The sequence below is a fragment of the Haliotis rubra genome, unplaced genomic scaffold (assembly GCF_003918875.1).
Source record: "Haliotis rubra isolate DU_JTF1 unplaced genomic scaffold, ASM391887v1 Scf129, whole genome shotgun sequence".
NCBI classification, from domain to species: Eukaryota; Metazoa; Mollusca; class Gastropoda; order Lepetellida; family Haliotidae; genus Haliotis; species Haliotis rubra.
Window position 1 is genome coordinate 1,292,305 of NW_025765214.1, and position 60,948 is coordinate 1,353,252.

At 39.0% G+C, this 60,948-nt stretch overlaps 1 protein-coding gene and 1 long non-coding RNA gene across 2 annotated transcripts; both read right to left on the minus strand.

Annotated features, from left to right (window-relative positions):
- Positions 1–22,588: 22,588 nt before the first annotated feature.
- On the minus strand, positions 22,589–29,444 carry LOC124266951. The gene is made up of 3 exons (XR_006895905.1): positions 29,420–29,444; positions 27,450–27,454; positions 22,589–22,700 (listed from the first exon to the last, which is right to left on the minus strand). It is a non-coding gene; the product is annotated as an uncharacterized LOC124266951 (long non-coding RNA).
- Positions 29,445–39,182: 9,738 nt separating this feature from the next.
- Positions 39,183–42,962, minus strand: LOC124266921 (Krueppel-like factor 5). The gene is made up of 2 exons (XM_046701766.1): positions 42,778–42,962; positions 39,183–41,625 (listed from the first exon to the last, which is right to left on the minus strand). The coding sequence occupies exons 1-2, from the start codon at positions 42,868–42,870 to the stop codon at positions 40,495–40,497; spliced, it is 1,224 nt and encodes a 407-aa protein (XP_046557722.1). The 5' UTR covers positions 42,871–42,962; the 3' UTR covers positions 39,183–40,494.
- Between the last annotated feature and the right edge of the window lie 17,986 nt (positions 42,963–60,948).

Consider the following 60,948-nt stretch of genomic DNA (forward strand, 5'->3'; position numbering starts at 1 on the left):
AGTTCTTCGCAAAAGCAAACAAGCTTGACAAACGCGGAACGGCTATGGTCGATCTGTGAAGCTGTTGTGTCTTTGTTGGCCGTTGTTTTCGTGTGTGGATACAAGTTTCATAGGTAAACAATGATTTGTTTGTTGCCACGATGTCGCCAACAATACTCTAGGTCACGACATGAGCACGTTACTTGTAAAATAAGCAATGGACATTCTGTTTATTTCCAACCTTTGGTATCTGATTCTGGCTTCATTTATTTTGATAGTAAGATAGTTTCCAAATCTGACACCTTTTAAGTGTTCAACGATGTTATGTATTTGTATTGAAAAAACACACACGCGGGATTTGAACAGAATAAACAAATAACATACAGGATGTCCAAGATATTTTATGGATTAAACTTCTTTTTTATTTCCCTCACGACGATTCCGGACCATTCCAGGTCCCTTCATCAGGTGAACTGACAGTTGAGACTATAACGTCGTTCACCTAATGAAGGGACCTGGAATGGTCTCGAAACGTCGTGAGGGAACTAAAAAAGAAGTTTAATCCATAAAAATATCTTGGTATCTATGTACAACTTCTAAATGCCACTGAATAGTCATTGTATTATAGTTTTATTCATCTATGTGTTAAGTTCAGTCAAAAACAACACATAATACATGTTTTATGCACCCTTGCATTAGAACACTGAAACACTGCCGAATACCGACAATACATCTTTACTCACTTTCACTCACTCACTCAGTTAACCAGTGAAGCAAATATGTTATTCATATCAATAGATTATAACATTACATTTTGACTTCCTCTCGCTCAATACAATTCACAAATAATGTAAATATGTTATATTGATGAATCTTAACATTACATTTTAACTCTCTCTACCTCACTACAATTAACCAATGATGCAAACATGTATTCACATTGATAGAACATAATATTACAGTTTAACTGGCTATCATCAATACGATTGACAAATGATGCAAATATGTTACATTCACATTAATGAATGTGAACGTTATATGCTAACTCTCACTCACTCCAATCGAAGCAAATATGTTATTCATACTAATACATCTTAGCGTTATATATTTACTCGCTCACTACAATTGACCAGTGAAGCAAATATGGTATCCATTTTGTTATATTGTAACATCAGAGACAAAAGTATTTGGATCTTGAAACTGGAAAACTGATAGTATGTTTACTATGATACTAGTATAGGTTGGATTTTCACTGTAAATATATAATATGAATTGCAAGAGAATAATTAACCAGTCTCCTTGACAGTTGGAGTAACGGGCAAAATGCATGGATCACTAAAATCAATGATTACACCAGGTGTTAGGGGGAAGGGTAATCATGTCCTATCCTCCCATTAGCATCAGCCTTTCATAGCTATCTGTGATGTCATGACATGCCTACATGACAAGTGACATGACCTTAACCATATGGCATTGACGTCAATGTCAATCAGTTTTCTGACGTTCCTGATTGCTCATCTTTCACGTTAAACTGAATTAGAATAATTCAGGCACTAAGAGTATGAGTAAGTGAATGGGTGAGTGAGTGGGTTTTACGTCGCTTTTACCAATATTCCAGCAATATCACGGCGGGGGACACCAGAAATGGGCTTTCACACATTGTGCCCATGTCGGGAATCGAACCCGCGCCGTCAGCGTGACGAGCGTACGCTTTAACCACAAGGCTACCCCATCGCCCCCAGTAAGTGAATGAGTGAGTATCATACTATGGTTTGAGCCACTTTAACAATATTCCAGCAATATCAGGACTTGCATTACCACGAATTGACTTCACACAATGTGCTTTCGAATAACACATGAGCCACACATATATAGTATGTTGATGTACAGATACAAATATAACGGTAATGTAGAATGGCACCAAGTATATTGACCAAGACATTCTTAGCATAACGCCAACCCCAGTAAAACATAATCGTCATTTAGTTACCAATTACACGGAATCGATGAAAGTCTAGGTCTACACACACGTGGACTCCCTTCACGTGATTCCGTCCAGCAACCTTTGCGTGTTGGGAGACCGAAAATACATTTATCCTCAGTGCTGTATAAGTCACTACTTGGCGACGTATCGAACCGGGGACATCAGTCCACAGTGGCAAGCTAATTAATTACATTTATCCTGTACCCAAGAAGAACATAGATAACAGAATATTTAGAATAACGGTAGTTTTTACGTAACGGTGACCAATGTTCCATACGGCATACACCTGTGAAGGTCCGGGTTAGAATATTGATCTTCAGTAACCCAGGCTTGTCGTAAGAGGCGACTAACGGGATCGGGTGGTCAGGCTCGCTGACTTCGTTGACACATGTCATCGGTTCCCAATTCCGCAGATCGATGCTCATGCTGTTGATCACTGGATTGTCTGGTCCAGACTCGATTTTTTACAGACCGCCGCCATATAGCTGGCATATTGCTGAGTGCGGCGTATAACTAAACTCACTCACTCACTCACTCCATACGGCATAACATCCAGTAACAACACACGTCTCTTGATCTGACCTTGATCTTGTAACCTAGCGAAACAAAGATGTAACAATGGATGTCCTTTTACAAAGTTCCTCGTAGATATTGTGTCAGATTCATATATTTATTCCTTGTGTAATATATATCCTTGTGGTTTGAAATACATCCGTGTTAAAACGCAAGAGTAAACATGAAAGTGTTGTATGTCGTCAATATGGACGTTAGCTGCTTTGAGGTTTCGGTACTGAGGTTGGTACCTTTTTTAAGCAAGTATAAGTAATCGTGGTCGATGGGGCGGTGGGGTAATCTAGTGGTTAAAGCGTTGGCTCGTCACACAGAAGACCCGGGTTCGAATCCCCACATGGGTACAATGTGTGAAGCCCATTTCTGGTGTCCCCCGCCGTGATGTTGCTGGAATATTGCTAAAAGCGGCGTAAAACCAAACTCAGTCAGTCAGTCAGATGAATCTACATGCCACATAAATATATTAAACACGTCAGCTCGTGACTACATCGGGAAGTATGACAATCTTAAACATCAGTGATGTCAAAATTGGTGTAGTGTTATCGCTTGACATCATGATGCGCGTTGCCATCCTACATTTTTAAAGTTCCGGGTGTTGCCGGGTGAGTTCCGGGTTTTGCCGAGTAGGATAACTACACTTTTCCTGAACACCTGGTGTCATCACTGATTTTCAGTGTTTCGAGTCTCGAATAGACAATGCATGATGCTATTCACTGGATTGTCTGGTCGAGGCTTAATTATTTTCCGTTTTATAGCTGTCCGGTGTTTTACAACAACCAACCGGGCAATGTTTCATCTATATAACTGTCTTTACCATTTTGACTTTTCTACAACCTGTTTCGTTCGAAAATCGAAACTGATTATTATCTGCCGTTGTTTTTTTTCATTTTACATTACACAAGATTTCACATGACAGCTGGGTTGTAAAATCGGCTTACGTTGCTTCACTGTATCAGCTAGGAATACGTGGGAAGTACTGATGGTTACATGGATAACATGGCATCAATGTTAGGGCAGGTGTATAACTGTGCACACCAATCCCCGACAAGGGAATCACTTCTACATGCATTTCAGAAACGACGGCTTTCACGAACGGGACATAATCAGACATTTGACCATCACGTGTCTTCTCAAGACCATACCTTCTGAGCAACAAGCAAGTTTGAAACATAAACTTATTTATATATTCTAATTTAAAGAGTATAAAGCATTTTCAAAGTTCAAAATGTACACACGGACACAGGGTCAGTTGAAGCTATTAAAGAACATATGAAGGTTAAGCTAGGGTATTTTTTAAGCATCGACTAATTATGAATAAGCATATAAATGCAGTTTTGCTTTTCAGCAGTAGCACATAGCCGACAAGGAAGACTGAAGATTCCTACTGTGACCTTCACCAAGCATAATTACAATTGATACTAGAAATAAGTAGACATCAGCACGCCATCTCTAACTAGTCCGTTGTTAAGTAGACATCCTTACTCAGTGCCAATCTGTTATCGATGGTTATTTGCTCAGAATTTGTGCATGGTTTGGCAAAAGCAAAGCAACGGTACTTGGCCGAAAAGATTAAGAAATCGATTGTATGATATATCATCAGAGATCAAGGACAATGTGTCAAAGTTAAGGCTAATGTTATTAGAAGTTCTTTGAGAAGACAATCTGTGAAATGCTGTACTTCCTCATTGTGATCATCTATGTAACATTAGGGATAGGACATTTAGGCGAGACGTATGCATCCCTATGGGCACCAGTTATGCTACCCTTCTTGCTGATCTATTTCTCTTATGTACAGCATTTGCAATGTTGTGTTCTGATTGGTAACACTAGGGAATCTGGCCAAGACGTCTTACTGATTACGCATCAGTGGTCTGGTATCGTTCAATGATCTCTACACAACCAATGTCATTCCAGGCTAGAAGTGAGAGACCAGGGAAACTACCCAACATGTTTAGGTTTAAATTGACGATTCTGAGGGACAAAACGCAACCCACAAGACTGGATGACTTCAACCTTCCAATCGTCAGATTTCCCTGTTTCCAGCCATATTCCACCACTTCCAGTCTTTCGTGTCTACTTTTTACACCTTCTGAGATACAATCTACCGATTCGAGCATTTTTTTCTAAGATGATTTTAAAGAGAGTCATACCTCAAAGATTTTGATCAGGATTACAACAGTCAATATCTCAAAACATTTTATTTTAGACATGGGCATGACATTCCAAATTTGACTCATCATTGACAAAAATGATGCTCCACGAAATTCCTTATTTTGACTTGTATCACATGTTCTCGAGGATTTTTAGGCGGACAATTGATTTTGCCTTAGTTTGTGTTTGTGATGGGCGCCACCGATGGGGCATTCGCTCACCTTGTCACAAACACCTGTCAACACTTTTTTACAGTGATTCCTAAACAGATGCTTTTGATATAGGTGGGATAGTTAAATTGACTCTGCCTGAGCAGATATTTTGTCCCTTTATTAATATTTACATACTTTGTCATACGATTCAAAATTTGATTGTATGTATTTATTTGACGCATCGCCACAAACATACAATATATATTAATTGACGTTTAATGAAAATCAAAAGCACTTACGGAAATGGTAAAAAATATCGGCAAAAACAATGTTACTCGTAATATTTCGATTTCTTCAGATCAAATGACAACTAGAAATGTTGAAACTTAAAACAGAGAGCTGGAACTTTGTACGTGACAAGGGTCTTTCTTATTTCCCAGCAAAGCGGGTTCTGGAAGCTTCTAAACCCACAGGACTCCCTTTGTTGAGGACATAGTCAGGTGTTCTTTCAATGTCACCTCTTGGTTGCTATTGTCCTGGAAGTCCCAGGTAAACACATCTCAATGCAACAATTAGATCAGTAATTCATGCTAAATCCCAAAGACATCTTCTTCCTAGTCTGCTTGGAGCTGAAATGTGTCTCCAAAAGCCATGAATGAGGAAAAGGCATAAAAATGCCGAATTCTCAACTGAAAATAGAGCTTCAAAGCCAAAGGACAAACATGACCCATTTGTTGCAGCCAGAAATCTTTTCTCCTGCTTTTCCTTCCTCACAAAGACTTTTCAATGTGGATTTCTGTTGTCTAAGTAAATCGCTGCTCGTCTTTGCCAAACACAAGCCTGGTAGAAGCGCCATAGAAGTAAGCCAGTATAATGTACATAGTGTGATCGATTAGTATTGTCTCGCTGGCCTTTGGCCCTCAACACCGGCTCAATGTCAATATCACGACACCGCTTGAAACGGTTTCAGAATTTAGATTTTAAAAGCACTGTTCTTAAACTTATAAGTTTTCCAACCTCTTTGACAGATATAAAATATGCTGTTGTTCCTAAAGACCCGTTCCATTTGGTGCACATGTGCTTTTGTTTACGTTTCGCTCGAATATACGATATTTATAGTCTCAATCAAAACGCAAGGTCAACCGACACGACATGAGAACAAACATAAATCCCAAAAATCCTAAATCCACAACTTATTTGACCTCGGAGGGATTTTTCATATCTTTAAATAGGCATAGGGACTGTTGACGAATCCATTTTGAAGAAATACAGTATTGTTTAAACCGTTAATATGTACTTTAAGAAAATAAGCAACAGGGATGGAAGAACAAGAGAGGAAACATGAACCAAACACAAAACGTTCGGTAACGAAATTAAAAACATTTTTTGTACCACTACTACATGTATATAAGCATATCATGTGATATTTACTGAATACATGATACCTGTCAAATAGGATTTACTCAGTGTAGGGGCACGGGTGCCCAAGACGTATAAAGTGCAGCAATTCGCTATACATAGTTGCGTCTTTTGTGTGCCACAGGCACTTAAAACAGTGGTTCGAATCCTGATTTCCAGGTTTGTCACTCACTCACTCACTCACTCACTCACACACTCACTCACTCATTCCTGTACCCCAGGATCCGGATTTAAATCGTCAGCCATCCATGTGTATTCTAACACCAACGAGATCGGGTGGTCAGGTTTGCAGACTTGGTTAATTTTTGTCATCTTACCCCAACTGCGTATATTGATGCTCATAATGTCACTCACTGAATTGTCTGGTCAAGACCCGGTTATTTTCAAAACAGCATCATAAACTGTGAGTCGAGCATTAAACAACAATTAGACCAACTTGCTAGTGAGCGGAATGGATACAGTTGAAGGACCGGGTATCTCACCTTCGAAGACCATTTCATGTCCACAGGTGTTAGCATGGACACAAATGTATTTCTCAAGTCCTTCAGTACAATGGTCAAAGCTACAAAGTAACCTGTCCGACATCTATAAAGTATGTCAAGTAATGTATTGATGCGGCATATCCAGGTCAAAAGGAGGAAGGTATCGCAGTGAAGATATTTACAAATGCCTATAGGTTCCTCATCAATCACTGTATACTATCACTTTGACACTCGCGGCGGGGCAAACACTTACAGAGAAGAACATTGACCAAGATTTCTTCTTGACCTAATTGGAATCTTAAAGAGCGCGACACAGGCATGTCTCAGACCGAACACCTGCGTTGAAATGTATTTCGCTCATGTGTATCAATGTTGTTTATATACATATCAAAGGCTCTCTGACAGGTCGAGCAGGTTACTAAATGATGTGGATTGTCTCATTGTCGGTCACCTTTCATGCTCTTCTTGAGTTCATCTTTGCTTAGCCTCATTTTCATGTTGTCCTGAATTGACACTGGCCGATTTTGTAAAATTATGAGTTTTCACTGAGATAGTCGCATCGTAAGTGAATGTTGCTGTTGAAGACGTTGACGGAAGAGACTCATCACGGTTGTTGTGATGATCATTTCTACATGTTTCCACGTGTCCTACCAGTACCCTAGTTATGTTGTTGACGAATACAGACAACCTTTATGGATAACAACTTCTTTATTTTGTGAGTTTGACGGTACAAGAATCAAAATCGAAACGTCGCACTCACGAAATATTGTTTTCCATAAAGTCTTGCTTTGTTCTACTTCCAAACTTCTAAAATGCAGCTCAAAGAAGTTGTTGAGAAATGTCACAGGCTGGGGTTGTTGCGGTGGGGTATTTTGTCACTTGTAGCATTATGGTGGTATGCATATCATGGTCCCAGACAAACTGCCTGAGGATAGGTCTTTGACCTATTCAGCCTTCCAAAACTGCTACCTCATTACTTTAAATGACAAGGCTCTTCAACGCCTACAAGCTATTGCGGCCATCGCAATCGGAAAAAACCCCATTAAATTTGTGCTCAATAATATCCGAATAAACTTAGTGACAAGTCCAAAGCATTCTGTTTCGATTCCATGGGATCCGAAAAAAATATAGTTACATATTTCCATATCTCATCAAATATTTACCTATATATGTTCAGGTTATTATCACCGCTGAGCAGCTACTAAAGTTGAACTCATAGCATAATATAATTCTGTCAATATTTCATTGTAGCATGATATTTAAATATGTAACTGCTGATGTACGATGTATCCCATGACTACTAGATGACAATATGAAACGCAGTCACATCATATTATTTTTGTTAGAAAACAGTCATCAATGATGCATTTTGATATGAATAACACTCCGTGACAGCCTTATTATTAATTAATGATGAAATCTACTAAACTGACAAGCTAATAAATTCATCCGTTTATATCAAACAAACAAAATCATTATACTTCGGAACTCTCCACGTGTAGGGGAAATGCCCGTCGTGTTTCTCTATCTGTGCCGGAAATAACGGAACAGCAGGTTCTCATCTCGGACATCAACTTTCCCGGTGATGCAATCCACTCCATCTGTTACTGCGGCTAATGTTTATCAATACTCTAATCTTAAGGTATTAAGATTTCGGCATTAGTTCATTAGGCGATGATAAATTGGTTATATATTAGATTAATGTTTTAGCAATATTTCATAATGCTGTCTTCGGGTTTCAGAATCAGTTCATTATACATTAAATCTACCTGGACCTTTCTGGCGAGAGGCGACTGTTGAATCCACTAATTCATGAAGTCAAGAAGTTCCACTCATATATAAAGTCAAGAAATGTAACTTTTTACAGCAATTATAGAAAGACTAAAATGTAAAACAATATGTATGCACAGATCAATGTGATAATAGTATTATAATATAGTTTGCTTTTTCTGTCATTCTTATATAATATTAGTTCATACTAAGCGTAATATTAATATGAATTCTGATCCCCACAATGCTGTTATCTTTATAACATTAGAAATACTAAGCGTAACATGAAAGCTGATCCTTACAATACTGTCATCTTTATAACATTAGTCATACTAAGCGTAATATGAAATCTGATCCTTACAATGCTGTCATCTTTAAAACATTAGTCATACTAAGCGTAACATGAAATCTGATACTTACAATACTGTCATCTTTATAACATTAGTATTACAAATTGTAATCCCACAATATTGTTATCTTTATAACGATAATAATACTAAGAATAATATAAATTGTAATCCCAACAATATTATCATCTGTAAAACGATAGTTAAACTAAACATAACTGAAATGGCGAGTCCCACAATGACTGAGCATGGTTAATCGATGATTCAGCGATGTCGAATTAAAATTACGTCGGATAACCAGACCAAGAGTTAAACCCTTGTGGCGAGCGGATGCGTTTTACCCTCTAGGCTAACTGATGGTCCCTTTTATCTGTTATGCGAAAATATAGAAGATACACCATTATATCACAAAATTCTCGAAAACGGAAATATTTTAAATTATCATAACAGTATATATTATTTTAAGCTGTTATGCTGCTGGATTGTCGGCATGGCATGGATGTGTACATGTTCAGTATCTGAAACACTAAGGGTTAATAAGCATAATGAGAGTTATGGCCGCCACAACACTGACATGGAAATAATGTCATTTATTCATGCATCAGTGTGATTTGTTTTATGCGAGAGTTTAACTCACATGATTGAGAGAATACTCAAGTCATAAAGTATGATTAAACCACTGGTTTAAGCAAAATCTTAACATCGCAGGGTCTTCTGTATGCAACGTCATCATTATCAGAAATAGCAGTCCAGGGCCCCGTTCCTCAAAGCGATCGTAGCGCTAAGGTGATCGTAACTCCCATACTTTAACATAGACTTACGACATTCGTAGCGCTACGATCGCTTTGAGGAACGGGACCCAGAGCCTCCCACAACCCCAAACACCGAGTGCAGCAATCCGACCCATCTGTTACTATTACCAATGATTATCGATACGTTAATCTTAAAGTGTTGTGATTTTGTAATAATTTCAACAGATGACAATAAGTCAGAGAATTTATAGAATGGTGTTTGGATTTGTTTCATAATACTTTAGTACTGTCTTCAGACAAACTCGTTATTTAGAACATCGGTCATGTTATTTAATGATTTGGCGGATTTAAAATGACATTTCAACGTTTCACATTATTTGAAATTAATTTCGCACTCTATAATAATGAGACATATTATATCGATAAAATAGAACATTATTAAACCTTGATTAGTATCAGATGTGTCAATGTTTGCATTATCCATTAGAACAACCTTGACATTTCAATAATATTTAGTCGATTCATTATTAAGGATACGATAAGTCAGGATACCAGTATAATTAGGTGCAACAACAATATAACAAAAGAATATAACTGAATTAATTAACACTATATAAATATAAAATCCTGCTAACATGCCCATATAGGCAATCATTTTGTCAACTCTGTGCATACATGTACAACAGTTCTGAAAGAGGACATAATTATGAAGAGCTTGAAAATATGAGTGAGTGAGTTTAGTTTTTACGCCGCTTTTAGCAATATTCCAGCAATATCACGGCGGGTGACGCCAGAAATGGGCTTCACATATTGTACCCATGTGGGGAATCGAACCCGGGTCTTCGGCGTGACGAACGAACGCTTTAACCACTAGGCTACCCCACCGCCCCCTTGAAAATCTGAAAATCTGTACCTGACATTACCCTTTTCTTCATGTATAACGCTACATGTATTTCAAATCGTATGTATTGTATGAGCGAGGGTCTAAGTACGACTCTGAGATCTTGTCTTTGACTCTGACATAATTCAAAATTTTACACATTCAATATATTACCTGCCTTTGTATAAATTCTTCAGTCGTGAATTTGATCTGCTGTTGGATATGTGTATAGACAAGGATATAGTGTTTGAGCGTGTTTCGGGTTTTCAGAAGTTCATACTAAGACCGCCAACTAAACTACCTACTTAACACGAGATATATATGGAAACAAATGTTCTTACTATAACAGCACTATGCCATTGTCCAGTGTGTTACAAGATCCCCGCTTTAGGAGTCTCCCCAAGCAGGATTGTATTGGTCAACATGGTCCAGGCAATGTACACCTTTCAAGGTGTGAACAAAGCAACAGCCTTGACATTGTCAACGTCTTTTTCCGCATGCCAATAGCCTGAAGAGACCAGCTCGCGTGGACTTTGGCGCCATTCCATATTCTAAATGAGGCCAACACTAGGCTTTAGTTCTGTTATTTCTGCTCTCTTGGCCTTTCTGTGAATCCCATCTTCAAAATAAACTTGAGTCACCAAGCAGCCTTTGCTATTTCACCCTGGACATTTCTAATTTTAGAATTTTCTGTTTTTGAAGGTTATGACTTTAAGGATAGTACTGTGCTTTTAAACATTTCTCATCAGATCTGAGATACGTTTTTGTATTTTGGGACTGTTGTGTTAATGTTTGCAACCAATCAAAGGGTTTGGCATATAGCTTATTTCGACACAAAATATCGTAATCATTTGTATAAAAATAGCTAAGGTCAACCAAAAACATTATGGCAGCATAATATACGATATACAAAACCAGGTATTTAATTTCACAAGAAAAGTATTTCAAAGAAATATATTTTCCCGTTGACACTATTTGTTCGATTTCATGTTATATAGAAGCAATAGTCTGTGTACATACGTTTCATGAAATATGTTAAACTCCATAACACGACTAACGATGCAATACTTTATACAAAATCGACGTAATCTTAATCCACGGAACATGTTGTAAAATGTTCATGTTTTAAGTATTGAAATATCGAGACAAAATTTTGTGTCCAAATGTGAATACAGTCCAATACTTATAGATGTATCCTTCATCTGTGCTTTACTGGCAAAGTATAATCCCAGATGCAACATATGTTACATTTGACCGTTCTCAAAATGACATCCTGTATTCATACCTCTTCAACCATTTCTCAATTAACAGTATTTTAAGAACTGTTGTTCCTGTTGATATTTGGGGCATTAGATATTTGGGTTATAATAGTTTCAAATGTTTGCTTTATCAAATAAGAGATTAATCAAATCAGAAAGTGTATCGACAAGAACACATTGGTACATTCAAGAAAATGTCATCCTTCGTTTCTCAGAAGTAAAACAAAAACTTTTAAACCTTCAAATTATTCTGAAGAGTCAGATGTTTATGCATTAACTTCGCCCTGATAAACAAGTGTCCGCATAAACAGATCATACCAAGCGCTAAAGTGAGTGTGTGAGTGAGTGAGTGAGTTTAGTTTTACGTCACACTCAGCAATATTCCAACTAAATGGCGGCGGTCTGTAAATATTCGAGTCAGGACCAGACAATCCAGGGATCAACAGCATGAACATCGATCTACGCAACTGGGATACGATGACATGTTTCAACGAAGCCAGCGAGCCTGACCACCCGATCCCGTTAGTCGCCTCCGTTTACGACAAGCATGGGTTACTGAAGATCATGTCTAACCCGAACCTTCACGGGTACCAAGCACTAAGGACCTACAGCTACATATAGACATTCCCGAGAGATACAGCCAGGAGTTTCAACATTACCGGACCAACAAGGTTATATTCAGTACACAACAACACCTTCTTGTGAATATAGGTAGGCCACCTTAATCATTAATGTTGGTTTTAATAATGCTCACATTCTCTATGTCTTCTCAACATTGATGACCATAAGAGAATATATTGGAGAGATAAGGACATCCTGTTCAGATCGTAAAGATACCTTAACTGACTGACTGACTGACTGACTGAGTTTTGGTTTTAAGCCGCTTTTAGCAATATTCCAGCAACATCACGGCGGGGGACACCAGAAATGGAAAGATACCTTAACCCTATCACCGTATGACAACGTCTTCAGGTCATGACCGTTCATCTAAATGGTTAACGACAACAGTAAGTGAGTGTTTCTTTACGACTGTTTACTTTCCAGACATGCGCGTTAGACATACAGACAAACATACCCTTAACCGGACAACTGTCATTAGTGAGGCCAGAGACATGAGGAGCACCATGCGGTGACCAGCCCCGCTCTGTACGTTCAACACCTTAGAGTTTTCTGTTGGTCAAATATTGTGCAACAACAGCCACTGAGGCCGTTTGTTGTAAATTTGCTTAATTTGAACAAATATTCTCACTGTGCTTGCATTTGTGATTATACGTGCAATGGTGAACGTGGGGGGAATGTTTTACTTCTGTGCAAATGTAAGTCAAAGAAAATGTAAATTGGCAAGAGGAAGTGAAATATGTCAATAATTACCCACGACAGGCTGTTTTCGTTTTCCTCAAATCTTATCTTTGTAATAAAAACTGTTTGCCAAAGCGAAGCTTAAACTGATCAAACTACTCTTCCGTAAGTTTTAAATTTGAAACTGAATTGTGAAAAATCGATCGAATCCTATTATCCATAATTCAGTTTGTCGGGGTGGTGTTTTGATGTCGATTTGTGTTATATCATGTAAGCGTGGTTATCTTTAAATATGTTCTTTATAATAATGCTCACAATATCAGATAGACAGACAGATAGATGAGCGAAAGATTACTTCGCGAAAGACAATTATAACATGGCTGCGATGCCTAACTTACATATGTGACGACTCTCAATTTATCACCAAACAACCCCTATGCTCATCGTCACCATTTGTGAAAAAAAAAAATCAAAATTTTCAAAAAAGGTCTTTCCCCCATTCATGGCAAGGTTAGGAAAATAGTATCATATTGTTAATAGTCATAGTCATGTTTTAAAAAAATGATGCATGACAAATGTGACTACATGTATCTGCCCGAAACATTTTAAGAGCAGTGTTCGGCACCACCCAAGTGAAAGGGATACTGTTCTGTTAAAGAGCTTGTTCTGTAGTGGGGCTGTGTAATTGTCTGATTCACGCAACAATCTCAACCGAAAACCGATAATGGTTGCCCCTTTCCGTCTTGATTAATTCTTAGGTCACCGCAAGACGGCAAATAACTGTCTTTTGCTGTGGGACTCATATTTGCTGTATCCCTTTACATATTTCTGGGTAATTAGCAGTGTTTAATAGACTTTAAATTATAGTTCTTTTGAAAAAGGTAAAGTGATGAAATAAAAAACATTTTACATGATATCCTTGAAGACTTTAATATACTCTGCAAAAAAGAAACGCACAGGTGAAAACTCAGGAATGTAAACACTTTATTTTGTTTCCAAATAAAACTTTAACTAATGATCGCACGAACGTAAAATTTCACATGGATGTTGTCAAGAGTCAGCTTTACAACATGCAGCTATCATTTGTCTCTCTGAAACCATTGCACCGGGCGTACAGATGGCGTGGAGGTCAGTACCTGTTGTGACCACCTCGAGCTTGCAACACAGCTTGGCACCTCCTGTCCATGGACATGATCAGTCTTTGAATCCGTGCTTGGGGATCCTCCTCCATTCCTCCTGCAAGGCTTGAGACAGTTGTTGCAACGTTTGGGGTTGAGGCTGACGACGTCGAACGCGTTTCCCAAGCTGGTCCCACAAATGCTCTATTGGGTTCAAATCGGGGATTTTGAAGGCCAGGGAAGAACTGTGATGTTCTGATTCGTCAGGTAGTCCATCGTGATGCGAGCCACGTGCGGTCTGGCGTTGTCCTGTTGGAAAACGTGACGTTGAGGGTTGATGACAGGTAAAAGATGACGTTGCAGAATTTCATCCCTGTAACGAATTGCAGTCAGGTTACCACGGACGTGCACCAAGTCACTTCTCCCGTTGTAAGAAATGGCCCCCCATACCATCACACTTCCCCCTCCAAATCTGTCCGCTTCAACTACACAATTACGGGCGTAACGTTCGTTTCTCCGTCTATAGACCCTCGTCCTACCATCGTGTCTTTGAAGTTGGAAACGAGATTCGTCGCTGAACCAAATTCGCTGCCAATGTCTCCAATTCCATCTCTGGACGTTCCTGCACCATCGAACACGTGCCAGGCGATGATGAGGTCGTAGTGTGCATCCTACGTGAGGTCGTCGAGGGCGTATCCCGTGCTGTCTGAGGCGATTTCTGATGGTCTGGGCGGAGACGCGGCGAAGACCTGGGACGTTCTCTGCTGTTTGTGTTGCTGGGACGGCCCGGTTACGTAAATGGAACACCCGGATGTAGCGGTCCTGTGCAGCATTGGTTACCCGTGGTCTACCACTCCGAGGTCGGTCGCGGGTCGAGCCCAGTTGATTGTAGCGCCTCCATAAACGGGAAATTGTTGTGTGATGCACGTTGAAGTGTCTTGCAACTGATGACTGAGATTCGCCAGCCTCAAGACGTCCGATGGCGATGTTCCGGTCAGCTTCGCTAAGTCGTGGCATGTTGAATTCGTCAGTAAACTGGCGTTGAAAGTGAATTGAACACGTTAAACTGCCTTCCTCATATACCCTACACACTGGTGCATAGGTGAAGCAACTTTCACGTGCATATCGTTCGAAGTGTCATTTACACGTGAAAATTTCATGATATTTTCAAAACCATCATCAAACAACAATATTTCATGAAATGGTGTGTTTGAGCGATACTTAATGGATATGAACAAGTATACATTATGTTTGGTTAAAGTAACCGGGTTTTGTTTGCATAGAAATAAAATAAAGTTAATTTTAAATTTCATTATCACCTGTGCGTTTCTTTTTTGCAGAGTATAGGACAACAAAGGAGTCTAAACAGAGAAACAACGCGAGAGATTCAAGGTCACAATTGATGCGATGAAGGTCACGATGTCGGACGGCGGATTGCAAGATTCGTTACGTCAGTGTTACGGTGAAATCCAATCGGCAAAGTTTGATTTAACTGTTGTGTGAGAGAATGTTGTCAAATAACGTTCTCCACACGTGCTGTCCGCCACGTCTCCCCAGGTGTTTCTATAACCAAGACGGGCCCAATGACGTAACGCACACTTTTATACTTTATTCACATTCGTCATAATGCTTTTTTAAAGCAATAAAAAAACAATATTTTACGGAAACATCATTTGAAGCCTTCAATAAATCTGAACATTTTTGATTTCCTTTTTTTGTAGTTACGAAATAGGAGTTATAAAAAAACACAATGATTTCATTTAATGAAGACTGTATGTGGGAAATATAGGATAAAATCTGCCTTAAGTTCATAATACTTAGAACTTAAACTAGCGAAACGTAGAACTTAAACTTTGAATAGTATGACCAACATTTGATAAACAATTTGTTTCAACCACATGGCAACGCATAGGAACCATAGCCTAGCTGTTTAAATATATATCGCCAAAGACTTAGAAAAGTCCGCCTATGCTAGTGTTTTGAACATATTTGAATGGTTATGTAGAACTAATTACATCTTATATTTCTTGACTGTATGGACATAATGGAATTTGTACATATTGCAGTAAGAAAACACAGTAATTAATCTATTTCTCTGCGTCATAAATACCTGTCTCCGTATGAGCAGTGCCCGCTCGAGCCACACCCAAAGCTTGTATTGAATTCCTATGCGTTTGGCTCGTTATTTCAAAGTCATTTCCGCATGCATGGGACAAAAACATACATTTCATTGCGGTAAGATGGTATGGAATTCGACATAGCTCCATATGAAGTCTGCATTAATTGGATTCATGTGAAGTTAATCATTCATCCAGTTTGTGAAACTTTCATTCACTCATATTGCATAATATTTGCCGTTAACCTTTCACATATCATTCATATCATTTTCAAAAAAAAATTCAAAAAAAAATAACCCGTACCAATTAATTTTTCATTCATCCTTCCATCACTTCCCCACTAGTACATTCATTCATCCCGTTATCCTTCCTAAACTCAAAATATTTTTCATCAGTTCTTTCTTCTTTCGTTCTTCTCTCCGTCCTGGCAGTTAGTAATGTACACATCAATGTATCTATGGTTTTAAGTACAACTAACATATTACAAAATTACATTTATCATTGCTGTTAAAACCTAGAGTGGAATCCAACAATTGTGGTAAAACCTAGCATTAACAACACATTAGCTTTCCCTGCTCGCAGCCCCTCCCGTTCCGGAGGACAGAAGTAAAAACTAGCAACTAATGGCATTGTTATTGTTTCTTTAACATAGCCCAGCATCACAAAGACAAACGGGGGAGCTTAAATGCCGTCTGACGTCTCTGTGGAAATGCTAGAAGGCTTTGCAATTAACGATTTCTAATTGTTCTCATACATGCAATCATAAAAATAATGCTGCTTTTCTTTCTTAATACTTTTCCTCCATTACGTACAAATAAATGTGCATCTATCACGCGTGTGTGAGCTATAGCGAACGCCAGAACAGAATGTCTGTTATGTCATTCGACAAATAATGTGCTTCATATTTAGATATATGTATAACAGAGTGCTAACAAAACTTTTCACAAAACTTGCTCAAAAGTTGTCAGCTTCACAACATTCAAAGTCTCTCTAAAGCTTTAAAAACGTTTTATTGGGAAAGCCATTTCAAAGTTTTTTCATCAGTTACAAAGACAATGTCCGATATAATTCTACATTTTGGACTTCTAGTATAATATTTACCCATGTTAGTTTTGATGAGCAACTGACTGGAAGGTCATGTGACTGTAACGGAAGCCTTTAGGCGAACACCGGGTGTCACAGTGATTCATAAATACATGCTCATGATATACATTATACATTATACAAATATAATCTCTGCTTTTAGGGAAGATTTCTTAATTATATAATTTTTAATCGCTTGTATATTTTTATAATTTTCTTTACATTTAATAAATACCCATCCAAGCAGTACGCGAGAAATTGTCCGTATTAACGAATCACGGGTAAGAAATATATCAGGTTTTTTTAGATAGCCGAAATTAAGGTCTGATAATAATTAGTCTCGATTATTCCCCGAAATACATTTCATTTGGCCTAAAAGACAATACGTTCATAGAAAGTATATACATGGACTACTGAAGTGCAGCCATAACACCAGGTGTCAAAGCTTGTGTAAGCGTTTCTACCTGTTGCACTGACGTAAACGTGTTTCCGGATAAGCAGTGTCAGGATTGTGGTGGGTTGTAATGTTTTGCAGGGTGCACCAAATATTGAAGTCTAATATTATTTTATACTCTAGCGATTTGTGCCTGCTGCAGGGCGTGGATTTGGCGCACTACAAATATACACACTATTATTATCTATCACCAATGTTCCACAATGTCTATCAGCAGAGGGGCGGTGGGGTAGCCTAGTGGTTAAAGCGTTCGATCGTGACGCCAAAGACCCGGGTTCGTTTCCCCACATGGGTACAATGTGTGAAGCCCATTTCTGGTGTCCCCGCCGTGATATTGCTGGAATATTGCTCAAAGCGGCGTAAAACCATACTCTCACTCTCTCACTCACTCTATCAGGAGATGTACAGGTTACGTTGTACCCAAACTATTTGTGATGTAAGTTAGCAGGATATTCTTCTCGTTGGTCATATCCGGGTGAGGAAATATCAAATCTAAACTGGTGGGACGAAAGAAGACCTGATGCAAGACCTACCCAAACAATTTCTGTGTTCGACTTTAAACAACTGGAAATTGCTTACGCGTTCATCTCGGTGCCAGCATAACTAGTCTTAGCCAGTCTTGAAAAGAAAACACATTCATTTAAGTTATATTTCATACGTAAATCAAATGCCTACTTTGAAACTTTCGACCGTCTATCAATCTTCTGGACGCGAGACAAAACTACGATTTTTAAAGACATGTATCATTTTGCTAAGCCTATTCACGTCTTTCTTTCCAGGCATTCCCTGTCACGACACAATGCAGGTAAACATGTCAACACAATCTCCACACCTTCAGCAAGGCAGCAACAGGCCGATCTCTTGGACAGGAGCCAAGGATAGCGATAGTTCCTTGTTCTACAGAAGAAACACGCACACAGCATCCTTGTTGGCATGTTTCTTGTATTGAACGCCCGTGGTCTGTGTCGCAAGCTAAAGTGAAGGAGACGGCCATGCATCCAATACCTGGCCAAAAATCATCTTCCCTGAAATAGATGTTTGAACAGATTACAGCTCGGCCTGGTCGATTTTGACCGTCAATTTTTAGATCCTTTGGCTAGAAATTGAGAATTTAGGTCAGTTATTTCTAACGTCTTGTTCTACCAGGATAGAAATATATACAGTAAAATTCGATATTGTTCACAGACTGAGTATTTTATTTAGGCAGACAGTGTGTGAGTTTCGTCATGTTCAATACATATGATGTGTTACACAAGATCTGAAAATAAGTCATGAATACATGGTACAAAAATGTGGCGGGAGTACATTTCATTAAACGTGATAATGTTTCGTGCACTTGATTTGATTTAGTTTCAGATAACGTAAAATCTTAGGGCATCATAGGTACCTAATGTTGAAATGAAAAGTTTCATTTAGGACTTTTGGCCTCTTGTGCAAAACTATTAAGCTGACGAGAACGGAACGTATGAACTCAAATAGAAAAGCGTACAAGTTTATAGCTGCGTTTCGAGGTAGATTCTTAACCAGTTATTAAATTAGAGCGGCTACGTGCAAGTATAGAGGTGTATATATACGTGATATGTTGTGATAAGCAACGGATTAACATGAACAACAACAGGTAATACATAACAAGAATCACGCGGATTAGCGGATGAAGACAGACGTGCAGTATGATTAACAAAAAATATAGGTCAGCTTGACGTACACTTGGATTAATGAATCGCTCATAGGTCATGAAGCTAGATGTACACTTAGATTAACAAACCGCACATAGCACATGAAGTTTGACGTACACTTGGATTAACAAATCACACATAGGGCATGAAGCTAGATGTACACTTGGATTAACAAATCGCACATAGGGCATGAAGCTAGATGTACACTTGGATTAATGAATCGCAGACAGGTCATGAAGCTAGATGTACACTTGGATTAACAAATCGCACATAGGTCATGAAACTAGATGTTCACTTGGATTAACAAATCGCATATAGGTCATGAAACTAGATGTACACTTGGATTAACAAATCGCACATAGGTCATGAAGCTAGATGTACACTTGGATTAACAAATCGCACATACGTCATGAAACTAGATGTACACTTGGATTAATGAATCGCACATAGGTCATGAAGCTAGATGTTCACTTGGATTAACAAATCGCACATAGGGCATGAAGCTAGATGTTCACTTGGATTAACAAATCGCACATAGGTCATGAAACTAGATGTACACTTGGATTAATGAATCGCACATAGGGCATGAAGCTGATGTTCTAGATGAAGCTAGATGAACACTTGGATTAACAAATCGATTAATAGAATTCACACATAGGTCATGAAACTAGATGTACACTTGGATTAATGAATCGCACATAGGTCATGAAGCTAGATGTACACTTGATTAATGAAATCGCACATAGGTCATGAAACTAGATGTACACTTGGATTAATGAATCGCACATAGGGCATGAAGCTAGATGTACACTTGGATTAATGAATCGCACATAACAAATCGGGTCATGAAACTAGATGTACACTTGGATTAATGAATCGCACATAGGTCATGATGAAACTAGATGTACACTTGGATTAACAAATCGCATATAAGGCATGAAGCTAGATGTACACTTGGATTAATGAATCGCACATAGGTCATGAAACTAGATGTACACTTGGATTAATGAAATGAAGCTAGATGTTACACTTGCACAGGTCATGAAACTAGTACACTTGTTAATGAATCGCACAAGCTTGTACACTTGAAGCATGAAGCTAGATGTACACTTGGATTAACAAATCGCACATAGGTCATGAAACTAGATGTACACTTGGATTAATGAATCGCACATAGGTCATGAAGCTAGATGTTCACTTGGATTAACAATGTAGGTCATGAAACTTGATGTATTAATTAACAAATCGCACATAGGGCATGAAGCTAGATGTACACTTGGATTAACAAATCGCACATAGGTCATGAAACTAGATGTACACTTGGATTAATGAATCGCACATAGGTCATGAAGCTAGATGTACACTTGGATTAATGAATCGCACATAGGTCATGAAGCTAGATGTACACTTGATTAACAAATCGCACATATGTACACTTGAATTAATGAATTGCAACAAATCGCACATAGGGCATGAAGCTAGATGTACACTTGGATTAATGAATCGCACATAGGTCATGAAGCTAGATGTACACTTGGATTAATGAATCGCACATAGGTCATGAAGCTAGATGTACACTTGGATTAACAAATCGCATATAGGGCATGAAGCTAGATGTTCACTTGGATTAATGAATTGCACATAGGTCATGAAACTTGATGTACACTTGAATTTATGAATTGCATATAAGTCATGAAGCTAGATGAACACTTTGATTAATGAATTGCACATAGGTCATGAAACTAGATGTACACTTGGATTTATGAATCGCACATAAGTCATGAAACTAGATGTACACTTTGATTAATGAATCGCACATAGGTCATGAAACTAGATGTACACTTTGATTAATGAATCGCACATAAGTCATGAAACTAGATGTACACTTTGATTAATGAATCGCACATAGGTCATGAAACTAGATGTACACTTGGATTAACAAATTGCACGTAAGTCATGAAGATAGATGTACAATAAGGATCTAATAGGATCTGATTGGATGCTAAAAAGAAAAGGTATAATTTATGTGGATCTTCATAGACAGACTAGCTGTAATACCTTTGATCTCAACCATCAAACAGGGGTGTATACATTCTCACTTTGAATCGAAAAAGTATAGCCTGCTCACCAATTATATTACACACACTACACGTGCCCTGTTTGTCGACCAAGAGCTGACTAACATGAGAATCGGCTGGTTACAATCTGTCAGGTGATCTTTCATGTCATCGTAGGCTGATGACGTAAGTCGATGGTTATGTCATCAACCATTGGTTTGTCTGGCCTAGAATGGGATTTGTTTCTGATGTTAAGTTGTAATACAACAATCAACTGACACAGTATCCTCGAACACAATGATGTAAATTTCGCGAAAAGCCAAAATATTGCAAGTGCGGTGTAAAACTTTATTCACTCACTATTCCCCCATCCAGGGAATGTTCCCAACGGAGCTGTGTAATATGAATGAGACTGGAGCTTGAAACTTATCAATCACAGCGACACATACAATTTGACCGTAACAGATATATTGCTGAAATATACCAGCGTTCTGTTCGTATTGTACGATGGATCGACGTCAGCTGAAATAAGCAAGAGGAATGACACTTCAAATCGCTGACCTTAACCAAGCTTGTAAGGGGAAATGCTCGACGTGTGTGTCATTTACGCTAATGGCTGACTTTGTTGCAGCCCTCCCCCTTCCCCCCTCGTAATATGTCACTGATTCACCGTGAGTCAACAACTATACGAACATGGGGGTGTATAGAGCTATGTGATAACGGTGAATTCATTTAGTCCCATATATACATTGATCATATTTAAATAAGCTTCTAAAATAAAACAAGTAACACTTGTAAAATGAAACAAAAATCTAACTGAAGCCCAGAACATCGTTTTAATCCTGAGACCGAGGCGCAGTAGACAGGCTAAGTCATTCTAGAATTGAGCAGGGTTATGTTCTAATCATTGTTTTGGGTCTGGAAGACAAACTATCGTAAACCCTTCACCTCTGAAAAATCTGCATTGTAAGAATTGAATATTATTAACAAGGATTTTAAATACAACTATGCAAATATTTGCCAAGGGAAAGGAGTTTGATTTACACCACTTTAAACAATATTCTCGCAATATCACGGCGGAGGACACCAGAAATGGGCTTAACACATTGTAACCATGTGGGGAAACGAGCCCGGGTTTTCTGCATGATGAGCTTACGCTTGGACGCTTGGGCTAACCCACCACCTATCGTGTCAGCAATGAGTGAGTGAGTGAGTTTAGTTTTACGCCGCACTCAGCAATATTCCAGCTATATGGCCCCAGTCTGTAAATAATCGAGTCTGGACCAGACAACCCAGTGATCAACAGCATGAGCATCGATCTGCGCAATTGGGAACCGATGACATGTGTCAACCAAGTCAGCGAGCCTGACCACCCGATCCCGTTAGTCGCCTTCTTACGACAAGCATGGGTTACTGAAGATCAATGGTCTAACCCGGACCTTCAGGGGTCCGTCAATGAGTGGTAGGTTGAGGTCCCTTGCCACACCACACCCACCTTTACCGTTACGCGCAGTGAATGATGACCGGGAAGTGTTGTTAGATGAATGTGAAGACTCACCAACTTAGCCTTGTGCAGTATCCACAATCTCAGATCGGTGGTGTTCCTGGCAACACAACCGGTGAACCCTACCAATGCTAGACTGAGAGGTACCAAATCTAATGGAAACAGAACATTTTTTATTGATAATGACACAAAATTAAAAAAGAATAAGAATATCATCAACAGTTTCATATAAACTTTCTGTACTCCGTATATATCATATCAGCTGTAATTAAACATCAACATTGCCTCGGTAACTGTCAATGAATATTGTATGGCGCCATTTGTAACTGTGTGGAGGTAAATGCCAGCATATGACGTCAGCAAAACAAACACACTCCTCCAATCTATCGTACATTGTAGAATCAGACAGTGGGGTTTAGGCCATTGTAGATATAGTAGTAGACTAGTAGGAATAGCAAGCTTCACACCATGTACTAATGGGGAATCGAGCTGGCATCTTAAGCGTGAGAAGCAAACCACCGTGCTACCTCTCCGCCCCTGTATTGTGAGACAAACCAATGGTAGATGGCATGAGTACTTTCTCCGCTCTGTCGGGATACCATGAGGGACAAGTAGACATGACTTCAACCTTCAGATAGTATGCTTTCCATTCACGTCGAGCAATATATGTCATCCTTCGGTGTTTACGACTTTTGAGGTACAATGAAGAATGGCCTTTCTACCAATATTTCAAAGAGTGAGTGAGTATAGTTTTACGCCGCTTTTAGCAATATTCCAGCAATAACACGACGGGGGACACCAGAAATGGGTTTCACAAATTGTACTCATGTGGGGAATCGAACTCGGCGTCACGAGCGAACGCTTAACCACTAGGCCACCCAACCGCCCCATCAGCACTGAACTTCTCGGTGAAGCTTTTAAAAAGAAACAACACAGCTTGAAGTAAAGACGCTTGACCAATACATACAGACACTGGGAAAGATATTTGTCGTATATATTATATAACATTTATATAGAGTGTGAGAATATTAGAACATAATTGTCCCCACAACAATGCTTCATCATGTCCATCTGTAACTTGACATTACAAGATGCAGTGTTTAGGGGTGTGGTGATTCTCACTATGTGATTCTCTCTCCAGGTTTAAAGAATGTTCTTTAATTCGTGAAACCAATCACATATATCTAACAACATATGAAAACCCAACCATGTACACATACGGGAGTGTGCATTAGCATGAAACTCCCACAATCAGTCATCACCACTGGTATATGTTTACACCCAAGCCTTTAGCTTGCACAGTAAACACTGAGTGATGCTATATTGAATGTCAGAGGCCAATACGCCACACAGTCAGATCTGGCCATCGTCACAATCACATCTCCCTCCGACCAATGGTAATCACAAACAAATCAAGATGTCCCTTCTTTAAGTGACATTTAGAAGAGGTATGATGAAAAAGAACACTTTTTATGGACAGACAACTTCTCTATTGCAATAGATGTGACGTTGTGTAGACCCTAACACCGGTATCAAGCAGTTAGAATCTACACCGAAACGTCGCATCTTTTGCAATAAAGAAGTTGTCTGTCCATAAAAAGTGTTCCTCCTCTAAATTACGTCGTATTTGTTAGTAATAAGTTCATCCTGAATTTGCATTTTGTTATCAGTCTTCAAGACTGAAATTATAAAAATATTCTTTTCGTATCTGGTTACGTTATGTGGGTAAACAATGTCTTGCCTCGAAGACTATCAATGTGACATTATTTTAAAAAACGAAATAAATATAAATAATTGTATAATATAGGATCTGTACTGGAGAAATCCTCGTATGTCTGTCTAGACACATCGTTCTAACTGCGTGGGTGTGATGACACTTCAGTCATTACGCTCAACCAGAATGACATCAACAGCCCACCGGACTAGGGAGGCTTCCTTAGATTTACAAACGCCATCGAAATGCACGCGTCCATGTAGAACAGGGGTGAAGGTTGTTTAAGACACAGTCAGCCATATTGAAGCTGTGTCACGATGCCTTATCAAATAGCAGTCTGAGCTAGACAAACCAATAGCTGGTAGCATGAGCATCAAACCACAATGTCGATGTGGTTGCCCACTGTGTAACCACAAGATAACCAGAACAAACACAGAAACTAGTAAATTATTGTGACTGACTGACTGAGTTTAGTTTTACGCCGCTTTTAGCAATATTCCAGCAATATCACGGCGGGGGACACCAGAAATGGGTATTGTGACTGACAACGAACGCTGTGTGATTCAAAATCTAGCCGAGGTTCTTAAGTCCTGTATGAGATTCCCGCTCTCCCAACCTGGGTTACTTACAGGGAACTCGAGACCTGGCATGTTAACATACATAAACTATCACGAAATCACTTATCCTACAATCGTAACACCAGGTGTTCAAACCGTCCAACATCCAGGTGCCCTGTCACCTGGTGTGAACTTTTACAAATACATCCAATGATGCAGAACACCTGGTGTAAACAACCATCGTGGCCCCAACCCATGGCGTGGCAATGGTAAAGAGCGATGCCATTGTTTAATATGAATCAAACGGAAGACAGACGCAGATAAAGACGATATATGCAGACGCGGACACACATACACTATAATGTGAGGATGTTGATGACACATGTCGATGATATGACTGAGCCCACATGTAGATGTAGATAGAGTCAATATGCATGTGTAGACACAGGACCAATTTGTAGATGTGGATGTTCATCACAGTGCAGATGAAAACATATGACATACATGAAGATGAGGACAACGTACACTTGGAGGACACATTTTACTACATGCAAATGTAGGCACAAATCCGAAATGAAGATTTAGACACAGAATCCGCATGCATATGCAGACACAGGGCCTGCACACACACAGAACCTACATACAGACACAGAACCTACACACAGAGAACCTTCATACAGAAACAGAACCTACACACATAGAGAAAACCTTCATACAGACACAGAACCTTCATACAGAGAACCTTCATACAGAAACAGAACCTACACACATAGAGAAAACCTTCATACAGACACAGAACCTTCATACAGACACAGAACATACACACACACACAGAACCTTCATACAGACACAGAACATACACACACAGAACCTCCATACACACACAGAACATACACTCACACACAGAAGCTTCATACAGACACAGAACCTACACACACACACACACAGAGAACCTTCATACAGACACAGAACCTACACACACACACACACACACACAGAGAGAACCTTCATACAGACACAGAACAGAACCTACACACAGAGAACCTTCATACAGACACAGAACCTACACACACACAGAAAACCTTCATACAGACACAGAACCTTCATACAGAGAACCTTCATACAGAAACAGAACCTACACACAGACACAGAAACCTTCATACAGACACAGAACCTTCATACAGACACAGAACCTACACACAGACACAGAACCTTCATACAGACACAGAACATACACACACAGAACCTCCATACACACACAGAACATACACTCACACACAGAAGCTTCATACAGACACAGAACCTACACACACACACACACAGAGAACCTTCATACAGACACAGAACCTACACACACACACACACACACACACAGAGAACCTTCATACAGACACAGAACCTTCATACACACACACACACACACAGAGAACCTTCATACAGACACAGAACCTACACACACACACACACAGAGAAACTTCATACAGGCACAGAACATACACACACAGAAAGAACGTTCATACAGATACAGAACATACACACACAGAACCTTCATACAGACACATAAGCTTCACAGACACCGAACCTTCACACACACACAGAACCTACACACACACACACACACACCTTCATACAGACAAAGAACATGCACACACACACACGGAGAGAGAACCTTCATACAGACACAGAACCTACACACACACACACACACACACACATACAGACCTTCACACAACCTTCAACATGCACACACACACAGAGAGAGAACCTTCATACAGACACACACAACCTACACACACACAACCTTCATACAGACACAGAACCTTCATACAGACACAGAACCTTCATAAACACACACACACACACACACACAGAACCTTCATACAGACACAGAACCTTCATACAGACACAGAACCTTCATACAGACACAGAATCCACACACAAACACAAAACCTTCATACAGACACAGAACCTACACACACACACACAAACACACACACACACACACACACAGTGACCCTTTATGCAGACACAGAACCCAAACACAAACACAAAACCTCCATACAGACACAGAACTCAGACACAAACACGGAACCTATGTTCAGACACAGAACCTACATACAGAGACAGAATCTACATACAAACACAGAACCTGGACACAGACACAGAGCCTATACACAGATCTCTAATACAGGCACAAAGCACAAAACCTAAACGTAGCTGCAGACACACATCCTACACACACAGACACATCCCACCAGAGAACTAGACCTACAGCATCTTCTCGTTCCAAGTGTATTTGATTCGCTGAGGCAGACTTACTGAAACAAGATATTAGTTAAACAAGATAACGCGAGAGCGAGTAAAATATTTGGAGTCTCAAACCGCTACAATCGGCGGAGTAACAACAGCGCCTAGTTTCAGAGTAAACACAGGTTAAGAGGGAGTAAAGTCGCGTGGCCGTTTGTCAGCTGAATCCATCTGTAGGTTGAGTCACGACGGTTCTAGAACGAGCACCAGTCACACTACATTGAGTCACCGTATAGCTTCTGCTCTAACAGACTGCTGGTCGAATTTCTTTACAAACCGTTGCCTACCGCAGTCTCACCAAATTTGGTATGTTGTGACATTTGACTTGTCATAGTCAAGAATCGGGTACCTTCGGGATGAGCATAAAAAGGGTCGAACCTAAAAGTAAATGTGCCCTGAAAACCTGGAACGCTTAAGCCTTGGAATATCTCCTGCAGACCAGATGATACACGGCATATACCGTGAGCATATTAGAACTATTAAAGAGCTCAGTTACAAGCCCGAATGTCATGAAAGACGTAGAATGTTTGCTTGGTAATCTCAGGCTACAGTGAGATGCTGGAATACAGTGTGAAAGCTGAAAATGCCCGCAACTAATTGAGATGTCATACTCCCGTTTGATAAAGTTTTCATGCTTCAAAGATAAATTGAGAAGTGCTTCGGACTAAACGTAATTAATCAAGCATCTCAACTTATATGATGAAGGCTGTGTCTAACTGGCCATTATTTTCGTTGGGTTCTTGTTGCTACACTGTTATGCTTGTACATTGGTCACACTGTCTCTAAAAGTTGGGATACCATGGAGGTAGACTAACGCTTAGTCCCTGAATATATAGAATTTCGATAGTAACAAATAAACCCATTGAATGTGAAAAGGAGCCCCAGTGAGTTGAGAGATTCAGACCTGGGGAAATCTAGACTTGCTTCATTTAGGGCTTTAGCATTGCAGGGGCTGCTTGGCATTAGGTAAAATAATGTGGTTGAGGGACTGTGAGACAGACTACTATGGTGGTTACAGCCTTGTTAGTCACACCGACAGGCGTCTTCTGGTTCACATGTAGACTCATGGTGCGAAGCCCATTGTCTGTTTCCGTTATGATATACTACTTATTGCTGTAATATAATTTGCTGAGGTAACTTAAAACTCTCCCATACATACTCCTGAGTTTCCTGGTATATTTTGCATATATTTACATATATAATTTTCTGAAAGTGCCATGCTAAGTGAGTTGTGTTTAACGCCCCTGTTGGAAGTTGTACAGCTATATAACGACGCGTTTGCTTACTCTGGTAGGGCTGGCTGACGCCCCAACCGGTTACCGCGGTGGAACCCACGAGCACATGTATGGTACATACAGACCGAGAAATATAATCAAACCGGGATTCGAACAAGACCATAGGTTCCTGATGTGCCAGGAACACAACCCTGCCCAGCGCCTTAGTCTACTGGGCCACTCGAGCTCCGATATCTGATAAACAATTCCTACAAGAACGTTATTGTTGGTGGCGTGATCTGAGGCCTACCAACTGAAGTGAGTGAGAGTGAGTGAGTATGGTTTTACACCGATTTTAGCCTCACCTCTGAAATATCTGCATTGGAAGAATTGAATGTTATTAACACCTTTACAACTATGCAAATACTTGCCTGGGGAAAGGCGTGAGTGAGTTTCGTTTTACGCCGCTTTTAGCAATATTCCAGCAATATCACGGCGGGGGCAACAGAAATGGGCTTCACACATCGTACCCATGTGGGGAATCGAACCCGGGTCTTCAGCGTGACGAGCGGACGCTTTAACCATTAGGCCTCCCCACCGTCCCTCTACCAACTGAAAGAGCAGCCCAACAGCTATCGCCATGGGATGGTTACAACATCTGTCATCAATAGTCAATTTCGGTTTCTGTACTCCGATATAAATGTTCTCTGTGTGAACACATTTAATGTACAGAACATAAATACAGGACACGATTGTTAGAAAAGTGATATTTTATATAGGACATGTGCAGTTTATTACTGGGCTATCATTTGGCCAGTCGATCTTACATTTGATACACGACCACTGATACCTATTTCAACCACAAAAAATAATATTAGTTAATTATGTTGGGTGGCAGATAGTGGGGTGCCCATTATACGCGTACGAGACACAGATATACAATTAGTTCAAACATGATAACGAAAGATTAGTCATTACAACAAAGATACTACTTTTCCATCACTGAGCCGAAATCAAATTATTCCCTTAAATTGCTTTTCGTAAATCGTAAAAAACATTATTTACATTCATGTGTTGCTGATTTCAGAGAACATTTAGTAACATCTGGCAATCAGCTAATCAATCTATTATAGAGTATTTGTGCATGGATATTGAAACCTTCTCCATTTGTGCAAGGTGTTACACGAACAATGTTTTAATTCAGCAGACATCCCGCATAGGGTTTTCAACTCTTCACGAGTATGTTAACGCATTACGTCATACCACAGGTAACACATGTCCCGCCACGTGTAATAACGGGGAATGGTGGATCTAAGCTTTATACTCTTATGTCACGTCTAGCCAGAGTATTGCCATCTTATTTACATACTGTTTTAATCACCACTGAGCATCAATGGCGATGAAAAAAGTATTCATAGCATTATATAATCAAACACTCATTTTTTTATTATACACGTGTGTTCTTGTTGCTATGGCTGTTGTTTAATTGAATAACATTTTGCACTGTTATGAAGGGGTTCTGTAAATATTCCGACCTTGACAAATATACCAGTGGTTGATATAATGAGCACCTTCCGCGCCTATGTTTGCTACTATGCAACCTTCCTAACCTGACTGTCCGATATGTAGTTTTTCAGTTTACCCATCAAACAATCTATGGAAAACCTACCCTTCACCGAACCATTAATTTATTCCGGTTAATCATCCATCAATTATTGGTTATACGCAAATCTCACTATCACATTTCATTCCACGATTGTCGGATTCATGTATTTCGTTCATCAGATATTGTTTGGTTGCTTGTCACATTATTAGCCTTGCCTTCCTGTACTTGTATAGGTACCTTGTAAAATCACTGTATATGGACTGTGATATTTTCCATGCCTCAAATCTCCGCTTTAAAGCTCTTGTATACGTACCTTGTAAATTTATGTATTACTGTATATGGACTGTCATACCTTCCATGCCTTGATGTACTTGTATAAGTACCCTTTAAAACTATGTATCACTTGATATGGACCCCATGCCTTAAATTTCCGCTTTGATGTACTAAGTATATTAAGTATTTTGTAATATATTACATTTATAAAGATCATGTTCTATGCAGTGCTGATGGCCCACACCACTGTACCGAAATAAAAAAAATTAACAAAAATAGCAAACAGTTAAAGTGATATTGTAACTATCAGTGCATAAAGAGACATACAGAGACATTTTCACAATTTAATAAATTGATATCTTGTCATCAAACGATTTTTCATGAAATCGTTTCTTTCATAACTGACTATCCCGATTGTCTTTGGAGCATTCTCTCTCCAAATGCTTCCTCCATCCAAAGCTTGTCAACAATTACACACTCTATTTTCAGTCCACAATATCGTACTTATTAGATATGTTTTTAATATCACGCCACGGCAGATGTTGCCCGTTGCAATGATGAGCGTGAAAGACTGTTTGTACTTTTATGGAGCGTAAGGTCCTTTCGTTTAAAAACTTTATGTGTTATATTTATATTTCATGGCGTATTTATCTACACTGCCTAAAGGCCCTGTTATTAATTATCGAAAGGGGGGATGGTCGGGTAGGGTGGGTGATTACAAACGGAACATAAACAATTCTGAGTGTAACACGGCATAAGAAGGAGGAATTGTATGTTAAATAAGAAGAAATAACAATATTTGATTGTCATACACGTCATATACTTACTTTCCAGTGATGTATGTTGGAGATGGAGGAGCGCCGGGGACGTAGCTTCGGCTGGGATGTGGGTGGCTGCGTTGACATGGAGACGCAAGGAAAGTTGACATGTGAGACTATGACATTTGTGACGGTCGTTTGTTCTGGCCCAATTGAATTACATAGTACTTAGTAATACATCTAGGTGTAATAAATAGAAGCTTCAAATCCAATATCTAATGACATATGTCTATTTCATAAAACTTACTTATGTCAATATTCTGTTTTTTAAATCTATATGATATTTGAATGATTGGATAAATCTGCCTAACGAAACTGAAACATATATTATTAGGGTTGGTTTTAATATTTATGTTTACATATTAGTTACGTACATATATACATGTATTTATTCAATATGCGATTTGATAAGGCGTACAAGCACGAAGTAGGATGTTACAGCATCACGGTTTTAATTGATTTTTTAAAATGTTTTTTTATTTTCAGCTAAACACTCAAACCGTTGTTTTTTTGTAAGATATAATTAAGGTTGTCAGTAACTGGTAGTGGAGAGGGAAACAAACGGGATCCCTTGTCTGATGGGTTTTTTGGTTGCACAAAACATTCGACATTCAAATAAATATCACTCTCGTTCACAATACCGCTGTGATGTCTTTCATCTACTTCTGAAATGAACATGAAACGCAGTGTCATTTGACAAGCAGACAGGTACTACCCATCAACGTCCCAACTCCCGCTGATATTAATTACTCGGAGTTGGTGTATATTTCGCTCAAACAAAATTGTGTTGTTTCATTTCGCCGAACTGTATCGACGTCTTCTATTTGATAATGTCTTTTTTGTTGAAGGGAGTCCGAAAGATATCTGACGTCAATAAATGTTAATTAAAAAATGTCATTTTATTATTGGACTGTTCTTGATTGTTTTACTCGTGTATTAGTGTATTAGTGTATTGGTGTATTGGTGTATTGGTGTATTGGTGTATTGGTGTATTGGTGTATTGGTGTATTGGTGTATTAGTGTATTGGTGTATTGGTGTATTGGTGTATTGGTGTATTGGTGTATTGGTGTATTGGTGTATTAGTGTATTGGTGTATTGGTGTATTGTATTGGTGTATTGTATTGGTGTATTGTATTGGTTGTGTGTATTGGTGTATTGGTGTATTAGGTTGTTGGTATTAGTGTATTGTATTAGTATTGGTGTATTGGTGTATTGGTGTATTGGTGTATTGTATTGGTGTATTGGTGTATTGTGTATTGGTGTATTGGTTGTATTAGGTGTATTGGTGTATTGGTATTGGTGTATTGGAGCATTGGTGGTGTATTGGTGTATTGGTGTATTGGTGTATTGGTGGTGTATTGGTTGTATTGGTGTATTGGTGTATTGGTGTATTGTGTATTGGTGTATTGGTTGGTGTATTTGGTGTATTGGTGTATTGGTATTGTATTGGTGTATTGGAGTGTATTGGTGTATTGGTGTATTAGTGTATTGGTGTATTGGTGTATTGGTGTATTAGTGTATTGGTGTATTGGTGTATTGGTGTATTAGTGTATTGGTGTATTGGTGTATTGGTGTGTATTGGTGTATTAGTGTATTGGTGTATTGGTGTATTGGAGTATTAGTATATGTCAGCATTATGGGATTATATATTAAAATATACAATACAATATTTGCTATTGTTATGCGTTAATGGCTTTTCCTCCGAGAGATGAACATCAACTAAAGGTATAATTTAAGAAAATCAAACTCGAATGGAGGGATGATTGAGTGGAATATAGATATCCAGTTGATATTCCAGGTTTCTGTTCACTAAAGCGTATCGATGAAATCCAAGGTTTACAATGCATAACTGACGCTGGTTTGAATGCAGCTATACAATTCCAGTACCTAATAATACAATTTGTGTTAGTGTGTAATTGTGTTAATTTTTTCCAACACCCTGCGTTCTTCAAAACTTTGTTGACGTCATGTGTGATATACCTTCTGAGGCTGACAAAATATACTCATGCCAATAATGGTTGTCACCCCCTCCCCCACCCAACCCCACACACACCTCACACCCCACCCCACACCCTCTCCAATTAAAAAATTTGAAGGGGTGACAACCATTATTGGCATGAGTATACAAATAAATAGACATGATGTGTATCTCACATAAATTTAAAAACGCACATGCCACATGTATCATGTGACAATGTTCTAATGAAATGCGTTGAAGACACTGAAACAAAATATATCCAACATTCAACGTGAATCTAAAACACTAGATTCGAAATTTCTCGAGATTTCTTCAAAAACGAATCCCTGATATCTTCCATATACGATATTAAAAGGTGATTTAATCGTCCACTCCACAAAGGAATTCATTTGTAAGACTTAATGTAAGCCTTGTTTCAACCTCGGATAAAAATAAGGTCAAGGTCAGGAGCGGTAAAAAGGCATTTTTTTCTCGGGATCAGACCATGCAACAGAGCCAGAATGGGGCTCAAATGCAGGATTTACTTGAGGATCAAATGTATTGTCATCAACCTACTGGAGTCAGATGATGATAGATAGAGAAGATTTGACTTTGGTCCCACGGATGTCACGGGTTTAGCGTTTTCTGGTAAAGAGGGGTCAACTTTAGGGAGGATTTGGCTTAGCCATAATGTCAATTCAAACCATTTTTGTTCAGGTTATATGAAATGTGTCTGCTTACTCAAATTTTAGGATTTATATCCAGCGGTTGATAGGCAGTCATATTACACAGAGACAAAGATTCGATCACACACAATAATGCTATCTATTTATTGATAACATCAGGGCAAAGGAATGGTGTTTCTTCACATAACATTGCCTTTCCCAAGTAGGGCCGGTGGGGTAGCCTAGTGGTTAAAGCGTTCGCTCGTTACGCCGAAGACCCGGGTTCTATTCCCCACATGGGTACAATGTGTGAAGCCCATTTCTGGTGTTCCCTGCCGTGATATTGCTGGAATATTGCTAAAAGTGGCGTAAATCCCAACTCTCTCACTCACTCACTCACTCACTCACTCTTTCCCAAACATCATAAATTATGTTTTGGGATTAATTATTATGAAGTCATCTGAAAAGCAGATTATAATATTTCAGTTTAGTTTTATTAAGGGATGCATCAAACAAATACCGAAAATATGTATATTTCATTACGAAAAACAGTAACGTCTTGGACCTAAGAATTGGGACAACAACCAAAGGTTGACGTTTCCAGACTGCCCCGTCACATCATCAACTAAAATGAAACAAATTATTATAATAAACATGAAATGAACCCACTAAATGAGATCACGTTGTATATGACATATCAATCTCATTTTGAAGAATCATCAATTAGCGAAACATATCAATTAGTGAAAATAATTCAGTTTGATGACAGTCGTACCATTCTTTGATCTTGTGTCAATAAATCATAAACTGTCAAAACGTGAAGGTATTCTTCGTTACAGATGAAATAGAACCATTTAGGGCAAGACGGATTTCATCCCAGTCTCAGCAGCAAGTTATACGTTCCGATGTCACAAATCAATGCCAAATTAGCTTCTCATGTGCACGACAAATGATATCACGGAATACCTAGCGAAACTAATGATTCATACGATCTCTTCGCATACGGCACTGACCCTCAGACAAGCTTAACTAACGCGCGGGGCTTACCTTCTCTCTCGTCTGTAATTACGGCACCATATAACAGCCTTCTCGCATGCTATACATGCCGTATAACCTTGAAGGTCTATAGCAGGGGAATTGGAACATTGTCAAGCCGGGTTTATTAGCTTACTTAGAGGTAACTTTTCAATCAGTTTTTAAAAACCTCGCGGGGCAAATTAATAACAATCGATTACTTGATTACTTTGAAACAATGGATATTAAACATTTATAAATAAGAATGTAAAAAATAGAAATAATTAGAATTAGTTTAATCATAATAACGTTTGAATTATATGTTCTCTGGTAAACATGCGATTCGATACAGCGGAACCTTTTCAGTCCGGATGGTGACGCTTCCACTGAGCAGAGGGTAACGGTATTGTCTGTATAAAGACACTCCGATCACGACTGCCCGGATTGTAGGATATACAGATTAACAGGGTCAGTATAATCGAGGTTTTCATAAATACAAGGTACAGAGTTAAGCGTACAAGTAGGTAATGTCCTTTCAAGGATTTAAAGAAATCACTAAAACTATTCAAAGTTTTGTTTACTTTTCTCAGTTTGGCAGGAACATTTGAGAGGCTCGGAAAAACGCAGTAGCGTCGTTTTTTACCAGCCTGATCAAGATACTTCGCCACGTATATTTACATGCAAAATCAATCAAGAGTGTAACAAATGATTGTGAAGCTGCCATGTACCTGTTCACAATGGATGATACCACAGCTAAATGTAACACCGAATTTCTTAGATTTGGTGTTGTTCTCTAATGACCATGGTCTGTTAAACACAATGCTTTCAACCGTTATCGGGTTGTTGTTTTCAACATAGTTCGAGAGTATGCAAAGCGAAACAAGAACATTTCGCACATGAACATTTTATGCCAGAAAATAACGAAACCGTCTCATATCACTGTGTGCTATTCTGTCTCTCAGACCACAGAGAATAAACTAAAACGTGTCCATCTCAAGACTAGAATGATTTAGCAAGTGTAGATTGGCCCAACTCTGGAGGACTGTTTTGGGCTCCTTTCGGGTTTCACTTATTTTTCATATCTTATAGATATAGGTTATATGATATATGGTATAAATCTAAGCGTAAGAGCAGGTGACCCTGATTTACAGATTTAAGGAAATCATGAATTCTGAGCTTTTTGGGTTTTATCTATTTTTTATGCATTGTAGATACAGGTTTGTGGGTTTAAATAAATAAATGGTAGGGATCTATGTATATCAGAAGGTGTTCTGGGCTACTTTTGGTTCTTCATTTTTTATTTACTTTTTATAATAAGTTACTTTTATTCCTTAGATTATATTTCTTAGTCAGTCTTGATCGTGCTCGTCAAGAAACACATAAGATGTAACATGATTTGTGGAATATCATACAACACAGTGCAATCATGATGAATTGGATAGACCATAAGTGGACCACAGTACATACATACATACATTACATACGTACATACATACATACATACATACATACATACATACATACATACATACATACATACACACACACACACACACACACACACACACACACACACATACATACATTACATACATACATACATACATACATACATACACACACACACACACACACATACATACATACATACATACATACATACATACACACACACACACACACACATACATACATTACATACATACATACACATGCATGCATACAAGCATACACTCATGCATGTATGCAAGCATACATACATACATACATTAAATACATACATACATACACGCATACATACATACATACATACATACATACATACATACATACATACATACATACATACACACACATACATACACACACATACATACACACATACATACATACATACATACATACATACATACATACGAAAGTGGATGGACTGAGACAGACAGTGACCTCGATGACTTCGTTGTCATTATATACTAGAGTTCTCATGCTTTCAACCACTAGCTAGAATGGTCCGGATTTGGTTATTTACACACGGTGTTAATGTAATTGGAATATGTTATCATGCATGGCATCAAACACCCACACTCACTCACCCAATGCCGTAACTTAGCAAGTCTCTTCGTACATATTCAAAACTATTTCTGGAGTATTTTTAACCATACAATCTGCATCTGGCAATATTCACACACACGAAGACCTGGTAAGTCTGGACTGGGTTCTGTCTCAACGAGTGAAATAGAAATCCCCAGTAGCAACCACGGGATACATAACCGTCATACTCCAAGGGAAGCGCTGTCCATATTACCGAGGTTATACTTTACACTATGGCCTATTTCATGATTTTATACACCTGTAAACATGAAAAAAACCATATGGACTACGTTTCAGATTATTGTTTTCATACCCTCGTCTAAACTCGGTCATCTACACAAAAACTGTAAGTACATGTACATATATTTCTGTTTGGTTGCAATATATTCATTCTAAATAAATACACGAAAAACTATGCATTCACTTTTAAAATACATTTTTGAAGATGCATTTAATCACATTGAATATCTATAGCTTAACACTAATATTCTAAAGCTGAGGTGAATCTGACCTCGTCCCACCTTTCAAAAGACCTTCTAACTTTTTCAGTAAGGGCGTATACGTCTTCTTTAGTAGCCCTTACCAAGCATACAAAACCTGCACGTTTAAACAGAGCTGCGAATATCAAGAAATACTTATTTGCGTTCTCTTCAATTCACAATTTGCGGGAAATTGTCTTCTTTCTATACATTTAATAGGAACGAGGTTAAGCAACATTATTTCAGCTATCAGGAAATATTCTCCCGTTTACAATAAGATCCTTATGCAAGGAATGCCAAGAGAACTCTTTCACGACAACGTTCCAGGACTAAGTCTATTTAATCGGGTCGCTCAAGGTCCCGTGTCTATTGGGGGGAACCAAATATAGTGTGTCGATGTGAACTTTAATCTCGAATGAAAGGAGTCTCTCAAAGTGGCACTTTTTTATTGTTTTTCCATATTAGAGGCGATTCCTGACTGTTTGAAATATTTGTCAAGTTTTGCCCACTTTTATTTGCTGTTTTGGCAGTGGTTCTAACGCATTGAGTAAATAGTTCAAAATATTCAGGAACTGTCCCGGATTTTCCTTGTGATTCAAACACCATTGTGTTGTTATCTGCCCACTGTTGTAACTTCCTTTTCGTAATGAAAAAGAGACATAATCTGTCTATGATCTGAATGTGAGCATCTGCTTTCCATCGTGCTCCCAGCTTTCTTCATAATTACCATGTCTGCATAGCATGATGTATGCAATTGAGGAATTACATCAAATGGTAATTAATCTAAACACACAAAGGTGTTTGAGTGAGTGAGTGTTGTTTTACGCCGCTTTTATCAATATTCCAGCAATATCACGGCGGGGAATACCAGAATTGGGCTTCACACATTATACCCATGTGGGAAATCGAACACGGCGTGATGAGCTAACGCTTGAACGCTTGAGCTAGCCCACCACCTATCGTGCCAGTAGTGAGTGGATGGGTCAGGTCCCTTGCCACACCACACACGCCCTTCACGTTAAACCACAAGGCTGCCCCACCGCCCTAAAGGTGTTTGAGACCTCTGTTTCTACATCACCAGTTTATACCACCAACAGCTGGGTATGACTGCTTGTCATTGTCAATACTTTCAGTGTTGAAAGAAAGTTGTCGGAATTCAAGCATTTTGTAAATTTTACATTCAATAAAGAATTTTCTATTTACTTCAACTTTCATGTCATTTTCTTTCCTTGAATTCGACAATTGTATTGTCATGGCAATGTACATGAGAACACGAGACATATTTTCAATCAATTATTAACTCGTTTAAATAAGATAACTTAGCACAGCTTTAATACATTCGTCTAGAATTACAGTTTAACTGCAAATCGATTCTGCGCCTCGTGTTCTCATAGCAAACTAATTCAGATGTAAATCAGAAACAAAGTCAGATATATAATAAATAACATCATTTATTTCGTGTTTATGTAATATCTTTGACAGACATGTGCACATGGATGGCACATACCAATATACAATATGGCACGAACGTTCTGACATGACTAGTGTTAATCGCTGTTTTTACAAAAATACAAACTTTATATATATATCATATATATATCTGAAACAATTTCAAGCACCGATAACAAGGGTCTATGCATAAACCATTGACGGTTATATACATTTTGTTCATTGTATAATTGGAGAATTTTCGTCAGGACATTGGAATTTGTTTTCGAATAAGATCCAGAGCAAAGATAAGTCCAGAGCACCATATTCATCTTGAGCCTTCTACTTCTGGTCGTCAAAACAATAGAGGAAATTAAGTCTTGCATATATTCTATCTAGTATAAAGCTGCTAATATCGTGTGGAATAGCGGGAACTGAAGAAAAGGTCGAGGTTTAAAGGAACTATTCACTTTGTGAATTTAGTCGAAGCTTGTATTTAAATTGCACTTGTCCTGATATGATTGTACATGAACGTTCTGATGGACACTATAGTAGCACGAGGCACTATACAAGGTCATAAGGATGAGCTAACGAGTGTATAATCTATATGAACTAGAACCATATCTCGGTACCCAGCTCCAGGCCAGATACCTCGTTTCTGTAACAATTCTGCTACCAGGCAGTACCAAAAGGGTTTTTGGCCGAAATGAAAATTCAAACGTAGTTTGAGACACAATTTGATAACTGGCCAAAACGAGTTTTACGTATACATATATATAAATGCATATAACAACACATACAATGGAAGAATGGCGTAAGGGAGCATTCCTTTTTCTCACCCCTCAACGTGCCCCTCAATGAACTGGGCCAGCCCAATCATTGAGGGGTCCGGGAAGGAGAAGTTCCAACATGCAAATTTGGCACCAGACTGATACGGACCTGCCGCACACAATCGGACACCAGCCGAAACAAAATATTGCATAAATGACAGAAAATCCTGTCACAGATACATCCTAACAAGATGTACAAGTACACCCTAACAATAGCTGTTCAAATCTGCCTGAACGGCTGCACAGAATACATGCAAAGCGTCCCATGTGACAGTGAATTTCCCCAGTGGGAATGGTCACCTAAAGTTCAAAATATCGAGTAGCAGTGTCCCAATAAATGTCACTTTTCGGGCGATTCCGGCACACGGTGCTCGACGCTGCATAGAAAATCAACCGGACCCCGAGAGCTGCTGCGAGCTCTCGCCGTTGCAACCTTGCGCTGTTCAGACTGTTGCGAATCTGAATCCAACACTGCGTATCAGATTGTTCATATGTGGCGCTTCATATGGAGGGAGAGATGGTCGCTTCTGGAGAAGGCACGTTCACAGAGATGACACTGGAATGGGCGATCACCGGTGTGTTTACGGTAGTGACGGGTCAGCTCGTCCGAACGGGCGAATTTCCACCCACACCCCTTCCAGGTGCAGTGGTAAGGCTTCTCCCCCGTGTGGGTCCGGAGGTGAGCCTTCAGGTGTGAGCTCTTGGTGTAAGTCTTCAAGCATCCAGGGTGGGTACACGTGTGACTGGTCTGTCGCTTCCTTCCCCAGGTACGTCTGCCTCGTTTCTTGGGTTGAGCTGATGAGTCTACTGGCTGCTGAGGAAGAAGAAGATCTACCAGCTGTGGAGATGATGGTGGAGTGATCATCTGATGGACCTGAGACATGTGCCCTTGTAGCTTGGGCATGATGTGCTGAGGGTGGAGCATCAGGGCGTGGGGGTGAGCCATGTTGTGGTAGAGATTCATGGGGTAGCTCTTCATGTGATGATCTTCACGATGTTCTGGGGAAGCTGGGGGAGAGATCTGTCCAGGGAAGGCCATCTGGTGTTGTGGAGCGGATATAACGGTCATGCTGGCTGTATATGTGGCACAGGAGCTGGGCACGAGAGGGAATTCCTGTTTGGGAATAACAGGCTTGAATTCTTGGCGTTTGTTAACCTCAACGTTAACTTGATGAGCTACCGGCTCAGCCTGGTTGGTCTGAATAACGTGCACGTTGGCATCAAACTTGATGTCTGGGATGTCAAGGAATGCGGAATGAAAGTCTGGCAAAGGCTCGCAGGTGGTACCAGGTTCCTGCTTAATCTTCAGCCCAGCATCTTCAGGGTAAAGATTGTTTTCTGCCGCAGTGTTATTCAGGATGAAATCCAGATCCAGCAACTCATCATATTGTGTATCCTGGGACTGAGGGGAGAGCTGACTGACCGGGCTGGCCGCGGACTTGATACTTCCGTACCCCGGGCTCCCGGGAGAAGAGACGGACGCAATGGCAGTCATCCCTGGGGACGGGAGGTTGGTGTTCAGGGATGCTGGCTTCATAGCTTCAGTCATCATCTGCACCATGCTGCTCTCATATGGAGTGTTGTCCTGGTACAGCAGAGACTCTACATCTTGCCAAGTCTGAAAAAACACAAACACAACCGTAAGATATATGACACAACTAGACAATTAAAACAGTCAGCGTAATATACGACAGCACCTGTTCAAAGTACACGGCACTTGCACCACGATAATGTCACTTACCAATTGATCAATATCACACTGAAGGTAGTTCATTTCGTAGTGTTGTTCAACAGTATGTCCGTCTGAAGGGCTTGTCTGTATGTTGTGTGGTGTATCTATCTACATGGTCACTTATATACAGTACGTTGCATGCAGCTGGGATGCAATCCGATTATTAGAGATTGGGTACCGTCGTAAGAACCGCTCGTGCAAAGATCTATCATTCGAGGTCAAGGAAATACAATTAGCTCGTGTGAGACAGTAGTCACGAGACTTGTCTGCGATGGAAACCCGCCAACCCATCCCTGGCTAATTTGTTTCCAGACCAAGTAATTATCTGATCGTTTTAATTTCAAACCAAGGACATTCAATACCTATTACTGACTGATATGACCCATAATCGCCTCATACATGCATATATTATGAGATATTTATTTCACAATAGCAACTATACCTGTGGGCTAAATTGTTTTAGCTTAACGTAACATTTCATGAACGTTTTCCGGGATAAAAGTATTTGTAAGAAATATTTACATTCGCCCTGCGTGTGTGAAATATATTTCCTTAAGAGATCTTTACACTATACATTCCTCTAATCAGTGGTTCGTATCACAGGAGAACGACCGTAATGGTTCATGATAACATTATACAGTTACAGTAGTTATACGACATAGGAAATGTCTGTGAAATTGACATATGTTGATTTCGTCAGCTGTACGTCTCGGTCCGATGAACACATATGACATGTCAACTGGGCTCGTTATCACGTGTGTTGTCAGTACAGCTAGGAGCATACCACATGTTTTACAGTATTCACTGCTCCAAGTTTCATATTTGTATAGTCCACCAAATAGTTTCACACAAATATACATTGCTGCATCCATGGGTTACATGATACATGCATGACATTCCATCACTTGAAATTTACATCAGTTAAACTTGTCACATGTTGATTGATTATAATACAACAAAGTTGCTAAACATGACACACGTGTTTGCCATTTAAAAGCATGAGACTATATACATGATAAAATGCAATAAAATACATACGTTTTGTAAATCCATATTATCCTCGTATTTGATAAGTGAGTTTCCTCCGAATCGAGATTGTGTATCCAGCATTGGATCCAAAACTTGGGTCATTGTTTTCAATCAAACTCCTTTAACAGTTTCTCAGAGAACAATCACCTTGCTTCTGCTAGATCAAAATTGAACTGAGTGTATTTTCTGCAAGTCAGAAAATCTTATAGTCTTCTAATTTCGTCCAAGTCCACGGCAAATTCTCGACGAACGCAGCGATTGGTTGCTATTAATAGTCCTGTATATATATCAGCCGCAAAGGCTGAACGGAGCAGAACTCGCTCGGGCGATATGGCGAGCGGTTGTGACTGGGCCCTGCGCTGGAAACAATACACACAAACACACTCGGCTGTTGGGAAGACGATTAGTCATACAGTTTAGTGTGACGTATATATCACACAGTAGTTATTCTTACTTCACTCATAGCCACACAATCCATTCGTCGTTTACGTATGGTATTCAATGACCTCTGACCCCTTGGGACTAGGAAGCGGTAGCTTCCCGGGCAATCCCACATATTAGAGATAGTGGTTACAGTCGTACGATACTTTCTATTAGTAGCTATTAATAGATGACCATATAACTACAAACGGCACATGTCAAAGTTGGTCATTTGGGAATATCTTCCATATGTGTTCACACGTTTAATCCTTCACCGAAGGTTTCATCACACGGTGTCGGTGTTTGGTGCGGGGGTATTCAGGGGATAAGATTCAATACGTATTTCATCAAGAATTAATAATTATTGTTATTATGTCGTGAATTGTACAAATAAGGAAATTATTTTACATACAGAAAACATGTTTTATTCATCGAAACAGGATTCTTTTACTGTCAACAATCTGAAACAATATACTCATAGCCATAAAATGGTAACTAAACTGGAACATTTATAGAGTTTAAGGATATTTCATTCGTTACAAAAATACAACTATTGTTGTAAAGTTATTTTTAAACTGGTTACAACGCCATTTAATGAGCCAAACCTTGTACTAAATTATACTGTACACTGTGTCAAATACACTGATAGAATACGTCCCCAACACGTGGATTTCGGGGACTTGAATTTTTTTCAGTCTTAAAACATGTATGAAAGTTTGAAACGCAAATTATTTATTTTGAAATGTCAAATCAAGTAACATTTTTGGCAGACCAGCCCCGAACCACTACTCTTTATGAGTTGCAATTATCACTGATTGTAATTAATCATTATCTGACAGGTACGTGTTTTCTTTAGAGCTATTTAAATTAATCACGGTTCTATATCATGGTTTATCACATTTTACGATGAAGGAAAATTACTCTGTTAGATTTATTGACGTTGACATATTTTAAACATGTTTCATTTGCGATAACACTTTTTCAGTTTTATCCTATTGTTTTGGTCGGTCCTGTTTGTCGATGTCAAGGGAACATGGACTGAAAAATATTATATTCAATACGAATCCCTAATGCCTAAAAATATTGACTGTATCATCTGTATAGGAAATCAAGATATTATTATTGATGGTGTTATCCTATGTGTCACCTTTTCTCACGGGATTCATCTGTATTTTAAGGTGCCCTGTTTACTTCATGTTTACCTTGCATGGTAACCTGCCGAGCGCGCTAAGTGAAGGGAGATAACTCTGTAGCTCACGGTCGCTATTTTGTTTCCCTGCATCATCACATGTTGAGTCAATGTTGCCTTTACCCATTGCCATGCCAACATGCATCATTTCATACAACATGACCCGATATTGCTAATCGTCCATGCCTTATCAAGGAAAACTATAAGTTTACGATTAAATTACAAGTTAGAAAAAAATAATAAAATAAAAATACAAACAAAATATAATTCAATTGTGACACGAAAATTTTAGAGCCGCAGGAACAGTTTAGAAAGATTAATTACCAACTTGCAATTTCACCCAGTCAGACAACATGACATTTCACTTCAACTGCCACGAATTGTTGCCAGCCAGCGAGACATGGTTTGTTTGTCCTCGGGTATTGTCGGTTCTCCCCGTGCCATTGGGTTCCTCGTCTGGTGTCAATTAACGCAGGTATTTTTCTCGAACCATCGGAATCAACATAATTATAGCGGAGGCACAGTGTAGGTGACAGGCTCGAGGCGACAACAATTGCTGTGACACAGGGGGTATTCGGCCATGTCAACAAACCATATTGTACCAAATTTGCCCCAACCCTCTTCATAAGATGCTTATTATCCATCCCAACACCCACCATCCAATTCCCCCACCCCCACTATCCCGTTCCCCACCCCTCAAATAATTGAGATGGGACTCACGTGCACTGTCATGTGAAAACAGGTTAATTCGATTAAGGAGTTTATACATAATTTACATAGTAATTTTGTTTTTTTATACACACCTTTTAAAGATATTGATAATTAGGCAATATACATACTGGTAAAACATATTTTCTATTTCTGTTATTTTACCGTTTGTATGTTAACGTCACAGTTGTTAAATTCACCCAAACTGCTTTCTCACTTTGGATTTAACAATTTCAAATCTTTTAATGAATAAGGTAATTTCATGTGTGCATGCGCCTTGAATTTAATCATTACTTGGTTCAGTTTCAGGTGACACCTAACCCGATGCACACCTGAATTGTATTGTAAAACCGCAAAAGAAATCCACAGACGTTTTTTCCAATATTTGATCAAGATCAAGGCCAGTTATAGCTATAGTCAACAGCTAAAAAGAACCGTTATGCTTATAGCTGTAACAATTTCTACCGACACAAGCGTTTCACTTGAAGTTAAAAAGCTCCGGTTTACAAAGGCTGATGCCAGGCGAGGCCTACACAAGGAAACAATGAACGATTCAAAACACAGTAGTGTGGTCGGGCAAATGTACGTGCACGTTGCCGCGTGTGGGAGCCGGTCGTGGGTTACCTGTCGAACGAGACGACCCACAACCGTCACCTGTCATGAGAAATGAACCCTGTCACCCTAACTGATTGTTTGAAATAATTAACACAACGAATAGGATAGATCCTGTAGTTCCCGCTAAAAATGTCAAGTTTATTTGGCTTATTTGCACGGTGAATACTTAGCAGGAGAGCGGCACGGGGCATCAGGTCTCTCCAGGGGTTTCAAATGGAGGGGAAAGAGTTTGCACTTTGAAACCTTTGTAAACATCAATATAATATATTTGAAAATAAAAGGAAGGATAATAAAATTATATATATAGAAACAGCATGACTTATAATTATTTTTTAAATATTCAAATACAACTTTAACTTAATGCTAATTATTGTGATTTGATGATGTTTATTTGTACTAAAACGGGAGTATGCTTGTTTTCACTTAACGGTCATTATTAAGTACAAGAGAATATTATGTTGATTCAGAATATTTGAATCAAACTTTATTCCCATTTAAACAAGTCTGTATTATATATGACACTTTTGATGTATTGTCATAGTAATAAATTTGAATACGAACGTAATACTGAATCAAAGAAAATTTTATCTCAAAGAAGAGAACATTTGATTTTCCTATAGGCTATGAAATATTTAAATGGTTTCATGTATTAATATGCCATACCCGCTCGGTCTTGATACAAAATAATCCCTTATTTCTTGGTACTTTGAACAGACAAAAACATGGAATATGATAAATCGGTTATTTTTATTATTGGGCTTACACTTCTTTGATAGGTCGAAGTGGTACTATTATCAAACTCTGTCCATCAATTATGTCATTTAAGATCACTCTCTTCAACTCACAATTTGGCGTTTTGATAATTCGGTAATAAGAAGATAATCGATCATCGAATTTCTTTCTATCCAAATGTTCTTTATTGGTGATGAAATATAATTACGCTGAGGAAATAATAATAGAATCGGGTAGCTAATGTTGATAAATGCCTTCCTTGATTTCAGATGCATTGTAGAATACACTGCATTCAAGGCTATCATTTTTCGGCTGGGTTTATGACAAATGACTACTAAATAGCTTATATCGACATTAGAGCTGATTTAGTCGTTGTGAAAGGCTTTGTCATATTGAATATGAATAATGAAGTTTATTTGCGTTGCTTTGATCTTTCTATGTATTATTTATCAAGCTAATCAAATATAGCATGTCATTGATCGAATATTAAATCATCCTCATCTCTTGTCTCAAAGTCAATCTTACGTCAAGTTATATTATAAAATGTCTCATATTTGATTAAAAAACGCAATAGTACTTATTTGATGACTAAATGAAGATAATACAGAGATCTTAACGTATACTATTGTTCCGAAATAGAAACATATACAGATGCATTTGTTTCCGAATTTCTTTAAATTGACTCTGAATATATAGAAGGACAAGGCCTGAAACCTAATAATTCCATATTAGGGCAGGTATGTTTTATCACACAAATTAAACTCTGTAAAGAAACCGCTCCGTTATCACTCCTGTCTGACGTCACACCGAGCGTCGCCATGACAACGAGTCAACAAACAAACTTGATCGCTCGGCGTCCGCTTGCTTCAAAAGAGGAAATTAATCGCACCTGACATCATGGGACTAGGGTCGCCCACAAAATATTTCCATCCTTCAACGCTCGGGAAAGTTCTGTACATCGATAGAACACGGGCCAGCTTGACCTCTGAGATTTGCGGTGTTATAACAAGTACCTGTTGCGGGGAGTGTTGGGGACATGAATTATGAAAGGGGAATATTTAAGGATGGGAGATTTCGGGTGCAGTGTTGTACTTTATAAACAGGTTTTTCGGAGATTCGGGGATTTCATTCACCATCCCCGACCTTCATCTCTTACTGTGGGCGCTATTAGCGTTCAAATATGAATCTTATGCATTAATTGTATCTATATTATCATTCTAATATGAATCTTAACTATGTTTTAACTATATCTACATTGGCGTTCAAGTATTAATCTTAATTGTGCATTAATTGTATCTGCATTGGCTTTTAAACACGAATCTTCTCTTTTAATTGTGTCTATATTGGCATACAAATATGAATCTTAATTATGTATAAATTGTATCTACATTGGCGTTCAAATATGAATCATTTGTATTCAATGTTTTGGGACTGGGGTTTAAACTAACATTGTATATGACTTAATTGTACATACAATGGAGTTTAAATATGAATCACTTGTATTTATTCTATCAACAATTGTCTTCAGGCATGAATCATATGTATCTACACTGGTGTTCATATGAGAAGCATAAGTGTTTATGATGTCTCCAATGGGGCTGAAAAGCATGCACTTTCCATGTTAAAGATTAAATCACAAGTGCGATATGGGCAGCAGTTGTGTACCGGAAAATAAAATAATATGAACAAAAATAATCTCTGATAAAATAATGTCAATTCATCGACCTATGCTACTCCTATTTTTCAGAACAAAAATATAAATAAGGATTCCAGTGATGTTTGTTTCTTCATAATCACTACATAATAACAAATGTAATGTTTATTGAACATTACTCATTACCCATGCTTAATATTGTATGCTTAAATCACCTTTTTCAATTATTTTGCCATAAAGTTACAATAAATAATTACAACAGCCGTTAGTTTTTGCTCAGTTTGCATTGGTACCTTGCACTAGCGCCACTAGAATGTACATTTTAATTCATTACTGTTCTCTATTTTAAACACTGACAGTAATACTTCCTATGGCATTGTTACACAAAATGACGAAAACCCAAACTCAAGTACTTAGAATACGTTAAGCTACGACTCCATTATCTACTTGGATAAATTCCTTTGGGCGGAGAAGAGACAAACAAGCTGCAAAAAATAATTTATGATTCGATCATTGAAAACCAGCACTGACATGAGGTGATCACAAAACATGTGAGCATGTTCTGCCCAACTCTAATAAATAATAATAATATGTGTATTTATAATGCGCTGAATTCAACACATGAGGCATGCTCAAAGCGCTACATATTTACAAATATTTACAAAGCAAAGGTTATGCTAGAACGAGGGTGAAATTTTTGGAAAGTTAAGTTATGTAATATTTTCTGAAAAGATGGGTAATAAAAGAAGCCCGATGATTAAGTTTGCATAATGTACACACAGAGGCACACATACGCACAAGCATACGCACACGCGCGCACACGCATTCACACAAGGTTTTGGGGTTACTTGAAATCGATACGACTGAAGACCCTTATAAACCACCCACAATGAAATGGCAATCTCACCCCCTCACCGATACCTCGAGTAGACTGTTGTCCATCCTTTATCCCGGTCTTACCTAATGGAATGCTGGGCCGCTAGGTTATAAATAGATACCTGCGCGTTTCCCAGGTGTAGACAGCCTCTTCATTGTATATTAATAGACCACGCTTATTTACCGGTCGTAGTTGTAGCTACAGAGTAACACTGACGGTGACCTAACGATCTCAATCATAAACCCGTATGCCACAGTTCATTTACCATATTGATTATATTGTCAGTTTACTATTTTGTTGTGGTGTCCCACCATTAGCAACATAGCGTTACCTTACTGGAACGTACGTACGGCGTGACAGTGCGATTACATAATGTATTTACAGTCTTATCAACGGCGGTTTTCCGTTTCGATTGTTACTGGCTTGTTTTGTTCTTAAGAAGGGGTGTTTTATTATGGTAACTGAAAGGACACATACCTTGATTTCACTCTAACGGTATTTTAATGTCGTTCCTGACGATTCTTTTGCAGCTCAAATGTTTACCTAACAACACTGGTTGGATGGGAAAGTTGAGGACGCGTTAGACTGTTGTGGTAATGGCGGGTTCGATTCCAAAGGTTTGGCATAATTTTGAAGCCCCTTACTGGTTTCTTTGTTTAGCGTAGTTCATTCCAGTCACACAGGAAGATGAATTACACCTTTTTGGCATCTTCACCGAAAAGTCGCATATATTGTAATAAAGAAGTTGTATATCCACGGAACTAAACACCCTCCCCCCCTGTTTATCACACCAACTTCTAAATGCCACTCAAAGACTTCACTCCTCTTTCTACGCTAAGGCGTGGCGGTGGGATATAGCCTAGTAGTTAAAGCGTTCGCTCATCAAGCCGAAGACCTGGGTTCGATTCTCCACAAGGGTACAATGTGTGAGGCCTGGTGTCCCCTGTCGTGATACTGCTGAAACATTGCTAAAAGCGACGTAAAACCAAACTCACTCACTCTACGCTAAGCCTCAAATACACATCCATTCACAGTATACACAACTCACTGCACAAATCTTATCTTGACGTCGAAGAAACATATTTATGGGATACACGTGAACGTTTGGTTAATTGTCTCTGAATTTGATTTTATGTTTTGTCCACATACTTGCAAGGCAAAGTGTGTTGTTTTAAACATACAATAATATAATACCTTTCGAAGTAGATGTTTTCTACGAATGACGTATTTTCGACATAATGCAAGTTTTGGCATGTAGTTCAACAGGGACATGACCTTTTGGGTCCAGCTGGGCTGTTTCTCTGAAGAACTGATATCGACATCAGTGTAACGGGACATTCCTTGTTAATTACGCTCTGTCCAGATAGTGTTGATATAATGCGTCTCATGTTCGTGTCCAGTGAGACTTGACCGCTACGCTGACAGTGATGTTACCTTGTCCAACAGGCAGAATGACCTCTGTGACCTCACAGGTCACAACCAGAAATGCCCCAAGAACATCACTGCTGGTATCGACTGCCCAACATTTATGTCACTGCCAAAGTCAGCAGTAATATGGTGGTCATGTCAACATGTACGTCATAGAATATCCAAATCATCATGGTACCATACACTGAACAGGTGTGTAAATCATCGTACCTTCAAGAACATATTACCTTCAGTTCATCCGGGTTAGATTTGGTCTTCAGCAACACATGAGGCGACTGACGGGATCGGGTGGTCAGGCTCGCTGACTTTGTTGACACATGTCATCGTATCCCAATTGCATAGATCGATGCTCCTGCTGTTGATCACTGGATTGTCTGGTCCAGATTCGATTATTTACAGACCGCCGCCATATAGTTGGAATATTGCTGAGTGTGGCGTTAAACAACAAACAACCTACAGTTCAAGTGATACACTTCATGAACCAAATGTTCGTCCAAATTGAGTTTATGGAAATATATTGGTGACGCTTAAGACCCGGAACTGGGATAATAATTGTGTCAGTTCATGCGTAATTTTTCAGCCTTTGAAACAAGGACTTGCTAAATGGAACGGTATCGCAACAGTATACTGTTTCTTCCCGGTTAATAGACATGGTCCCAGAACGACAATATTCTCCCTTCCACGCAGCTCTTTTAAATGAAGCACGGCCTTAAAGTCCAATTTTCCTCAGATTCAGGCTCCTTTTCAATTTAAACGAAAATATTTCTTTCAATCAAAATTATTTATTCCCAGAAACAAAGTGTTGACTGAATACACCGTGAAAGCACTCCCTGCTGATGACATGTTATCCTCGTACAGTTTTATAGACCTGGTTGATAATCTATATCACTGGTAATATGCGTGATGGATTTAACACCCCCGAGGATATATAATTATATCCTTTAGTATATCATTTGTCCAAATCAGGTACAAATACTGTATACAAACAACCCAGAGAAGGGTCACACGAACCAAATGAAACTGAACAAGGGTAAGTCCTCCGGTGTACAGTGAACGTTGCGGTTTCTCTCCCAGATCCTCGAGTATATATTGAATGGGATCACTACTCAAATACCTCATCTCTATAGCTTATTTGGATTTGTTTTGTAGATACATATTTTTAGATTAGATGATTATGATTAGATTTCTGGCACTAAATGTCAGCCTTTGAACTATGTACATATCAACTCTACAAAGCGGAAAGTGTGTTGGATATTTGGTACCATTGACAAGATCTAATCCTCTACAATGTCGTGACTGGCAATCTGACTTTCAAATGTGAACCATCAAAGCTTATAAATACCGAAAACTGACTGATTTTTACTTAACACAATGGGCCATCATCACTGCAGTGCGATCAATGTACCATTGTTGTGTAGAGTGAGTGAGGTTTTACGCCGCCTTTAGCAATATTCCAGCAATATCACAGAAACGGGCTTCACACATTGTACCCATGTGTGGAATTGAACCGGGATCTTCGGCGTGACGAGCGAACACTTTCAGCACTAGGCTACCCCGCCGACCTGTTGTGTAGAGTAAGACCGTCTTGGTATTGGATATAGACCCCCCCAATGCAATCACATTACTGACATATTTCTGTTTTCTGTTTTGGAGTTGACTTAACTGAACCAATCTTCACAAGTTAACGCCTCGAACGTATACAGTAAATTTCCTTTTCCTTTGACACTTTAATATTGTTGTTGATTATATAACTCGAGATCCTTGCAAAATATTTTTATGCCACATTTGGATACTTTTACAGCAATAAACGACTAGTGATACAATTAATGACCTTTACACATTGTGCTCCCGAGGAGACTCGAACCTAGGTCTTCAGCGTGACAAGCGAACGCTTTATCAAATGGACTTACACGCTTGCTGCGTCACATATACATTGTGTGAATAATGAACCCTGAAGAAAGACCTTTACCCGTCCCAATCCCCTCAATGCAACAAACAAGAGACACCTGAGAATTTCCATTGAAATCAAGTGGGAAGCTTAACTGTATCCAAATGCCTTCATCTATTCAATTATCTTTTCCGTTCATCTATACAATGATTTTTCCGTTGCTACAAAGGAGGCCACCCATATGATTCTACCCTCCACACCATCCCCATAGTCGCCACGACACGTCAAGAACGTGCAATGAAGAAGTGTACTGGTCCATTGCGATTACTCGCAAATTCGAGACGGATTACAAATCCACCAAACACCAGTTGCCCTTAAACCCTTCCCCTGCTAATATTCGACCTGGTTAAAATGTAGGTGACATGTTTCTGGCTGCGTTCTTCACTCAACGCTCGGGTCAGTTTAATCTACGTGACATAGTGGAAGAACGTTAGATCAAGTTAATTGGTATTTGAGCTGTCAGTCAATTGATGGAATTTATCCTGCTGGGATCTGTGTATCTGGGTGCTGTTGGTCCACAGCTGCAGGTGGATCTGATTGTTGGTGGTTGCTGGGGAGAAAATTAATAGATGTGCCATAGAGATACCCTTGATGTTTGACACTGTCACATGCGATTCCTGATCGTGACCTAGACTCAGAGTAGGTCAGGTACCAATTTGTGACTGCGCACGTATTTGGATAATGGTTTATATGCATCTCACATATTTATAGTTCATCCCTCGCTGACTCCAATGTATTTGGCTATTGCATTCATTAAAGTTAATGTTATGATATTCTGTTCATGTTCAAATGAGAACAAATCAAGCACATCAATGAAAGGGAAAACATAACTCTTGATTCACTATACAGCGAAACTTGTGACTTATGTTTTTAGTGGTAACATTGCCATGGGTACCCTCAACACTTAACCTTCCACAAGGCTCTACGATCATCACAGGGAAACAGCAAATCGTTATATATAGGGACTGCTTTTGATATTAGTTATAACTAGATTATACAACTCCACATTTCAAAATCTTTATATCAGCAACTTGTATGGAAAACGATATCAATGACATTCTTGGTCCTCATCATGAGCATCAATGCACAAGTTTTTGTCATGACGCCAAGGTTAACTCACAGATGCATACTTATGACGTGTGCTACATGGTGTTTGTTAATATGCTGACAAAGTTACATCTCTGTTAACCTGCATTTAATGATGAAAATAATTTGCGTGGTTTAACGCTTCTCAGATATATCGATAATCTAGATAAACCTGAGTCAATATACATTGAAAATAACATCTGACTGGGACGTGATTGTTTTGCCAATATCGGGTATCGCCGTGATTATTTTGGACACGACATGTACATTCTTTCCGTACTTGATTTCAATGACAGATGGTTCTTAAGCAGAAATGTTTCAGGCATTTCGATAACCAAACAAATGGTATTGACTCAACAGATTCGCCTAAACAGCACGTTTACTACTAAATTACTGATAATGCGGGGTAGATAACAGCACCTTGAGGGACACCATAGTATACATTTAGTCTTGAAAAATTATCTTATTTTATTGTATCTGAAAAGTAGAACAACGATTAAGTAAGACAACGGCTCGAGCTTAGGTAATCTAGACTTTAGTTGGATTCCTTAAGTTGTATTCTTGTGTCGAGGATACAGACTGGGACACCGGTTGAAATGTTACTGACTAAACAGCAGGCAGTGGCATGTAAAACATATTGAACTCTGGTCGTCATTAACGCAGGAATCCATGTGAAAGCAATAGAGATCACACCCAGCATGACTAATCCTAAATGCAGTACAGGAGGTGAGATTTAGTCAAATGTTGATGGGACGTCAATAAACGTAATTTTCGCAATTGAGTTGTAGTTTTCAACATGTTCATTTACTGCGTCAGAATTCATTCGTTGAAAAGGAACCTAGGCATGTTTCGCCACAACACAGAAAATACATTTCAGAGATTAAAGACTGCTGTGGCGTCCGATATCTTACTCGTGACAGAAACTCTAAGAATGATTTCCGATGCGTCTGAACTATATGATTTCTTCATATGGATCAGTTGATCGTGATTGAGTGTAATGAAAAGTTTCGGTATTCGGTACCAGAAGGGAACAAGGTTGCGAATAAGTTGCCTTGATTTTTTTCACACACAAAATGAACAGCATGGCGGATTTACAAGTGTTTTGATACATCATTTTCGTTGAAAGAAAACGATTTGTTAATATATATTTGCGTTGCTTTAGATTTGTTGAGGTTTTCGTGGAGTTTTTGTGTCTTGAATGTTGGTTTAGGAACAAAACTGTTGTAGAAGCATTTGTCTTGCTTGAAAATAGTCCCTTGCTTCCGAGTAGTTGAATCTAAATGTCTTTCTTGTTCCAGGGAACTCCATTGTCGATCGTGTACCGCATACCGCATTTTGTGACTTTTAAAAAAAAATCTTTTTACAACCACGATACCCGAATCAAACACATCACCACCAAACATGGATGTATATTTTCTTTTGCCTGGCAATTTTTATATGAATATCAACCCAAAGACCAAACTTCAAATTTAAACATGAAAGTGTGTCCAACGAAATGCCACAGCTAATCTGACAATGAATTAGTGAAATATGAGTTTGAAATGCATCTGGCCTTACTGATATATTACGTGTACATAAGTAGGTTCCACGGCCATGCCTAATGTTCTGCATGCACTGCGGATTTCCGGAGTACAGCAGCGTGGGCTACCTGGTCTTGCCATACAACCTCGTCCAGCAGGTGCGGCTTCCGGTGACATGAGAAATGGACTTCAAAACTGGTTCCACAACGTGACTATTTACCATTATCTTCTGCATACATATCGGAGTTGCATACTGAAACAGATTGCATTGAGGACGGAAGAGGCTGAGATGAAACATCTATGAATGATTTCTGAAAATCGGAATATTTTCCAATTGTCCAGAAAAAGAAGTCAGGGCTAACAAGGTCTCAATGTTTCTTAATCTGGTCACGGTTTTATTAATGATATACAAATGTGTTTGCAATTATTCTTTGTTTCTTCTTCATTCAAGTAATCTTTGACTACAGTGATAAATGTTAATCTGGCGTTGTTTCTGTCGAATTAAACAAAACTTGCAAAGAATTCAGTTTCGGTTTCAACAGCTGGAGGAACATCAAGAAGCCAAATGTCCCTTGAGTCAGTGGACCCTTGCATCATTATGACGAATGCCAAAAATGAGGAAGTACAGCTTTTATTTTGAATGATCAGTGGTAATTTCACCACACTCAGCAAGTGTCATTGCAAGTAAACCCCACATCCCAGCATGGCTGTGTCGAATGACTGGCGTGAGCCAGACAAAGAGAAATAACCACGGCCGAAGACGATCTCGACTTTTTCGTGGTTTCTTATCACCTGAAGAATGTCACATCCCGCTGTCATATGTGCAGTGGGCCATTTCCGGGTCACCGGGCACGAGCGGTGACGTCATCAATACATGAGTTCCTCCAGTACACAGGTTTCGACGTCTTGAGGCCAGATGTCGATGTAAAGGGTTTTTTCGCTTTGTTGGTATAACACTAGCCTTTGCTTATAGAATGTACCTAAGTTACTGCTTAGCGTGACAGTAAACTACAGTGCGAGTATGTCATTTAAGTACTCTGTGTGAATTAACCTTTTTACACCTTCGATGAACAATTGTCTCATTCGTTTGATCGTATCACTGTTCGTGGTCACAAGTGCAGACTGAGCAAGTCAACGCAACGAAAAACAATGAATAAGAACATCAAACGTTTTCTCACGCCAACACATGTATTTCATTAAAATGTGCTGCCACGTGTAAACGATGACAATTTGGAAATATAAAAGAAAATATATAAAAGTATACTGGCAAATATAGATATGGAACAACGTGTAAACTGAAACTTTAGAAGTGAAAATAGATAATGTTGATTGATTTAGGCACCTACTTTTAAGAGTAAAAAGAGCCAAAGTGAGATGTGAGGTGCAGAAAATCTACACTTGCATCAATTACACTACAGAAATACAGGAAGGGATGGGGGCAAACAATAATGTAGTTCAGAGTGAAATGAAATAGAAAATGCATTTTCATATTTGTAAAGGTTACATAACATACTACGTCACGAAGACAGTCTGTTTCATAATTGATCATAGAACAGGTCACATTGTGTCAGACATCCACGGACACAACCCACACAGTGTAACATTGTTTTATTATATGACCATAAAATGTGTCAGCTATACACAAACTGTGTCACAATGTTTTATTGCCATCATATCTCAACAGGACCTCTTGGCATAGACATGAAGTGAGCTCTCGAGCTCTCTCTCTCTCTTTCTTTCTCTCTTTCTTTCTCTCCTTCTTTCGTTATTTAAATCTATTTCTTTCTAACAAAAAGAGAAAAAACATTTGAAAAGATTATCAGAATATTTTATGAACATTTAAAGCAATGTGATATAATTTACATTGGAAACCGGCTAGATCAAGTCGAGGCGATCCACATAGTCGCCTGAATGCCTAGCCTACGTGCATAAAAACTATCTAATTTTATGTCATACATATAACGGAAATAGTGTGTGGATGACAACTGGCACAGTGGTTGGCATGTAACATTGTCCACGATATGTCACGACAGGCGATAATCCCTAAAACGAAAACACTGATAACAACAGAATGAAGATTTAAATATATGCACCAAGAACACCACCCCCGCTCACACCTCTACTCATGTATGCCCCAGATGACTCGTTCACGTTATGACGTTACCGACCCCTACGACGTCTACAGCGTCCGGGAGTGCTAGGGGGAAAGGTCATGGCAAGCCAACGCAGGATAATGTAAATCTCTACCCCAGGTCAACACAGAACATTTGAAAACGGAAACGTGTTCCGTAATGTTAACTGAAAAGTGTTTCACAAACAACTAGTTCTAAATTTGTGTTTATTTAACACTAACTCTGTACTTGAAGCATCAATGAGAGTGCATTCTAAAGTTAAGTTGTTGCAAATGGGTTTTGTTCTTCTGCATATACCTCCTGAATGTCCAATATCTACATGTTGTGTAATCAACGTAATTTGTTGTAATACAGTTATAATACTGCTGAAACAAATACATACTCATGATATATGTAACATATGTTATATTTGGGATTACACTTTCTTTGTAAAGTACAGATTCTAGTACTTTTGTTGGGTTGAGTCCCATGATATAGTCGACCGCCTCCGTGGTGTAGTGGTTAGAGCGTCCGCCCGGGTTCGATCCCCGACCGCGTCATACCAAAAGACGTTAAAATATGGTACTTGTTGGTCCCTGCCTGGAGCTCGGCATTAATGGGTACAACAAGGACTGGTCGGCTCGGAGTCAGTATAATGTGTCTGAGTGGGGTATTCATGCTTCACTGCGGCATGGTATCTCAGTGGGCTAGCACTATAAAACCAGCTTAAGTCTGGGCTAGTACAAGCAGCCGCGTATACACATACACACGCATGCACGCCGTCATATGAGCGAAATATTCTCAGACGTTAAACCCAATTTCACCTCACCTCACCCATGATATAGTCACAATTGTACAATCGAGATATCATATGGACATGGAAAGGGTTTTGTCGCTTCTATAGTTTACTTTAGGGTTACTTCAACTTTCACATATTTCTTTTTATAAATTTTCAGCTTGTGTGCATAGTTAGATGCGTTTCTCATAAGTTTTAGATCATGCTAAAGAAAGCACACTTTCTGCGATTCCAATTATGTTACAAGCATTTTTGTACTAATCACTATCAAATCATATAATAAACTTTCTATTAACACTACAATTTTCGTTGTGCCATGCTGTTGATTGACACCATATTGTCGTTTTAGTCAAAGTGAATCATGGGTAATTCGATTTATTGACAGATAACAATTACCGTAAAAAGATTTTAAAAGAAAAGTCACAAAATGCGGTACATGATCGACAATGGAGTTCCCTGGAACAAGAAAGACATTTAGATTCAACTACTCGGAAGCAAGGAACTATTTTCAAGGAAGACAAAACAACAAATGCTTCTACAACAGTTTTGTTCCTAAACCAACATTCAAGACACAAGTCGGTGCAAATAAATACTCCACGAAAACCTCAACAAATCTAAAGCAAAGCAAATCTATATTAACAAATCGTTTTCTTTCAACAAAAATGATGTATCAAAACACTTGTAAATCCGCAACGCTGTTCATTTCTTTTGAAAAAAAATCAAGGCAACTTATTCGCAACCTTGTTCCCCTCTGGCACCGAAGTCTGAAACAATAACCGTCGGCGGCTTTTGTACCTCCGAGAGGTCGAGACTCCTTGCGGACGTCGATCTGGCATTGATCCTTTTGTGAAGACCTGCGAAAAATCGCTATATTTTTAATTCAGCTAGTTTTCTGGTTGATCGAGTACGTGTCTACATTGTTGAGTACTTCCCAGTCTCCACAGCTCTCGTCCTCCCTAACTCCCCCATTAAACCAACGCTAATAGATAAGTGGGGTATTTGGCTAGGAATCATCTCTTCCCTCTCCACTCATTACGCGACTTATTACAATCATCAAGATCGTGGAAAGCGGTGCAGGAATTTATGAACGCCAGATCAATGCAATTTATGCACGACACGAGAGCCTTCTGCAAGCCGAAACAAAGGTTATCAAATCCTCAAGGAATACCATTAGCGTCACTGTTTAGTGTCGAGGGATCGACAAAGACAAGGACGTTACGTGAAGAGCGTCATTCGGCGTCGGCAGCAACGTCGGATCGAAGAGGTTGCAAATTAGAGCTTCTTTGGTTCATGACGACCGGACCATTAGTTAATGGAGTGCCAGTTCTGTGGGCTTCCACTGTTTCCTCGCACAAAGGTTAATGATACGTGTTGGAAATAAAGGAGATGCCGTAATGAGTGAATTGTGATCAGGCAGATCTTTCGAAAAAAATATAAAATTTCTTTAAAAATAAAATTATGAGCCATAATCATGGAACTGCAGGAATAGTTAGTAATTTTTTTGTATTGTAGTGTTATATATATTAACACAAAGACATACCGACCCGTGATGATCCGGGTTAAAATTGATCTTCAGTAACCCATGCTTGTCGTAAGAGGCGACTAACGGGATCGGGTGGTCAGACTCGCTGACTTGGTTGACACATGTCATCGTATCCCAGTTGCGAAGATCGATGCTCATGATGCTGATCACTGAATTGTCTGGTCCAGACCACCGCCATATAGGTGGAATATTGCTGAGTTCGGCGTAATATCAAACACGTTAATATCTACACATAGGATGAGTTTTTTGTACAAGAACATTTTAAACGTCTATACACCGATATTGGAGGTTTGCATTAATATTTGAGTCTGTCACAGGTAATACGCGTGGTGTCCAGATACACAAGAGATCTGGAAAGTGAAAGAATGAGTTGCACTGAGTGATGAAACTGAAATCTGAAATACTGTTCAAAGGGGTTATGTACACTCATTCACTCACTCCCTCACTTAGATGTTGTGATACATTAAGTGTACTGTTGTTTTTGAATTATTGAAAGTTTTGACTTCACGCCAGATCACTTCTTTACGACAGGTGAGAGACGGTGGAGTAGCCTTGTGGTTAAAGCGTTCGCTCATCACAAGGAAGACCCGGGTTCGATTCTCCACATGGGTGCAATGTGTGAAGCCCATTTCTGGTGTCCTCCACCGTAATATTGCTGGAATATCGCTAAAGGCGGCGTAAACCATACTCACTAACAACGACAGGGGAATTTATACCACGTGACAAGATTATCTCTTACCCGTTTAAGCGGACACGACAATCTCTCACCGAGTCTGATCTCACCCGTTCCATTTCTCACTTGACAAGGTGATATTGTTTGTAGAAGAATTAAAGGACATTGTAAATCGCACGTACGTACGTAAGATGTTGTTTAGATCTTATATGTAAGTAGCATGTTAATAACATTGACAGTGTCTAGCAATGACCTTTGTAATGATGTCTACATACATTCCGTCACTGAAATTAACCGCATTCTATAAATCATCTACTGGGTGACCGCCGACCATCACGCTGCAGGCTAGACGGTAAATACGCAGTTACTATGACAACATACCGGACGCAGTAGTATACTGGACATGATGACGTCACGCATATTCGAATTATGCCTGTGGCTAATTAACGACGCCTCAAACCATAGGGTAAAGGAACACGTGTGGCATATCTATCAGGGACACACGCGTGTGTGAATTTTATAAATGTGTGTCAGATGAAACTGCGCGTATTTGCCCTATTTTCCATGTGAATAAAAAATAGGACAAAAGGTCCACAATAGGACAAATGATAGTGTAATAATAATAGTAGATGACAGTTGTTAATAAAACAATCCTATTTCTAAATAAATAATTTTCATTGCAACATAAATCTTTCGTTTCGTGTAAGGTAGACATTGAGGAAAACATTGTGAAAGACTATTTCGCCACAGTTTATGTCCTCGCGCAAAATGTCAAGTTCTAGCTGACCCAAGATCCATGTAAATGTTTTAGCCTATTTTAAGCAAAATATGTTGCGATAATTTGATCAGCATGCTTGGCTATTTTGACATTTCACCATAT

Coding starts and splice junctions, on each gene's coding strand:
- LOC124266921 (XM_046701766.1), bottom strand. CDS start 42,870: ATGACCCAAGTTTTGGATCCAATGCTGGATACACAATCTCGATTCGGA. Junction 41,626..42,777: donor ATAATATGGATTTACAAAAC/GTATGTATTTTA, acceptor GTGTTTTTTCAG/ACTTGGCAAGATGTAGAGTC.